The sequence below is a fragment of the Haliotis rufescens genome, unplaced genomic scaffold, assembly GCF_023055435.1.
Source record: "Haliotis rufescens isolate VD_foot unplaced genomic scaffold, xgHalRufe1.0.p SCAF_15, whole genome shotgun sequence".
Classification (NCBI taxonomy): Eukaryota; Metazoa; Mollusca; class Gastropoda; order Lepetellida; family Haliotidae; genus Haliotis; species Haliotis rufescens.
In genome coordinates, this window is record NW_025963835.1 from 2,328,398 (window position 1) to 2,400,486 (window position 72,089).

General features: G+C 39.6%; 5 protein-coding genes across 8 annotated transcripts; 4 read left to right on the forward strand and 1 right to left on the reverse strand.

Annotated features, from left to right (window-relative positions):
* Positions 1–1,184: 1,184 nt before the first annotated feature.
* Positions 1,185–9,722, reverse strand: LOC124134916 (carbohydrate deacetylase-like). Its single transcript, XM_046500010.2, has 5 exons — positions 9,410–9,722; positions 7,236–7,375; positions 6,016–6,115; positions 4,656–4,833; positions 1,185–3,058 (listed from the first exon to the last, which is right to left on the reverse strand). Exons 1-5 carry the CDS (start codon positions 9,576–9,578, stop codon positions 2,755–2,757), a joined length of 891 nt encoding a protein of 296 aa, XP_046355966.2. The 5' UTR covers positions 9,579–9,722; the 3' UTR covers positions 1,185–2,754.
* A 223-nt stretch (positions 9,723–9,945) lies between these two features.
* Positions 9,946–17,185, forward strand: LOC124134917 (pre-mRNA-splicing factor SPF27-like). The gene is made up of 3 exons (XM_046500011.2): positions 9,946–10,217; positions 12,913–13,152; positions 14,453–17,185. Exons 1-3 carry the CDS (start codon positions 10,014–10,016, stop codon positions 14,639–14,641), a joined length of 633 nt encoding a protein of 210 aa, XP_046355967.1. The 5' UTR covers positions 9,946–10,013; the 3' UTR covers positions 14,642–17,185.
* A 2,703-nt stretch (positions 17,186–19,888) lies between these two features.
* LOC124134918 (N-sulphoglucosamine sulphohydrolase-like) lies at positions 19,889–28,726 on the forward strand. Its single transcript, XM_046500012.2, has 7 exons — positions 19,889–20,014; positions 20,757–20,889; positions 22,721–22,854; positions 25,083–25,233; positions 25,881–26,116; positions 26,709–26,884; positions 27,761–28,726. Exons 1-7 carry the CDS (start codon positions 19,909–19,911, stop codon positions 28,361–28,363), a joined length of 1,539 nt encoding a protein of 512 aa, XP_046355968.2. The 5' UTR covers positions 19,889–19,908; the 3' UTR covers positions 28,364–28,726.
* Positions 28,727–36,947: 8,221 nt separating this feature from the next.
* LOC124134919 (inosine-uridine preferring nucleoside hydrolase-like) lies at positions 36,948–43,567 on the forward strand. Of its 4 annotated transcripts, XR_007220991.1 has the most exons (7): positions 37,132–37,497; positions 38,336–38,542; positions 38,719–38,893; positions 39,472–39,588; positions 40,266–40,399; positions 41,510–41,652; positions 42,535–42,578. XR_007220991.1 is itself a non-coding variant. In XM_046500013.2 (6 exons), exons 2-6 carry the CDS (start codon positions 38,369–38,371, stop codon positions 42,859–42,861), a joined length of 936 nt encoding a protein of 311 aa, XP_046355969.2. In that variant the 5' UTR covers positions 36,948–37,032; positions 38,336–38,368; the 3' UTR covers positions 42,862–43,567. The 4 variants fall into 4 exon arrangements, 3 of the variants coding, with proteins under 3 accessions (XP_046355969.2, XP_048251982.1, XP_046355970.2); XM_046500013.2 differs by lacking the exons at positions 37,132–37,497; positions 40,266–40,399 and adding an exon at positions 36,948–37,032 and having other exon boundaries at positions 42,535–43,567; XM_048396025.1 differs by lacking the exon at positions 41,510–41,652 and having other exon boundaries at positions 37,136–37,497; positions 42,535–43,567.
* Positions 43,568–54,737: 11,170 nt separating this feature from the next.
* LOC124135007 lies at positions 54,738–56,735 on the forward strand. Its single transcript, XM_048395952.1, has 2 exons — positions 54,738–54,758; positions 55,179–56,735. The coding sequence occupies exons 1-2, from the start codon at positions 54,738–54,740 to the stop codon at positions 55,812–55,814; spliced, it is 657 nt and encodes a 218-aa protein (XP_048251909.1). The 3' UTR covers positions 55,815–56,735.
* Positions 56,736–72,089: the final 15,354 nt, after the last annotated feature.

Here is a 72,089-nt window from a genome sequence, read left to right on the forward strand (position 1 = left end):
TCCATGCAATTGAGACACGATGACATGCATCAACCAAGTCATTGAGCCTGACCACCCGATCCCGTTAGTCGCCTTTTACGGAAAAACATGGGTTGCTGAAGACCTATTCTAACCCGGATCTTCACGGGTCTCTAAATGTGTGTAATTATTAAAAACAATAGCAATCAGCATTAGCACAATTGACAGTGGGTTTTTTATTAAATCATTATTTGCATCACATTTTATCACGTAAACTCAAAGACTGCACCCAGTCTCATCACAAACTAAAACAAGTAATAATTGATGAATCATTTGGTGAATATCGTTATGACTTTGCCAAAATCATACTTGTTCATGTCGTTGGACACCCATTGTCTCTCGGTCAGTAGGCAATATCAATATAACTCTAATTCACATTTATTGTAAAATTAGTGAACAATTGGCTGTAGATAAATCATCTTTGTGGTCCCATAAATATGTCTTGCGCTGAGAAATAAAACTTTTTTGCTCAGAACAGATGAAAAATATTCCACTTTTTTAAAGTGGCTACAACTAACTTTCCTCTGATGTGTGATAAATGGGAAAATTAACTTAATCAAAGTATTTTATGGAATAATGTTTTCTCTAATTGTACAACGTGTACATTGATGTTAAAGTAATAGATTTCCAGTACAGATTCATAAATTTGAGCTCTATAGGAATTATTGAAAATGAAGTTAATGGATGATGATATATGCTCTTTTTGTGTCTCTGAATCTGAAAGCTTATATCATGTGTATGTAGAATGCATTTTTGTAAAGGAATTTTGGTGTGAAATCGAAATGCGTATGATATTCATGTTACCATTCTGGATAAGTTATTTTGCTACAACAAAAACAACTATCTTTTCAACCATATAATTCTTCTTGCCAAAAAATACATTCACTAGTCAAGCATTAAGAAAACTCCATTATGCTCTCCTTTCTTCATAAAAAATATTGAAAGATTTACATGTAAAATAGAAAATATTATCGCAATGAAAAATAGTAGTATTAATAGATTCAACAGAAAATGGAAGGAATTATCAGCCTACTTATTATAATTTTTCAGTCAATCAATATATGTACATACCCATATCTGATCATGTTTTAAGATTCTATGAATTGCTACACTTAAATACCCCATGTACCAATGTTAGATATATTTCTACTGAATTGAAATAAAAATATTTTTTTTAAAATTTAAAATTTAATATGAGATGTTTGTGACTAATTTGGCTGTCACCATCTCTAAACAATCACATGTCTACCAGTCAGAACCACATTCCTCGAGCAGACCATTTATGTGTGAAATCAAATTGCCCACCGTGAAGCACAAAAGAGAGCATCCTTTTGATTTTAGGGGGTTGGTGGGGATATTTTTCTAAAATAATCAAGCTCCTGTATTTACAAAAATATACTATTTGCGCACATTTTTTTATGTTGGGGGAAAAATTGGGCTCCTGAACATTAAGACAAAAAATGCTGATCTCATACCTAAATCCCAGCCCTGATCCCCCGACTGAGAATCAAATGGTTGCTCATTTATGTTTATTAAAGTGCAAACAGAAGGGGAAATGATGTTTCGAAGAAGATCTTTTGTTTCTCCATAATTCAAATATATCTTAGAGACACTCATGGAGATTTTCACAAATATCAAGTACTCTGACATCAAAGTCAAATATTTCACACAAGTACCCCCTAACAGAAATCGAATACTTTTCCAGGACAAAAGTCATAATTTTTAAATTCAAGTAATACCCTGTAAAATATATTCTTTATGATTTTGCTTTTAAATTTCAAATTACCTGCCCTTGATTATCACTAACATTTTACCGACCAATCAAACGTCCAGATACTGGAATTGGTAAGGAATAGTCTAGAAACCAAAGCCACGGCCAATTTTCATGTACATGAAGACATCCTTTCCGCCAGAAAGCATCTTCCCGAGGCAAGGGTGTTAACTGACTACAAAAGTCCAGTGTTCACCCTTGCGAAACTTGGCTGGAATTAGTCATATTTTGCCTGGACCAATGAGTCTATGCATAGTCCAATCAAAATCGCGTAATGAAATCGACATCTGATTCATAAACTGCCGTGCAGATTTCGGTCAATTGCAGGATTTGCAAAGCATGTATGCTGTCAGTTTAGCGTCGACATATATATTCCAAATCTTTTCATGTTTTTAATCACGGTGCTCACGTGATTTAATGCAATTCACAATGTAAGACCCGTTTAGTTACAATAAAGATCTTAATTATTGATCAGATCATGATCAGTGGACGTCACCATTTTGTTTGAAGCAAATGCAAGTGATATGAGAGGTGGAATCTGATTGGTCAATAGGAGGGACATAAAAGGGACATAATTTGAAATAGCCACTGGTGGTGATACGATCTTGCCCAGATATTCCAGCCAAGTTTGGCAAGAGTGGAACTAGACTTTTAAAGTCAGTTAACTCTCTTGCCTCCTGAAGATGACCAAAAAGCTGTTTGAGGATTTTCTTTTGCATGTTGGTCAGTTCTTCAATGTTGAATTTTTTCACAAACTTATCTTAATCAATGGGACTGGCCGCCATGTTCTTGATATCACCAACCCAACATTGAGGCTGGTTTGTAACTCGCACTGTGTTAGACTGAGGAGCATAGTAAATAAAATTGGCAAACGAAGATGTAGGGCAGGTAATTTGAGATCGCAAGAACCACAGGAATGGATCCAGGAGGATGTTTCCAAAGATTTCCAACAGTACTTTAGGATCTCATTGCCAGCATTCACTAAAAGGCACAAGCTTTATCTGTTCCTGTGTGTAAAATGCCTGCAGAGACTTATCATTCAGAACATGGATCTCATGTTCTCTTGCCTCTGATTTTGAGAAATCATCAGCACCTGTGCCACATCCTCCCACCTCTCCATTCATGTACCCTGGGTGGGCCATCAACTCACACACAGAGTCGCCTGCTCCTGAGGCCACAGACTCATATGCCCTACTTATTCCTGTCTTGAGTCTGTCCACTGTCATGTCGTACCCCATGGTGCACAGTCCAAAGAAACAGTCGCTCACTCTGAAATAAAAAAGATGACAAGTCTGTTACCTTTACTTCAGAGGATGGAGTTCCCGACTAGTGTACTATCCTTATGTTAATATCAATATATACATGTTCCCAGAAAACAGGAAAAGATGTTCCTCCATCACTGCAAATAGAGTCAAGGGTAAGTTTAATGATTAAACCTTGTTTCGGGAGTCCATACTGAAAATCAGATTTGAACCTTATGTTGGTTTTACCCTTTATGGGAACAATCATGTCAAATCAAGATCAAAATTTTTATTTTTGAAAAAAATGGAGCATTAATGTTGAGCAACTACATGTACCGCATTTTGTGACATTTTTAGTGAGTGAGTTGGGTTTTACGCCGCTTTTAACAGTATTCCAGTTATATCACGGCGTGTCAGCTTAATGTGGGAGGAAAGCCCGAAGTGATGCAGGTCTAAGACGTTTACCACTTCGGTGAAACCCACGAGCACGGGTATGGTGCTGACAAACCTAGAAACATAATCGGGGCGAACCGGGATTCGAACCCACAATCATAGGTTTCTGGCGTGCCCAAAGGACGCAACTCTGCACAGCGAATCGCGGCGCCTTAGATGACTGGGCCACCCGTGCCCCCTCTGACATTTTGAACCAGCGTGATTGAGCATGCCTTCAAATGGATATAAACAGGTGTTTCAATGTGGTTGCTGTGGTGGCCATATTGAAAATTGTATTCAAACCTTTTCAACAAACTAGGGTGTCATCATCAAGAGCGAACATGAAGTTTCAGCTTCATTTGCTCTGGTCTCTGGGAGGAATGTTTATGACAGACGATGCACGACACATGACAGATGGCGGGCATTCATGCCACTTTCAGTCATGTGAGCTAAATATGTAAAAGTTCAAGATGGGTCAGTGAACGTTGTTTTAATCCGACAGACCAATATTCCTGCTGTCGTAGTGGCCACATGGAAATGTAGGATTCAAACATCTTTAACAATTTAAGTATCATTGTTCAATGGAAAAGTATCTGAAGTTTCAGCTCCCAGTGGTTGATGAGAAGATGTTAACAGAGCCAAGATTGTTTTTTTAAAGCATTAAGTGTATTTATTAGCATTTATGCTAAGGTCAAATCAAGGGCAAAACAAAAAACTAAATAAAACAAAATCTGAAACATGTATGTCGATCCCTAATAGTAACTACACATGACTTATTTATTTACAGACTGCCATCATATCACTGGAATATTGCTGAGTGCAGCATTAAACAACAAACAAACAAACTACCCATGTACCAAGTGTAAATGACATGGGAAATGTAAGTGAGAAATGGACATAAAAAGGTGCGGCGGCTATATTGTTTATGAATTTTCACACCCACTAGTTTATTTCAGGTTATTTATTTGCGGGAACATAGCCCTCCTTTCACTTAAGCTAAATGCTTTTTTGAAGCAAACAGAGAGCAAACATAGTCAGAATGGCAATTTAACTGTTAAATTTTAGACAGAAGTTAACTCGTCTATTTTTTTTAAAAAAAGAGTAAAATATGACACACAATCTGTGAAACAAATGATAAATTACGTCTGGACTAATAACAAATCAAATCTCCAAGGTAACATGCTGCAACCCACCTGACGCCATTCTCCTGGAACACAGGCAGGCTCTGACGAGACAACTCGATGATCACCTTGAAGGAATCCAAGTAGTCGCTTGGGATCCAGTCTCCGGACAGGATGACAGGATCGATCGGCAGTCTGGTGCTCCTGATGCCCCGAGAGCCCAGCACCTCAGCGAAGGCTTTTCTCACACCTTCACATGGGAGGACAAAATAGCAGGTTAACTGTGATCTGCATCGGCAATTGTTATATGAGAGCCTGTATCTTACTCCCCACTCTCCTACCCAGAGTTTCCTTTAGCCAACCTAGAACCACTACCACTGGCCACTTAGATCTGCTGATTCATCACATCTTTCACAGTCCATTCTACAAATTATACATGTTTTCATCTTATTCATTTTTGAAAAAGTCTACATTTAGTGAGTGAGTGAGCTAGTATGTTTTTTTATGCTGCTTTTAGCAATATTCCAGCAATATCGTGGCAGGCAACACCAGGAATGGGCATGGTACCCATGTGGGAAATCGAAACCCGGGTCTTCAGCGTGATGAGTTAACACTTTAACCACTAGACTACCCCATTGCCCCTCTAATTTTGATCAACATTTGTCATAAAATGATCAACTGTCCAAAAGTATGAAAGACTACATCTTCCCGAGGCAAGGGAGTTAACTGACTTTAAAAGTCCAGCTTCCACCCTTGCCAAACTTGGCTGGAATTCCTGGGCTTGATCATAGCCACCAGTGGTTATTACGAGTTATGTCCCTCCTATGGACAAATCCGATTCCATCATATGCATTTGTTTCAAACAAAATGGCGGCGCCCAGTCAAGTTGATCTGATCGATAATCAAGATCTATATTGTGATAAAACGGGTCTTACATCGCTAAGTGCATCAAATCAGGGTAGCACCTTGATTAAAAACATCAAAAGGTTTGGAAAATATCTGTCGACAACAAGTTGGCGATGCACATGTTTTGCAAATCCTGCAATCTACCAAAATCTGTGCGACAGTTTACAAACCAGATTTCAATTTCGTTGCTCGATTTTGATTGGACTATGCATAGACTCGATAGTCCAGCCAAAATGTAACTCCATAATACCAGCTTAGCCATGGGCCATGCTTGTTGTAAGAGGTGACTAACGGGATCGTGTGGTCAGGCTCGCTGACTTTTTGTTTGCTGCATGTCATTGTATCCCAATTGCGTGGATCGATGCTCATGATGTCAATCACTGGATTGTCTGGACCAGACTTGATTATTTACAGACTGCCGTCATATAGGTGGAATATTGCTGAGTGTGGCAACAAAAAACAAACAAACAAACAAACAAACATTAAACACCAATAAAACAGTTATAAATGATGTGTGGAGACCTACCAGGAAAGATATGGGCATGCTGGTGTCCGTCTACGTGTATTGGGGGATGTCCAACTAGTGCCTCAAACTTTGTCAGCTGTGCCTCCAACTCTACTTTCACCTCAAAGAAGATGCACATGTATGGTCATAACATCAGCATCCAATGTCATTGAAATCAGATCTTTTACTCCAATCTAACACCACTCAGTCCTGCCCAGAGGCAGAAGGTTAAAACAAGTAATGTGAGGGATCATTTAAGGCTTGCTAAGCACAAAGATATGAAAAGAAAGTAAACCTGTATATTATATGAACCATATTGTATGACTGTGGCACAATATTATGATGATGACAAGACAAGAAAAATAATTTGGTCTGGTTTACGTTATGATTTTTGCTAATAAATGCTCCTGTGATTATATGATAATGAAAGACACTCATATGCCTGGCCAATTTATTTTCTTGTTGCACAGTTGCTCTTGGTCAATATCAAGAATGCCATCTTGCCGAGGCAAGGGTGTTAACTGACTATAAAAGTCCAGCCCCAGTTAGGATACAACACCCTCTAATCTTGCAACGCCCTGACACGGTGATCACATAAAACATGTGTTTACTTCAGGAGGGCAACAGAAAGAGTGAAGAAATGCACTTAATACAACGAGAGTAATGGAAGGGAGAGAACTCTGCCCCTGTCTAACCCATGCATACCTGTAATGGTGAAAATTCCAGAGTTACATTTTGGCTGGACTAATGAGTCTATGCATAATCAAAATCGTGTATTGAAATAGACATCTGGTTCGTAAACAACAGGGATTTAAACGTGATATTTCAATCGACTGATGGATTTGCAAAGCATGTGTATCGCTAACTGGGCGTCACCAGATATTTGCAAATCTTTTCAAATTTTTCATCATGATACTCAAGTGATTTTGATGCACTTCGCGATGTTAGTCCCGTTTTATTACGATATAGATCTTGATTATTGACAAAATCGTCTTGACTGGGTGCCGTCATTTTGTTGAAGCAATGGCAAGTGATATGAGAGGTGGAATCTGATTGGTCAACAGAAGGGACATAGAAGGGACATAATTCATGATAGCTGCTGGTGGTGCTATGATTGAGCCTGGAAATTTCAGTCTATTCAGGCAAGACTGGAAACTGGACTTTCATAGTCGGTTAATGCCCTTGCTTCGGGATGTGGATATATAACATTGGTGTGAGAATAAATCACCAAAAGTCCTTACATCTTTAATGTCTAAATGTCCACCTTTTGCTGATTCCCAAAATCTTTCTTTTTCCAAGAATAATCCCTCTTTATCAACAAGACTGCTGGACTTTGTTGCCTCAGAAACTGGAACTCCCTCAGAGATATTGAAATGCAGTCCTGTAATTAATCATAAATTTCACACTCCGGCGCAGTGGTGACTCAGCATAACACAACTGCCACAGGCTAATTTGCATATCACGTGACCTGACTTTTCTCTTGTTTGTAAACAAACACGCTTTTTCAGAAATCAGATTAGAATGGATAATGAAAGTATTTTGGGGCGCTTTACATATTGGTTTGCATAATTTTATAAATATGCTACTACAACTGCAACAGTGAGTTGCATGACAATACGTATTTACGCATCAAAGTGACCGTATTGCTAGCTCTCCGTTGGGCTTCGATGACAGCACGTAAGCCGTACAACCAATGTAAACAAAGGATAACTATGCCAAACAAGTAGATTTTCACGTAATAGGATACTTTCTTAATGAACCGTAACCATTCTTTGACATTTGTTTATGAAAATGTGTAGACTTGTCAAACATGAAACGGATGAAAAGCATTTGCAATACCGTATTCGATGTAATAAGCGATCCACTCTAATAAGCGCCCACGGCGATTTTTGCTAAGATATTAGCTAGTGAACAATCCCAATTAGCACCCCTTCCAATTAATCAATGTACACAAGACTTATTTATTCGCATATAATATGTGTGTTATATGCATCCTTAATCATGGGAAATTAAATTCTGGATAAATATATCCGTCGTATATAAACATTTCAGGCTGTCAGCAAAAACCATGAAATTTACGATCTTTCAACTCTGTTGTTTTTCACCTAAATAATATTCTAATAAGAGCCCCCTATTTCTAATTTTCAGAGGGCCCTGGGCGCTTATTATGTCAAATACGGTATCTTCAATGGACTGTGAAAGATGTGACGAATCATCACATGGCGCTGGCCTGTGGCAGAGGTACTATGATGGCTGGCTGCCGGCCACATGGAACTCTGTGTAGGAGAGTGCATAAATTACTCATGATTCATAAGCCATGAAACTTAAAAAATAATTCTCATGACTGTCAGATCACAAGTAAGGACGCTGAAGAAACCATCAGTATCATAGTCAGAACGAATCTGGCATTTGAACCTACAATATCTGGATCCTTGCATAGAGTGGGGAATGGAGGACAGACTATGCTCTACATCTTCTTTTTTTTTAAATGGTTTTGGATATCAACAACAACTTAAATGTCATGGCATATTGATAGTAACACGGCTCTGACAGGTGCTTGAGTACCTGACCAGGGGAGATAACTTACATCTTCATTTATCAAACAAGCTTTCCAGACACTGAAGAAGAAATGACACAGTGTCTAGATGTATTTTCAATTTGATGAGGAGAACGAAAAAAAAGATTGATTGTGTGTCTTATTATCATGGAAATCTGAAACTCGATATGTCGGGTATGGAGACAGATGTACTCGGGTTAAAAAAACTATATGGAACAAGTTGAAAAGTGAATAGATAATCATATTGCACACTTATCAGTTTGTTATAGGAGGTTGTCAGTGTCATTTCTACAACATTACACTCCATGATATCATGATAGAATGGAGATAAAACTAATATGTAATAAATTGAGATATATATCATCATGATATGCTGCAAATGATATTTTAAATACAAATATAAAATACAATAGTGATTGAGTTAGTTTTAATAATGTTAATTTAATACTTCTTTGAGACATATTTCAGCAAAGTGTGCGAACTTTGTGTGTAAGGAAAGCCCATAGCAATGCAGGTCTTAGATGTTAACCACTTTTGAAAAACATTGAGCATAGGTATGGTGCAGACAAACCAAGGGACATAATCAGGATACATCTGGGATTCAAACCCACAACTCAACTCTGCACAGCTAATCGTAGCAAATCAGATGGCTGAGACACCCATGCCCAAAAATCTACAAGAATAAACATTTAACTAAATGTGCAATTTAATCTTAAAATGAAGATATTCAGATATACTGTTCTAAATATTGAGATAATAAAATATACTTGACACTTGAGTTTGCCATTTCGAAATACCATATGGTTCTCTTTAGCTAAGTAAGCTTGCTTCGACAATGGCCATGACTAAGTTGTTTACCCATAGGTACGGAGTGTCTCTTGCACAACATGACTCCATGCTCTGCACCAACTCCATTCACCATCAAGGATGTGTGTGTGATGACACCTTTTCTGAAGCAGTCCACAAGTCCTTCATTCCTCTCTTTGCTGTAGCCTAAATCGTCACCAGTTATCACGAGAAGTTTCATACTGTATGTTTTCGCTTCAATTTACTGTTTTATATATTCGTTTAACAAAATGTCGTCTTTGAAACATTGGCCTTGACCTGTTAACTGATAAGCAAGATAATGTCCTTATTCAGAACCCTTTGGCATATGTGTTTTAGAGTTACTTCCCCTGTTCTCTCTCCATTATGCGAAAGTAGAAAAATACTTTCGGTAAAAATGCAGATTGTATAACGAATTTCAGCATTTGAAAAGTATATTTCGTACAATATAGCAAGGAAGCATCGATATCTGATCAAGAAGATTTGTGTTGTCACCTGTAGGATGTTGTATTGGTTCTAATATTCCATGCAATTAACAATACAACTGCAAGATCTAGAAACCTCAATTTTCAGTTTAAGCATTAATTTTGGTGATTTCCAATTTTGAATGAACCCACGCACATTGTAGGTTTTCAAAATGGCTGGAGAAGTTGTTGTCGATGCTTTGCCGTATTTCGACCACGGTTATGATGAGCCTGGTGTAAGAGAAGCCGCGATTGCTTTGGTAGAAGAAGAGACAAGGCGATACAGACCAACAAAAAATTATCTTGACTATCTCCCGCCTCCAATTTACAACTCATTTGAAACAGAAATGATGAAAAATGAAGTCGAACGTTTGCAGGTGGGTATCAATTCCTAAATAGTGTTTCTGGGGCAACATAACACTTTACTGGGCGCAGATTATGGTGTTTATTAGCTGGCGGCTATGGCTCTCGCTGATCTCGCTTCCTCTTTGATGTCATCCCGGTCGCATATATAAACAAGAATAAGAAAAAGTTGGTCGACCGATCGGCACTGTATCAGAAAATCAGAAAAAAAAGCAGCTCACTACTAATCAAGTACGGATGTTAAGACAAATAATGATAGTTTGTTGATGTCAGCACTGGGCAACAATGCATTTTACCGGGCACAGTCTGAGCTCTACTGTCCACTCAATTACCGCGCTATAGTGTTACCGCAGTCTCGCTATACCGTTATCGTGCCTCACGCTCCGGTGACTCTCGCTTCACGATCCAACACCTGTTTTCGGTCTTAGGGAAACTTACACATCTCTACGATCCAACACCCATTTTCGGTCTTAGGGAAACTTACACGTCTTTACAATCCATCACCCCTTTTGTATCCCAGGGAAACTTACACGTCTTTACAATCAAACAGCCCTTTTTGGTCCTTAGGGTTAGCTTGGTTTGGGCAAGGGTTAGCCATAATTTCTTACCTTTTCAATCGTTAATCCAGTTAATCCGATTGGTCGGTCATGTTGACATTAACAGTGGCGGGTGTGGTTTCAAGAAAAGATGAATGGGAGAGCGGACAGTGACGTCACACGCATGCGCAATTCACTGTTTTCTGAATTACACATGCTTGTTTATAGGGTGCTAATCACCCGTTAAATGAGCACTGATTACATGTGATAGCGCTTGAGGTCCAGTGGTAGAGTGTCGGCTAATTAACACATTGATTTTAATGAGATTGCTCTCAACGCTGTCCTTAAATCTTGGATCCCCTTTCAGATTAAGCACTCTTTTATAATCAATAGGATTAGTAACCCCTTTCTGATCAAACACCATTTACAATCCTTGGGGTTGGGTACCCCTTGCCAATCATACACACCGGTTTGGTCCTTAGTAATAGTATTAGTTGTGAGGTAGGGTATGGGTTAGCTATTGTTTTTGAAAAATGAATCCAATGTAATTTGAGGAAATTATTGACCACTGGTAAATGAGCACTAATTATTTGCGATAGCGCCCATGGTCATGATGGTAGAGTGTTGACTGATAAGATTAACTCGTTAATCAAGCTCAGCTGATTGAATTCCAAAAAGGTGTAGATGAAGTGCAATACTCCAATTTCTAGGCCTTTGTTCCTCTGGTATTGTCATACACCAGTTGGAATATGATAGTCTCTCTGATGGAACTTTTCGGTTTGAGGAGACAAAATTGGTACATGAATTAGCACTTTAGTGTGACATAACTAGTTGTATATGTGCACCAGGTAAACTGCACACTTACATGTTTCCTGCATGATATGTATTGCCACACACCCTTTAAATATTGTAGTAACGCAAATTTACATTTGGTAGTTGGGATGTCGCGATATAGGTGTATATCGATACAAAAGCCACGATACAATACACGATATTCGACAGTTTGTGCAGAAAACCCAGTCATCTGACTGAAAATAGAGTCCATAGACTCGCTCATACAGGTAAAGAAGGACAACTGACTAGTACTTATCAACATGGCACATGAGTCAAGTCAACTATTCTGTCTGAGAAAATGATAAGAAACAAACAAGTTAGCATACTGTATTATGACAGGCAGCAAGGAAAAGCTGGCCAGTCTTCTTATCGGGCTAGTTTCGTATCCGAAAGACGACCAAGAAAGTAATGAGGTATTACAAAATAGTTTGTACTTGCTTATTGATATCAATGTGAGATACGGGGTTAAATGTGAATGCCAAATTAAATGTATTGGGTATCGTATCGTGCAAAGTTTGCAGGGGATGCACCAGTGAATCGTGACATCACCATTTTGTAGTCTATAATTATTTAAATATGCCTACTGACAATGACTATAAAAGAAGTTATATTCTAAAAATTAGGGGTGAAACTAAATATCAGTGCACCGATGCATCGTGAGTTGATACCTTTTTTTGTATCAGTACAAGATGATAATCTTGCTGAATAAATTACTTACTACTTACCACTCACTTCATGACACCACCCCCTCCCCTTTAGCATTTTTGTCAGTCAAATATTGCAAAATGTGTTGTAGTTAGCATTTTAAATTCACAACTATAAAAGGCTGCAAACATGTGTCTACAGATAGCTTTTCTTTTTGAACCTGCTCTGAAATATTTATAGTCATGAAGTTTCCACAGGAATGCCGATTGACCAATCAGAATAGAATATTTCCCTAATTCATTCATTCCCTAATGGTTAACCACAAGAAGACTATTCTGTCATCCTCTCTATAATCAGCACTATTTAGTCATGGTGAACATCATGGTTGTTAGACATGGTTAGACTTGTAGTGTTAGAATATGGCATGAAGGTCAATGGGTCCTTGTCATTACCCTAACATTTGAAATGCTTAGATTCCCTAGATTCAAATACTATAGACCCTTGCTTCTAGGTTTGTCAGCACAACATCTTAAGATCTGCAACATTTCGGGCTTTCCTCCCTTCAAGCTGACCCACTGTGTTATAACTGAAATACTTTTCAAACAGTATTAAACAAACTCACACCCTCAAAGACCCCAGGACCCCTATCAACACTGTAACACTGGAAATGTTGAAAATAGTTTTGATGTTGTAGGCTCGTCTTCCGATGGAAATGATGAACATGAAGCGGTATGAACTACCAACACCAGCAGCCGGCAAGATGACGGACATCTCTGCGTGGACGGAGTGTCTGGAGAACTCTCAGGCTCAGCTGGAGCACCAGGCTCTGAGGATCCTGAACCTTGACCTCATGCAGGAGTATGGCTCCAGTGCCTGGAAGATGTACAATGGTGTGCTGTCACACATGTTGGAGCAGGCTCAGAAGCAACTCCAGGTGAGCATGGCTTGAATCAATAGAGGAATAGTTCAGAAAGGACATGATATAACTCGTGTATAAACATGATACCCATGATCTAGATATTATGTAAATCTTTTTTCTGTGGGTGGGTGGTGGGACTGGTGCTGTTGGCTTCCCGAACAATTTTCAGTTTCAGTGTTAAACAATATACACTACACTTTAACTGGTTTAATCAGTGTGAGTTACTACAGTTACAGTGTTAGACTGCTGTGTCAGTGTGTGATGTCTGCTCAAGACGGAGGCAGGCTGACGGTGCCAATGATGCTCTTAATGAATGTTGCTGATTGGAAATGGTAATTAGTTGGTCACTTGTCTTGATACGATACATTCACAAAGCAGGCAAGTTACCTGGGCCTGTCTATTTTCAAAGTTAGGGAAATTTGGCATCATATATCATGTTCATAGCTTGACTATCTATGTCACACTCCACTTGATTTCCATCAAGTTTATTACATTGCACATTTCTTACCTAAACTGTCAGTTACAAATAACATGCAATCTACACTTTTTATACTGTTTCTTTTTTTTTCGAACAGACATACTTTTCTGCAGCCACAGGAATCGCAATGTAAATAATTTGCATGCATTCTCACATTGGGTGCATAGACAGTCGCAGACATAATGTAACCCGTCTCATGTACACGTTACGTCCTCTACTGATAGAGAACATAATATTTCAGATCCGGTAAAAATATGAAATCTCCACTGTTTCAGTGAATCTTTGCACCCTACTGTTATTCAAGTTAACTGCTGGTCTGTTGGCCCGTAGCCAGTTAAGATTGGGGTATTCACGTTAAACTGCGGTATGGTATCTCAGTGAGCTAGCACTATAAATCGGCATCAGTCCGGACTAGTACAATCAGCCACACACACACGCAAGTGCATGCACGTCGCTATATAAGTGCAAAAATCTTGAACGCGACGTTGAACCCAATTTCACCCCACCTCACCCTATCTGTGTATGTTTAATTTTTTTATTTTGCAACATCTCGGTAGAATGACAACCGGCAACCATTTTGTAATGTTGTGTACATCAACTTCTTTACTTGATCATAAATTAAGATTTAATCTTATGAAAGAACGTTTTCGGGGTGAGAAGTTCTAAAATTTTCAGAGCCCTGCTCAGTGGCTACATCACCTCGACCATTTAGTTGTAGGCCAGTTAGTTGGAGACGAGCCAGTAACTTTGAAAGGAGCAAGCCTTGCCTGCTACATACAAATTTTTTGTTCAGTCTAACCCTGATTATTGAGACCCTTTTTTTACTGTACGCTCTAGGACCTGCGCAAGAAGATCCAGGAGATCAACTGGCAGCGCAAGAATGAGCAGAGTGTTGCCGGGAGCAAGCTTGAGCAGCTCGAGTCTAGCTGGGTGGGGCTGGTCAGTAAGAACTACGAGATTGAGCGAGCGTGTGCCGAGGTCGAGAAGGAGATCCAGGAGATACAGCAGAGGCAGGGCAAGAGATGATGACCTCAACGTTGCGGAGCCTGGCCATGGAGGTGGTGTAGACGAAATGTGTGCAACTGAGAGAGGACAAGAACTACCGAAACTGAGTCGGAAACTTCATCTGGTCACAGTGCCAAAACACATACGATGATTGGAAAGATGTGTATTAAAAAGAGGAGAATTTCTGACATTGAAAGTCTCTAGATTTACGACTGTTTACCCCTATACTTGTAACATGGCCTGATGAACGTCTGATGGCTATAGTTGATGGAACCTACTCATCAGTTTCATTCTGATGATCAAAGGCGTGGAACAGTTTTCATGTGTAACAATGCAACAAGGATGACAGCAGTCTTGATTGTTGATGGCTACTTCACTGTTACGTTAGCAATTCCAGATGGATGTATTCTTTTTTAACACATTTCCATTAGGCTCACACTTTCATTCATCCTTTGTATGTGCATTTCATACGTGTCATGTCATCCTGGATCCATGGTTAACATTGTCTCAGAATTCTTTTTTTTTAAATCTGCTTTTGTACAACTTGTCATGAAAAAAACCCCAATAAAATGAAGGATCTAGTGGCCACAATGGCAGCTATGTATGGGTTGTACTCACAGGGGAAATACATAAAACTATCATCATTATGGGAATTTGGGAGATGGATGTCATCAGGACACAAGTATTATAGATTCGACTTCTTTGTGATACATACACAACCTTTCAGGGGCAAGTAGCCTTGAAACATTGTGTATGTACTGCAAAGCTGTTGTCCTGATATCATCATTACACAATACACATTGAGTTGATTGTACACAATTACTTATGAAGAAGTTAAAACACCCAATAGAATAAGAACACTGAGCTTAAACGTTACAAATACCCAATCTCATTAAAATCAGATCTTAGTTCTCGCTACTGCTATACAAAGATTCCATTAGGGGTCACATCAGAACGACCTTTCATCCGACCAATCAGAGCGTTGTGATTGTACACAATTACTTATGAAGAAGTTAAAACACCCAATAGAATAAGAACACTGAGCTTAAACGTTACAAATACCCAATCTCATTAAAATCAGATCTTAGTTCTCGCTACTGCTATACAAAGATTCCATTAGGGGTCACATCAGAACGACCTTTCATCCGACCAATCAGAGCGTCGCTTACCAGATCATGAAAGTGACAGTCGGAATGTGATTTCTAATCATGCAACCTCGAAAACTTTAACATGGGGTAATCCGAAGGATAGTTATGGGCTTAATGCCTAAATCCATACAATCTAGACCATATATTAGCGATTCCAGAATGTTCTTTTGTTCGGGTTTCAAATTTTAAATCGAGAATTTGTCAATAATATTTCAAAGCGTAGTCGCCTATTTGAAATTAGTGCTGTAAAACACGAGAAAGCTGCCTTCTGATTGGCTAATGTCGACTTTTTGTCAGTCATTTCATTGGTCGGTCAAAGTTCGCGCAAGGTAGGCCTGACGTAATCCGTAATGGGGTGTTCTCAGATCTTTGTTTAGCGGTGGGAAGAACTTAGATCTGATTTTAATGAGGTTGGACAAATACCCAAAGTAGCCTAATTCGCTTGCCTATCTGTATTTCCTTGCAGATCTTTGTTGACTGATCAAATACAGGCACCACAACTACATCACTGTGGTGTCCTCATGTCACATGTGGCACACTGGGGCAGCATATCTACAGATGCAAATAACCATCTCATTTGAAACAGCATTTTAAACAAAAATATTTTTGTAAAAGGTCTACATATTGGTTTATGAATATTCTATAGACTGAACGCAAGGGAATATGCATATAATCTTATATATTGCTTCTGATCTCCATGGCATCTACAACCGACTATGCTTGTCGTAAAAGGCGACTAACGGGATCGGGTGGTCAGGCTGGCTGACTTGGTTGATGCATGTCATCGATCCCAAGTGGGTGGATCGATGCTCATGATATTAATCACTGCATTGTCTGGTCCAGACTCGATTATTTACAGACCGCCGTCATATAGCTGGAATATTGCCAAGGGGGGTGTTAAACAACAAACCAACCAACCAACCATGGCATCTGCATCCAAAAGGGTTGTACTTTTGAGGGTATATATGTGTTCTGTTGCAATTGTTTTTGCTGACATTGAAATATCCAAGATGGTGAAGAAATGAAGCAAAGTCATGTTAGAAAGTTGTCATCTGATTTGTTCCAAGAACCCATGCATCCTTCATTTTGGGTTCACCTGACCAGATCTCCGATTATGGAGGTGTTAAATCTTCAAGCCGGAAGGATATGGTATCAGAGTAAAACATCCGATTTTCATGATATGGCTGTGAAGTAGCTGTAATGATGCTGATCAGTCATAAAATCTAAAGGGCCTCACACTGTTGCCATGGTGTTTGATGTTTCAGTATGTTATGAACTATGAGAAAGTGGAATTATTAGGTGTAACATAGGTTTGATGGGTTTCATTCATCATTTTTCATTGTTTAAACTGCCATTAAGAATATTTGCATTTGTTCATTTTGGTGAGAAATGATAATAAAACATAATTTTCAATGTATCTGTACTTTTTGTTTTGTTTCATCAGACAATAAATACAGGGAATTCCCTTATTTAAGCCCGGACCTAATTAAGGAAAATAGCTCTTTCTATCTTGAAATATTTTATTCGAAATAAAGCCCAGGGCCATTCGCTGAAAAGATCAGAAACCGTTTTAACTGAGAAAATATAATACATGGGTTTTTCTTTTGAACAAATTCAATAAATACTGAACCGCTTCAAATCAGTCTGTATCAACGGAATCCTAAACTAATGTCAGTAGATGCACGAAACACAGTTCTCGTCAATACTTGGTGTAACCACCCCGCTGAGGAACGACTGCCGCCAGACGCCTCGTCATATCAATCAGACGTTGCACTTGGCGTTGAGGTAGGCGGGTCTCTGGCGAACCTGCCGGCCTACAATGCCCCACATATATTCTGTTGGGTTAATATATGTACTTGTTGATAGCAAAGGAATGTCTCGATCGCATTATGACGTAAGCCAACGCGAGTGTCAAAATGGGGGACAAATGCTGTCACAAGGATGTCATGCTGTCCATCGAGGTCCGTTCAGATTACCCTGCACAAGTCACAAGTCATTTGAATGAAACACATCCCCATACCATTACCGACACCCCACCAAATGGATGGGTGATTATAGAATGTTGTTGGCAGCTAGGGCTGAATTTGCCTGCTTCCAGACCCGTGTACGGCCTTCTGCTGTGTGTAACTTTCATCAGAAAAGGGATACTCTGCCGTGATGCAATATTCAAGTTTAGACTATACCAAACGAGCAGCTTCATGTCCCTGAGTTAACAAGGAACGTGGGCGGTCGGGTAGCCTAGTGGTTAAAGCGTTAGCTCGTCACGAAGACCCGGGTTCGATTCCCGACATGGGTACAATGTGTGAAACCCATTTCTGGTGTCCGCCGCCGTGATATTGCAGTATTGCAGGAATATTTCTTAATGCGACGTAAACCCATACTCACTCACTAACACGTTTAGTGATTGCCCTTCTGGGTCTATGTCCAGCTGTTTTCAGACGATTTCGGATGGTTTGGGTTGAAATCCCTCTGCCTGGTAGCCACGAGCTGTGCCTTCACAACTGTACACTGTCAAATGGATGTCTTTTAACGGGCCTTATACTAATTCTGCATCTTCTCTCCTGGCGCCACGATATCGCTGAAATATTGCCGATGTGACGTAAAGCATAAACTCACTCCTCTCTCCTGGATGTCTTGCGAGGCTGACTTCATTTTTCGTCTGTATTCTTGTACCAATCTTGAAATTACTGTGTGGTGATGCCCAAGTTGACCAATTTCCCTACAAGATATACCTGCATTTTCATTCCAATATTTGCCATCTTAAGGCTTCAGACGTGTTATAATAATGCTCTGTGGTGAGAAATTAGTACGTGCAATGTTCACGACCAATTTGTGTTTTTAGACATTTCATGATCTTTGTCCTTCATGTGCAGTGTGGGCAACATAAAGGTCGTATTGGCAATGGAAGGGTGGGGAAAAGGGCCATCTAATATATGGATACAACTAACTCATTATCAAAACATTTCATTTTGGTGGTGCTTAGTTAATTTCTAGGGGTGTACATGGATGTCTGAAAAAATTCTCCACACTGTCAAGAATAATTTACTTGGTTGATATCAGGTTATCTAATAGTAGTGACACAATTCGCTTACGTCATTCTTGATACATATCTGTAATCAAACTGTTAAATGACACATTGTTGTGTCCGATTCTGTATTTATTTTAATAGACGCCCCGGTGTGTATGTTGTGGCACACTATCTATAAAAACCAAGCATATAATGTGGACTTGGCAAATTTTAGAAACGTGCCTGTATTCCTAACCACCCTTCCTTTGTCGTAAGAGGCGATTAACGGGATCGGGTGGTCAGGCTCACTGACTTGGTTGAAGCATTTCATCGATCCCAATTGCGTGTGGCGATGCTCATGATGTCAATCACTGGATTGTCTGGCCCAGACACGATATTTACAGACCGCCGTCATATAGATGGAATATTGCTGAGTGCGGCGTCAAACTACAAACAAACGAACCGGCTCTGTTGTGGATCTGGTGTCTATTGGAGGTCCAGCTCTATTGCAGGTCCGGCTCTATTACAGGTCCGGCTCTATTGTTGTCACATGTCTACTAGAATTCCATCACTTTTTGCCATGGACTTCCGCAGTCCGTCTTTTATTGGCGTGGCATCTATTGAAGGCCGGGTATATATTTGGGCCCTCCGTCTTGTTTGGGCCCTGACGTATATTGAAGGTTGGGCGTCTATTAGATGTCTAGAGTCTGTTCGGACACTGGTGTTTGTTCGCGTTTCGGCTTCTATTGGAAGTGCGGCATCGATTGGGGTCCGAGTCTATGGAGGTGTCATGGAGGTGCGGCGTATATTGGGAATCCGGCGTCTATTGTAGGTTAAGCGTGGATTGGAGTTCCGGCTCATATATAAGACCCTGATTCTACTGCCATGGAGGTCCAGCGTCTGTTGGTAACCCGGAGTCTATTGAATGTACCGCGTTTATTAGAGGAAGTATGGTACATGAATCATATAATTTTATCAACCTGAAGACCTTGACCTTACCTGAAGATGACAAAACATTGTTGACTCCTTCATCAAGTGACCTACATAAATCACGATAGACATACAGAGGTATGCTGATCAATATGGATATTGTAGATAACGCGCGCGTCTGTGCTGCCGTTTATCACTACAGTATGCCCAGCAACATGGCGGGGGGTGTTTCAGTATTTTGTCTCTGTGTTGCGCTTATCGTTTGTCACGTCAGTGGACAGACACGTCGCAATGTGCTTCTTATTTATGGTGAGTACCTTGTCATCGTGCTCAAATTGCCAGTAAACGTATGATCCGGGACGAATCTAGCATTCAAAGAGACGACCAGCGGATCCTGGTACGATTAAGGGAAGCAACTCTGGACACTGAATTGCTTGGTTTTGGTCATTTGATCACCCGTAGAGGAAATTCCGAAAGAACACGGGTACACGAATAAGGTAGTGCGTGTGATAGTCGTGGTATAACTAGTGGTAGTTGTCGTGGTATTAATATTGAGTGAGTATGATGTGCAAAACGCCTCTTAGCAAAATATCTTAGTGATATCACAGGGTGTAAGGGGAAAGTAGTACTAGTGGTAATAGTAAATAGTAGTAGTAGTAGTAGTAGTAGTAGTAGTGAGGTGAAATTGGGTTTAACGTCGCGTCCAAGATTATTGCATTTGTATATGGACGTGAATGCACGTGTGTGTGTGGCTGCTTGTACTGGTCCCGATGCCGATTTATAGTGCTAGCTCACTGAGATACCATGCCGCAGTTTAAAGTGAAAACCCTACTCAGACACAGTATACTGACTCCGAGCCGACCAGTCCTTGTTTTAGCCCCTTAATGCCGAGCGCCAGACAGGCTACAACAAGTACCATCTTTTAACGTCTTTTGGTATGACTCGGCCGGGAACCGAACCCCGGACCTTACGCTCCCCGGGCGGACGCTCTAGACCGCGGAGTAGTAGTAGTAGTAGTAGTAGTAGTAGCTATTTGCAAGTGTAACTGCAGGTGACGATGCCGGCTTCCAGATGGGCGCCTACAACAACACGGCCTGCAAGACGCCAAACTTCGACAAGCTGGCCGCCAGGAGCGTCGTCTTCAAACATGGCTACACCTCCGTCAGCAGCTGCTCGCCCAGCAGGTGAACACAGGATTTCCTTTCCGCAGTCATGGCTGTTATAATTTGCAAATGTCCCTTGGTGTAGCTATGTAACTTGCCAGTGTCCAGGCTCGTGTATTTACAGGTATTTACAATATTTCTGAGTGCGGCAAACAAAACAGAAGGTTAATCTTACCACGTAATCTGGAAGTGTCTCAAGCATGTCTACACTTCCGCCAGTAGTTGTTCGTAGAGCAGATGACTTCATCTCTCTTCAAATATATATCCTTGGCAATAAGCTGCATAACGCGCCTTTGTGTGGATTATGCCGTGTCAACAGTAACCATTAGTGAATAACAATATAAATGTATGCACAGTAAACTACGGTAATAACGAACTCAAATAGACCACTAATTTTAGTTCGTTATAACGGTAGTTCGTAATGGGCATATATACAACATCTGTACAGCAAATGGACGGGACCAAAAATTAAGTTCGTAATATCCGTGAGTTCGTTATAAGCGTGTTCGCTATAAACCTTTTTTACTGTACTCTCCCATATGTGGCGAGGTGAGTTGAAAATTGGTTTAAAGATCAAGTAAAGTGAAAAAAATGTAGTGAATATCAATTGCCAAGATATATTAAGTCAATTCCCGAAAGAAAAAATATTTAAATATTCGTAGAAAGTATTTAAATGCCCAAGTGCTGAAATCACACGCTCCGTATTTGGATTCCAAAAAATATTACTTGGCATTGTGAAAAATTAAAATAACAATTGATTGCTGTAACGAGCTTTTTACGACTAACATCCGTGTTGTCCTTACATGTACATACATATGCTCTCTGCCTCATGGCATTCATTCCCCTGATGAAGGAGTAAGCATGTACTCAGAAACGTTGTATTCCTCATAATAGTGAATATGGTTTTACGCCGCTTTTAGCAATATTCCAGCAATATGACGGCGGGGGACACCAGAATTGGGCTTCACACTTTGTACCCATCCTCATGATAAGGTAGTTGACATCCATAAACACTCTTCCTTATGACCAACTTTCTGTTTGGGTACCATAAGCTGTGATTTCTGACTTGTTCAGCAGCTGGCCAAGAGATCATCCCCATCGTGTTTGTTCAAGCAATATACACCCGTACATCCAACATTAGTTTACTTTAAGATATAAAATAATCAGTAAATGAAAAGAATAAGCGCTGTATACAATATTGTCTTATTTGCCCAATTTCCCATTCAACTTTCCATTTACATAATTCAAAGTCCAACTAGGCGTGAGACACCATGGTGATAATCGTTCCGGTTGACAAGAAGTTGTCTCTTCTCCTTCTCATGGGCATAGTCTAGGTTTCCAGGCTTCTTCTTCTCGGGTGGCATCAAACTGCCTGGGTTGTGATCGCAGCATTACCCTGCTCAACCTGCAGTACCTCAATGAATTTGTACTTATTTGGATGCCACCCTCGAGATGACCTGTGGCGTCGTTCTACTGCTCAGGGACATATAGTTGGGCTTCGTGACAAAGTCATCTTTGGTGTAAGTGATGGTGTGGCATCCTCGTTGGGAACATTTCCAAGGAATAGAAGTCTGATGTTTGGTCTTACTAGTGAACTTGTAACTGATCCCTCTTAGAATTGAGAATAAACTGTAAATGAACCTGGGTATTTGCCGAAGTGGAAATCGGTTTCTTGTCTGTAATTCCTTTTATAGCCCAAATTGCAAGTTCACCCACTCATTGATTATGTATTTTCAATGTTTTCACTCAGTACGGTGTATGTGAAAAGAGTCCACGCGATTATTTGGACTCGCCGGGATATAGCTGGATTATTTCTCATTCACATGTCAGAGCTCCTGTTTGTTTGTTCTAGGTCCGTGTTGCTGACTGGCCTTCCCCAGCACCAAAATGGGATGTTTGGTTTGCATCAGGACCCGCATCATTTTAACAGCATGGACTCGGTCCGGGCACTTCCAACTATCCTAAGCAATGCCGGGATCAGAACAGGTACACACACAGACGTTACCTTAGTAACGCAACATGTACACACACGGACAAATACGTCACCTGAGTAACGTAGCAGGTACACACAAGGACAAATACGTTACCTTAGTAACGTAGCAGGTACACACGAGGACAAATACGTTACCCGAGTAACGTAACAGGTACACACAAGGACGAATGCGTTGCCTTAGTAACACAACAGGTACACACACGGACAAATACGTCACCTGAGTAACGCAACAAGTACACACACGGACAAAGACGTTACCTCAGTAACGCAACAGGTATACACACGGACAAAGACGTCACCTTAGTAACGCAACACGTACACACACGGACAAATACATTACCTTAGTAACGCAACAAGTACATACACGGACAAATACGTCACCTGAGTAACGTAGCAGGTACACACAAGGACAAAGACGTTACATTCGTAACGCAACAGGTACACACACGGACAAAGACGTTACCTTCGTAACGCAACAGGTACACACACGGACAAAGACGTTACCTTAGTAACGCAACAGGTACACACACGGACAAAGACGTTACCTTAGTAACGCAACAGGTACACACACGGTCAAAGACGTTGCCTTCGTAACGCAACAGGTGCACACACGGACAAATACGTTACATTCGTAACGCAACACGTACACACACGGACAAAGACGTCACCTTAGTAACGCAACAGGTACACACACGGACAAAGACGTTATCTTCGTAACGGAACACGTATACACACGGACAAAGACGTCACCTTAGTAACGCAACACGTTCACACACGGACAAAGACGTTATCTTCGTAACGGAACAAGTAGACATAGATCAACGAAACCCGTCATTCGCTGCTTGTTCATAACAGGTATTTTTCTATGTATCACTTCAGGGGGCTATGGATCGACCCTAACAAAGGTGTGCCGACCAATGTACGCTCTAGGCTTTTCAGTGCTCTTCTCCAGTTTGCTTAAATCATACAATATTTTAAAAAATCTACAAACTTAAGCGATATATTCCTTAACCAGTCACCTCCAAATACGTATACTTTATTTTACCGAAAGTGAACCTTGAATGAGGATTCAAAAACAGGTACGGGCTTTGCAAACAAAAAAATTACGGCCCCAACAAAAACTTTTTTTGTTTGATCTGGAATGTTTTCATATTCAAAGTAAAGTGTACGCACCAGGAGGTAAGAGACATAAAGAGAAAAATGATATCATACAATGAACGGATGAGAGGATACGGTAGCGTCAGCTGGTACAGAAATATGTTGAAGAACAGGTGTTACTATAATGCCTTTGGTTTTACGTGTTACCAATGTGGCCTATTCATTGGAGGCTTAATGGATTATCAACTATCTAGTCAAATGGCCGAAACTTAGATTAAATATAATTTCAAAATGATTGTCTGTTTAGTTAAAGTGAGAAATAAAATGTTACTCCCTTCCGCATTTTTGTACCTGAAATTATTTAATTATCAAAATTAATTAACAGAATTGACAAAAAGAGAGATTGATCTCAAAATTTTGCTCTTATCCTCATTTATGACATTTTGTTCGACGGATCCTTTAAACCAAGCATTTGCCCAGCTACACGTATGCCTTTGTCTCATAATCTTAATTAACTTGTGATTATATTCTGTTTTCGCCAAGTAAATCCACCTATTATTCAGCCATTTTCGACCTACAGTATGACACACAGCTGCAGCCTGCATCACTGGCGGTCACGTGATCTGGCATCTGTTTTATCAGTTCCAGCAGGTAACTGCAGGTTCATCATTAATTACACGACCTTGATGAACATTTGTCGTGCCGTTGTCTAAAAAACTTCCATGTTAAATCAACGTAGCAGCTCATAAAAGCAAAAAAACATATACATTTTAGATTATTTCATTAATGAAGCAACAGCTTCGACCTTGGGCTGCTACACAGATGCCTGATTAGTCGGTCGCCCCAATCCATGCCAGGCCTATTTGTCGTACTGTTGGCAACGGTAGCTAGCTTGGTATCCGGCATTTAATCAATGTCTTCTTGTATGCATCCCCCGATGGTGTTTCTAGGTTTGTCAGCACCATGTCCGTGCTTGTAGGTTTCACCAAAAACGACAGGCATCTCTTTGGTCTTTCCTTCAAAATAAGGTTGACACGCCGTGGTATAACTGGAATACGTACTGTTCAAAAGCGGCGTTAAACCCAACTCACTCACTCTCTCACTCTCTCACTCACTCTTGTAGGCATCATTGGCAAGAAGCACGTTGGCCCTGATGACGTGTACAAGTTTGACTATGAACAGACAGAAGAGAACAACAACTTGAATCAAGTTGGAAGGAACATCACGTATATGAAGAAATATGTCAGAGAATTCCTCAATGCCAAAGACACTAGGTAATGGCGGGGAATAGGATTCGCTCTGGGGGGTTTCATTACAACTGTTATAACTGTCCCTCCGACATTCATGTGGATGACTTCTGTATGACGAGGCCATGGGACTTATGATTTAATAGGCATGGGTGTGTGATATGGTTGTTGGATTTGGGCGAGGATGTTGTTTGGTGTCGGTTGTGTGGTAGGGGTGGGGAGGTTATGTGTCTGTGTAATGAGGTATGGGTTGGTGGGTTGAGAGTCCAGTGCATAGAATGTGTTTGAGCGTCTGTGTGAGCGCCTGTGTGAGCGCCTGTCTGTTATGTGTGTATCTGTATAAAATGTTTTGAAGCAGAGATTGAAAACATTCAACCCCAAAAATACCATTTTCGACAAAGGCCAAATATGTATGACAAACGTATCTTTTTCAATATAACTAGAACCATCCAGGTCACAGACTAATGCGAGGAGAGGGGCATGTGATCGCCACACCCCGGGAAACATCCTAGTGGGGAATACACGGGCTTCACACAATTCTAACCATTTTGGTAATCGAACCTGGGTCTTGTGTCATAGGCGCCACCCTTCACAGCTATGACATTTAGCTAGGCTGGTTTGACATGATCATATGTTGTTGTGTACTGGCAAAGTGACCTCTCTTGCTGCTTCAGGCCATTTTTCCTGTATCTGGCCTATCACGACCCTCATCGGTGTAGCAATGATCCCAATTTGGGACAGTTCTGTGAACGCTTTGGTGACGGTCAAGAGCATCACGGCGTCATCCCTGACTGGAATCCGGTGACATACAGACCTGAAGATGTGGAAGTGCCATACTACCTGCCGGACACACCCGCCACCCGCCAGGACCTCGCCAACATGTACAAGACCTACAGCAGGATGGACCAAGGTGATGCTTAGTCAGTTGGCCAAAGGACGTATATTCGGTGAGGCGGTTCGTGGTTCGACCTCAGGCTAATCCACGTTGCGATTCTAGCGCCACGACTGCCTTAATCCATACTTTAACATGGACTTATGTTTTCATGGGGATGGTTTGCTGTTCGACCAAGTCCTATTCCACGAAGCGATTCTATAGATCAGCGGCTGTCGCAACACTCATGCTTTAACTTCGACTTGCGATACTGGAATGAGAGCTCTAAAGTTTGTTGTTTGTTTGTTGTTTAACGCCGCACTCAGCAATATTCCAGTATATGTCGGCGGTCTGTAAATAATCGAGTCTGGACCAGACAATCTCAATTAGAATACGATGACGTGCATCAACCAAGTCATAGAGCCTGAACACCCAATCCCGGTAGTCGCCTTTTACGACAAGCACGGATTTCTGAAGACCTGTTATAACCCAGATCTTCACGGTTTGGGCTCTAAAGAAAGAGATGATCTATATTATTGCTTGTACATGAAAATCCTCAGTTAAGTTCTTAGGATAACATTGATCATCGTTATGTAGATATAATTACTTTTTTATTGTATCTGGTATATAGGCCTGGGCTTGTTCCTCAAGGAGCTTGAAGACGCTGGTTTCATCGACAACACCCTCATCCTCTTCTCTTCGGACAACGGCATCCCTTTCCCGGGGGCCAAGACCAATCTGTATGACCCCGGCATGGGGGAGCCGATGATGGTGTCTTCACCACTCCATAAAGAACACTGGGGAAAGGTACATGGAGACAACACCATCATTTGTGCAATGGCACCATTAGGATGTTTGATAAAATGTTACCCCTTTGTCCCAGGATTAGTCGACCCGTCATTACTTGCAAGTTGACTTAGGGCCGTAAAGTTCTGTGAAGAGTTGCGCTCCTTAGTGCATAAGGATCCACTGATCTCTTCGACAGCCTTAACGTCCTCATGGAGTTCAAGTGCTGAACCTCTAGCACAATGGGTTTCGTCGTCATAGAACTGAAATAGTGTTCAAATAGCGTTAAACAGTCTCAGCTGCTTTCAGTAGGGAATGACCGCCTCCGTGGTCTAGTGGTAGAGCGTCCGCCCGGGGAGCGGAAGGTCCGGTGTTCGATCCCCGGCCGCGTCATACCAAAAGACGTTAAAAGATGGTACTTGTTGTTACCCTGTCTGGCGCTCGGCATTAAGGGGCTAAAACAAGGACTGGTCGGCTCGGAGTCAGTATACTCTGTCTGAGTGGGGTATTCATGTTAAACTGCTGCATGGTATCTCAGTGAGCTAACACTATAAATCGGCATCAGTCCGGACTAGTACAAGCAGCCACACAAACACACACACGTACATGCACGTCGCTATATAAGTGCAATAATCTTGGACGCGACGTTAAACCCCATTTCACCTCACCTCACCTTCAGTAGGGAACCGACCATTTAATTTTTTTGTTTTTTTTTGGTTTCAGAATGTCCATCGATTAATGTTTTTGTCAAACTTATTTCTCGATCAATTTCGAGAGCATATAATCAATATAGATTACTGTCGTGCTTGCAAAGCCAAGCTACTGGTTTTGGGTAAATGCAAAAATCTGGTTAAGATGGATTTATAACGATACACGGACACTTATGTATTTGTGCAGGTCACCGAGGCAATGGGAAGCACAATGGACTTTGCACCCACCGTATTGGACTGGTTCAACGTCAGCTATCCTAAATATGAAATGGATGGCAAAGGGCCTGTGACACTCACGGGGAAATCCCTTCTCCCCGTGGCAGCTGACCCAGCCACGAGCCAACCCGTGTATTCCTTCGTCTACTCCAGCCACGATATGCACGAGGTCACAATGTTTTATCCAATGAGGGTCCTCCGTACACAGCAGTATAAATTAATCCACAATTTGAACAGCCATGCTCCTTATCCATTGGCTGGTGACATCTACCAATCACCGACCTTCTTGGATCTTCTGAACCGTACCCATAACAACGTCGATACCCATTGGTTCAAACCACTGAACACTTACTATTACCGCGACCAATGGGAATTGTACGACCACAATGCTGATCCAATGGAGTTGCGTAATTTAGCTAACATAACAGAATACCAGTCAGTACTAACCAGCATGAAAAAACAATTGTTTGGATGGCAGACAGTAACCAAAGACCCCTGGCGATGTTATCCAGCAGGTGTGTTGGAGGGGGACGGTTGTGGTCCGCTGTATAATGGGGAGTCTCCATCTGTGTAAGAACATTTGGACAAGAAACTTATAGCCTGCAGAAGATGATTAAACGATTTGAAAGTTCCAAAGTATTCGTTTACTTTTCCCTATATCTTGTTATGATTTCTTTTTGTTCATGTGATGTAAACTTTGAAAAAAAACCTTGCTTTTTTCATCAATTCGTATTTGGTGTATCTTATGACGTCATCACACTTAATTAAGAATGTTTTTTTCTGTTCTTGCCAACATTGTCATGCTAAGCTGCATATAGATAAAGAAAAAAATAACATTACCGAAATGTAAGGTTGGGTAAATTTTTGGAGTAGTGTAAATAAATGTTTATGTATTTCGCAATGTGGAAATTTCTGATATAAATATTACTTGCCTTTCCAATGTCTGAAAATTCTGATTTTTTCGTTTGAATTATTCAGTACAAATAATCAATATGGCAGCACCTGGCGTTGATGTTAACGTGATAGCGTGGAACGATTTATTACGTCCCAGTCATCTGCAGCTGCCAGGCGAGTTTGTGTTATTAACGACAACGAATTCCACCGCAATTTCATTTGCTTAGTTGATCTGTAAACGTTCTAGAGATAACCACAGACTCTGTCAATGAGTGAATATTATTCACCAATGGGAGTAAACAATATTGTATCAATATCACTGCATCTTGTAAATAACGAGCTCTGTAAAACATGATCACGCTCATGGTGCTGACAGACTGGGATCCGCATCTTCATCTCGAATTCGAACATATTTCCAGCGGATCCTGGATAGGTTAAGGAACGCAACTCTGTTCAACGATTTCAAAAGAGCACCTTCACTCCGCCTCAATGTCTTCATATGAAGAGGGGCGGTGGGGTAGCCTAGTGGTTAAGCATTCGCTTGTCACGCCGAAGACCTGGGTTCGATTCCCCACATGGGTACAATGTGTGAAGCCCATTTCTGGTGTCTCCCGCCGTGTTATTTTTGGAATATTGCTATCGGCGAAAAACATACTCACTTACTCACTCATCTGAAGTGAATTAGATTCGTTCTGAAAGAAACTACATGTTGCTTAACACGTAGCAATATTCCGTCTATTCGATGGCGGTGTGTACATAATTAGGTCTGGTCCGGACAAATCAGTTATTGATATTTTAGGCAGTGTCGTGATACTGCTTCATGCTATCAATCAAGTCATAGAACCGGAACCGTTTTAGTCGTCCTTTTTGACAAACATTGGTTACCGAGGACCAATTCTCCTTCTGAATCTCACCACGGAAGACCATGAGGAATAGTTAAGGCTTCAACCTTATTTTCACTAAACTTGTGAGTTCAAATATGTACCGTTTGTACATCATATCATATAAGGGTGCACGGATGATCAAGTTGTCTTAGGCGCACGAGTGAAAATATCTCACGAAAAGAGAGAAACATCGAAAATCCTATTTATATATTATATGCTTTTTGTGTAGATTTCTACCGGGAAATTGGAATTATTTTATGACAAATCTAAAACCTTGAAACGTTTCACTACCTCTTGTAAGTGCGACTTAAAAAGCAGTCCCTTGTTTGCAAAAATATTAATAAAAGTATCCAAAAATATTTTATGTCATTAAAATTCTTTATCATAAATTTGGATATGAATATATGCAAAATGAACTTCAACATTCTATGTTCTTGAAATCTTCGAGACTGTCGTTATAAGCGAAAGAATACACAAATGACAAGTGACACATATGGCGATTGACGAGTTAAATGAGAAATTTACAGTTTATAACGAAACATTTTCAAAAGAATAACAAATGGCAAGAACCGATATTAACTCCATAAATGACCATCTGTCACTATTTTGCCATGTCAATGTGGAACTAACGTAACGTACCTCTAACGTTACTCAACAGTTTGCGTATTGGCTAAAAGGGAGATAATTGGTGGGAAGGTAACTCTTGTAAGACAATAGTTCTGTCACAGTGTTATCTTCACTGCAGAGAAACATCAAGTTTATTTTCAGTGCAATGAGAATATCACTGTGTCACACTGAAGCATATGATAATAACTAATAGTCGGGGTAGGATAAGTTTTATTCCATACTGAAAGGCCTCAGGCCCATAGTTCAAGTTTGTTTTCGGAAGTGGTTACAGATCCGTTTAACAGGTCATATTCTAATTAACATAGCATGATAAATGAACATTGATAGATTTTTTTAGAGTATCTTTATCAGTTGTTGACATGATCGTTATAATTTTTTGTAGAGTGGGATGTACATAACAAGGCAGATCAGTATATTTTCTTCTAAGGTGGTCGTATTTTGGACAAACTAACAGAAAATGAAACTCATCTTCAATCACATTTAAACCACGTTGCTCACATATTCTCAATTCTCTCGCTATGTTTCCATGCCTGCCTACATCGATCCTAAGTCTATGACAGCTGCATCTAAATTGTGCTAAACTTATTCTAAACCTTTTAAGGTTGATGCCAAACAAATAGTATTCTGGGGAAATTGTTGTCTTGAAAAGCTTGTAATAATTGCATTTTTCTGAACTTGAAACATGCGATGCCCATTTTTGTAAGTATGTGTCCTTAAGTCTGCCCATTTTTGTAAGTATATATCCTTAAGTCTTTGGCGTAAAGATACTAAAAATGAATCTGTTGATTATGCCAAACATACCCATAGCCGCAATCATTTGATAACGACTTTACATGATAGATGATATACCCAATTGCTGATTCAATGTTTTTCATACAATAAAATCATATTGTAACATTTTCTAGGTAATCTATCAATAGGCATTTTAAGAATCTTGAACCAATACTTGAGAATTCTAATATGTTGAAATATGTAAAGTGGTACACGTCCACATTCACCATATACCATAACACTCGATGTAGAGTTTTTTACGCCAAGGAATCGTTTACAAGCATATAGATGGACCAGTTCAATAGTTCTGTATTCAGTACGCCCCAGACCTCTGCTCAATATAAAAGAATTGGAGTATTTTTGTATCAAATATTTAAAAAAAGGTTTACCAATACCAATCCTTAATATAATTCGAAATATATTGCCTCTTAATTACTTGGATTAATGATACAACTTCATACTAATTATCTAAATAAATATCATAATTGCATGCCTATGATAAGAGGGTTTTTGTTTTGTTTTGTTTTGACTATTGTTTTGGACCGCAACCTAATGACATACAATAGAATACATCTGAATACACAAGTCCGGTTAGAAAACAACAATCCTTTTGGACTAACAATCACAATTTGATAACATAACACACTGGTTTCTAACTAAAACTATTTGAGGAGTAACGCATATGTAATGTTTTCAGACTTGTCGCGGGTTATCACCCTATTGAACTCTCTAATGAGGGTTTGTCAAATATTACTTTCCATGAATTCATGATACCGTGAATATCATGGACAATGTACCCGGGACAATAATTCTCAGAACCACGAACAGCATCGACAAATTTAAAAGGGTCACATCCTTGCGAAAATTACAATAAATCACAATGTTGTGAATAGTACAATTACAGAGGCGTCACACCAATATCTCACTATTTCTTAACATAACATGAAGGATTGACAATTCAAAAGGGCCACACACCAACGTGGTTCTCTATAATTCTCAATATAATATGAAGGATAGACAATTTGAAAGGGTCACACCAATGTAATTCTTCATAACTATCAATATAATATAAAGGAAGAAAAAATTCGAAAGGGTCACACACCAGTGTAATACTTCATAACTATCAATATAATATATAAAGGATAGACAATTTGAAAGGGTCACACACCAATGTAATACTTTATGACTATCAATATAATATAAAGGAAGGACAATTCGAAAAGGTCACACACCAGTGTAATACTTCATGACTATCAATATAATATAAAGGATGGACAATTCGAAAGGGTCACACACCAATGTAATACTTTATGACTATCAATATAATATAAAGGAAGGACAATTCGAAAAGGCCACACACCAGTGTAATACTTCATGACTATCAATATAATATAAAGGAAGGACAATTTGAAAGGGTCACACACCAATGTAATACTTTATGACTATCAATATAATATAAAGGAAGGACAATTCGAAAAGGTCACACACCAGTGTAATAGTTCATAACTATCAATATAATATATAGGACAGACAATTTGAAAGGGTCACACACCAATGTAATACTTCATAACTATCAATATAATATAAAGGATAGACAACTTGAAAGGGTGTCACTTCTATTTCATTCCCGGGGAGATATACATCCCGTCCGATTATTGATTTCTCACAACAATTTACACTCAAGGGCATCTCAATGGATAAATGTATAATAGCGAATAAAATGTTATGTACATAATCATGTATGCGACACTGTGCAGCCCTGAGCCACGGCTCGTTCAAAAAGGAGCAGCCAGCCAATACATAACTGTCACAGTCGATGTTGTTTCTGGTTGTTATTGTGTGCTTTGTGGTTTTATGTTTGTGTGTGTGTATATGGGTGGGTTGGTGGGGGTAATTTAAGAATATCAAGCACCATGAGTGTAACTTGGATTTGCCTTTGGGTAGGTGAGTCTAAATGTTGAGGGAGGAATATAGGCCCCCATTGGTCTGTGGTGATTGAATGAGTGAGTGAGGTTTAACGCCGCTTTTAACAGTATTCCAGTTATATCGCGGCGTGTCAGCTTAATGTGGGAGGAAAGCCCAAAGTGATGCAGGTCTCAGACGTTTACCACTTCGGTGAAACCCACGAGCACGGGTATGGTGCTGACAAACCAAGAAACGTAATCGAGGCGAACCGGGATTCGAACCCACAATCATAGGTTTCAGGCGTGCCAAAGGGACGCAACTCTGCACAGCGAATCGCGGCGCCTTAGACGACTGGACCACCCGTGCCCCCCCCCCCCCCCCCCCCCCCCCCCCCCCCCCGGTTACTGAAGACCTATTCTACCCCGGATCTTTACGGGTCTGGTGGCGATTGATGCCTGTGCACCAGCCTCGGCTATACTCTCATCTGACAAGAATCCGCCTAAAAGGCTATACTCTCTAATGACAAGAATCCGCCTAAAAGGCTATACTCTCATCTTGTACTGCTTGTACTAGCACTTGACGTAATGCCGATTTTATAGTGTTAGCCCACTGAGATACCATGTTGCAGTTAACATTGATACCCTACTCAGACACAGTATACTGACTCCGAGCTGACCAATACTTGTACTAGTCAAGAATAATGCCGATTTTATAGTGTTAGCCCACTGAGATTCCATGTTGAAGTTAACTTGGATACCCCACTAGGACACAGCGAACTGACTCCGAGCCGACCAGTACTTGTACTAGTCCAAACTAATGCCAATTTTATAGTGCTAGCCCACTGAGATACTATGTTGCAGACACAGTATACTGACCCCGAGCCGACCAGTCCTTGTTTTAGCCCCTTAATGTCTAGCGCCAGGCAGGGTAACAACAAATACCATCTTTTAACGTCTTTTGATATGACGCGCCCGGGGATCGAATCCCCGACCTTCCGCTCTCCCACTAGACCAGGAGGCTGTCTTGTTGTGAAAAGCTTGCTAGCAGAATTTCCAACTGACTGGGGTACTGTCTACTTGGTTTGTGGGGCATACCTCCATATTCTTGGCATCATGTGGACGGCTGTGATACCTGACAATATGTCCCTGTTGGTGACAACAGTAAAAGTTATCAGCCTGTCCCTGCATTCGCGAGGATGGAAGTGTAACATACCACCACATCCCCTACACATATAAGGGCCCGTTCTGCATAGAGTTTCACGGAGAGGAAAAACTTTCTGATAATTTGTTTTCCTGTTGAGTGAAACGGCTATTGAGGCCATTTGAGGTTTTCCCTGGGTTATAACTTTTATTCCGAGGAGGGTAAAACGTTTGCTGTGTGTGTGCTGCTGGGGAGCTCAGGGCAGGTCTGTGTGTCTTGTGGGGTTTGATCATGTAGGTACTGGCTCAAATCAACAACATTTACTGGTTGGAGTGAAGACTGTCGCAAATTTGTTGTCAACTCGTCCAGCAGCTGTTGCTCAGTAAGTTAATAGCATGCAGTACTCTCGACTCGTCCTCGGGGCAGTGGTAGCGTCAGCGATTTCTGCGGTCTGTATAACTTCAGCAAGTGCAGAGTGTGGTCTTTGTAAGTACAATTCCTTTTACTTTTTGACATGTATTTCCAAGAACGAGACCCCTGACGAAATCATCATTATTCCGGTCAATTATGGCTGCTTGTGTCTGACCACTTGTAGGACGTTCGCAAACGGCCCTGACAGTTGTTGGTTCCTGTCCATCAGATCATTGGCCCTTTTCAGCTTAACATTGAGTTGGGAGCATATCCTTGTAAGAACGTTTTCCTTAAAATTTGCCAAGAGCAATTGTCCCCAGACAGTGTTCCCTCGAACCAGTGTGATGCCTTGGATTATCCAATGTAGGTATTGGGGAAATAGTTCTTCTACAATAGCACTCAAGTTTCTTCAACCATCCCTGGCCTCTAACTTGAACAACAGTTGCTGTGTGTGGTCGGGGTGCTAAAATATCAGTTTGCAACATTTGCGATTTTGCTGCAGTAGAAGTGAATGGTGACCATCCGACCGGTAGTGGGGTTGGCCAGTACTGGCCTGCTAATTATGGCTGAAGTGGTATCTAGATCAGATGGAGCGACCTTATTCGTGAATCGCAATGAGAATAGGGCCACAAACCTGTACTGGTGGCAGCTGCTGTTAAACACTGTTGATTGACAGGGCTGATGGAGTTTGGGTTTTCTCTATCGGTGGGTGTCAGGGTCCCGTTCTTTCAAATTAGTATTTAATGCAATGTAATAATATATGGCTCACCTTGTTTGAAGGCCCTATCCAAAGGAACTATTTTGCACTATATAAAAGGTCAGAATGTCACACAGAGAGTTCTGTCTGGCACTTTCGGCACGGTGTCTCCTCTCCAAGGTCTATGTTCCCTGACAATCAGTCACCTCACAACGCCTGCTGGCACCCTCAAAGCCTGTTATTTGTGCAGTCAGTGCAACCTTCGCCAGTACCTCACATTGCCTCGTTGGCACCCTAAAAACCTCTGTTATTTGTGCAATCAATTGTGCAACCGGCGCACAGTCCCCCCACAACGCCTGCTGGAACCCTCACAACCTCTGTTATTTGTGCAATCAATCGTGCAACGGCCAACAGTCCCCTCACAACCTCTGTTATTTGTGCAATCAATCGTGCAACGGCCAACAGTCCCATCACACCACGCCTGTTGGCAGCCACCAACTCACGTGCCCTCTGTTAGTGTCAGTTCTAGAGGGCCCTTTGACCTTCACCGTAGTTCCCTAAGCAATCACAAGAGGGTGTTCCTCTCTTTACAGCTTTTATTCACTCTTTGTGATGCTGGTCAAACCCACGATATTTGTCAATTAATTAACAGATTTCGGCGGCAAGGCTTTAGTCTCACTCGAAATACTGGTGCCTCAGACTGGTTTCTGGTTCGGAAGATAGTGACAACAAGACAAGAGCGGGGCGCACCACACACACGAGCTTGAGGTCCGCTCTTCCTTTAAAACCTGGTCCCTACGTCAAAACTATCATCGTTCTAATTTACCATTGGACTATTCCACCCCTCTAGTCGTTCTTACCTCCATGCCTTATCTGACATTCCGTTAGGCGGATTCCGAGTTGGTAACTGGAAAGGAGTGCCCAATGTCTGACAGTTCTGGTGCTATTTCCAAATCCCAGTCCCACTTATGCCTTCACCTAAGAGTACGATATACCTACTCAACAATAGTACCTTATAAGAATTCTAAATATATTCCCATTTGATAACATGGATTAATTATACGACTTCACACTAATTATCCAAATAAATATTATGTCTGTAATGGGAGTGGGTGTGAATAACATTGCAGGAGTGACAGAAAAGCTGATGGTTAACAAGGGCGGGTGCTTGAATGGGAGCGTGAGCTAATTTTGCGTCTTTTGTTTGCTGTTTAACTCAGCAATATTCCAGCTATATGATGGCGGTCTGTAAATAATCGAGTCGGGACCAGACAATCCAGTGATTGACATCATGAGCATCGATCAAAGCAATTTGGATGCGATGACAGCATCAACCAAGTCAGCGGTCCCTATCCTGTTAGTCGCCTCCTACGACAAGCATAGTCGCCTGTTACGGCAAGCATGGGTTGCTGATGACGTATTCTACCCCGGATCTTCACAGGTCCTAATTGTACGTGTGAGGATTTAGGGGAAGCTCTCAAAAGGAACTAAGGAAGTATTATAAACACGAACATGTACGCTATATATATATATTAGCATTCGAAATAAATTCCCTTTTGATAGCATGGATTAATGATACTTCACACTAATTATCGAAATGAATGTTATAATTTCATGTCTGTAATAGGAGTGGATGAATATATATATATATATATATATATATATATATATATATATATATATATATATATTGAACAAAGCACACACACACACACACACACACACACACAAGTGACTACATGTACAATAACTGGCTTGCATATAAAGTACAAAAAGTTAGCTGATATCGCTGACAGTAAACCAGATCACGTCGTTTTCGAAAGTGCGAGCTCACGACTTGTCCTTTGACCTCAATACGAATCGTGACCTGGGAAGCCCCAGCTAGCGTTCAGCTTGCTTGTCATCTATTAGCAGGTAAGATGCCTGCGTATTGTTCTAACACTGAAGCATTATATACCCCTTGTGCGATATTGATGTAGTGAGTTGAGCTATTCAGCCCACCGCACACGATTCCACTGCACTACAAGCACGTGTTCAGTTGTGCACAGCACAGGACCATGTGACAGACATATTCAGCCTCGTCTGCGAGTTTGTTTGTTACATGGTCCGGTGAGTTGTGATAATACTGGTGTTCAAGTTTCCAGCACAGGTTTAGTTCCCAAAGGGCCTGGCTTGTAAATTCCAAATGTTATCAAAGAACGCGATCATATGAATAATGCGCAACAGGCAGAATAAGGAACACGAGAGACCTTTTCAGTGATTTAAAAATATCGGGCTTGCAGACAAGGAGGAAGGGAGGCCACTCCAAAAGTTGACATTCTGAACACTCGATTGAAATGAATTCACATTTAGAGTTCGATCCCCAGATCTACCAGTAAGGCAAATAAACGTGACTTCGATCTTTTTTTGTTTTAGTAATTATTTATCTAATGTGTGTCGTTACATAAATGACACAATAGGGGAATAGTCTTATATAGATGTACGTGAATTACTTAAATTACAAAATTACCCTTAGCAAAATACTCAACTTTGGATAGAATTATCAGAGTGTGCAGGCGGTGGCTTTTTTTAGCTTGATTATCAAGTTATGAGTAATTTGTGATTCGTAACAAAGTTTAAAGGTTGAGTAAAGTATCACCTTATGATTTGCCTTGTAAACACAGACATTACCTTATGATTCAGCTTAATCTTAACAATTGTGCCATATCTATTTATTGAGTCGTAATTAACCCTTTTTTTCTATTTATTTTTGTTGTGATTTTTTAATACGGATAATTCGTCCAACCTTTAAACAGGCTTGTCAAAGACCCTATAAAACATGTACTAATTCTGAGCTAATTTAAAAAAAAGAAAGATTATATTTCATCTTAGTAAAAATGTCACGGAGTTAATAATACACTAAAGCCTATCGTTTAATCTTCGAAACAGTTACGTTGTCATTTCCATAACGTGTCCTGGCCAGCGGACTGTTGGTGGTTCGATACCCGGCCGCTTCATATAAAAAATGTTAAAACATGGTACTTGTTGTTGCCCTGCCTGACGCTCGGCAAACGATAAAATAAGGACAGCTCAACTCGGAGTCTTTTTGTTCAATAATCTTGAACGCGACGTTAATCTCATCTCGCCTCTCTTCACCATTAGTATATTATTGTAAATGTATGATATTGTGTCTTAACGTTGCCGAAAACAACCACTGTACTGACATCTCTTTTTCAAGGTCAAATAACAGTGCAACTTCAAAAGGAGAAATATGAAGGTGATTGTTGACGTAGACACCGGGATTGACGACGCCACGGCGTTGATGCTGCTGCTGTCGCGAGCTGATGTGGAGGTCTTGGCGATCACGTGTGTACGGGGAAATATAGACCTAGACAAAGTGTGCGTCAACACGCTCCGAGTCCTCAAGGAATGTGGCAAGCAGGATGTGAGTATGTGACAGACATGTACATCACAACTTACGGAGCACATATTGCTGAGTGCAGAGTTAAACAACAAACAAACAGAAGCACACACAGAATTTATTTTTTAATCTATGTAATTTTGCCACTGTCATTAACTTACACAACCCTCCTCACTAAGTGCCCGCCCCCTGTGGCTCAGATTCCTGTATACAGAGGTGCAGATCGCCCCATCCTTGACAACGAAACGGATGCGTCTCACTTTCACGGGGTGGACGGAATGGGTGACGTCACGTGGTCCGAGGAGGTGGATATCGCAGACCTACAGTCGGAACATGCTGTAATGGCTATACTAAGACTTATCAACAAGTATCCAGGTATGACGTTATATTTGTTATTTATTTGGTTTACAGTCAAACAACCAGGAATGCAGGACAAAATCTAGTGGTGAATGAATTAATTAACGCCCTGTCTGATAATCAAGGTAATGAAAAGGAAATATCGCAAGTTGTTAACCTGACTGACTGCGACAAGTTCAATGACCCGTAATTGTTTGCTCAAATATTCACAGATTCACCGTTACTTCAACCCATGTGTGCCTTTGTTCCTAAATTTTTAAAAATTTGAAACAATTCTGTAACATATCACCAAAGTGCCATGCGAAAAAAAAATAGTGACTTTGAAATTTGTTTTTATTTCGCATCCCAGTGACCTTATACATGCTTACAAACCCGAAATATATTATCTAGTTTTATTTGGAATTTATTTTTATCCCTATTTCGACCACCGGCCAATGGTTTTAAGAAACAGAAATCCGTAAACCATCTTATGAATAGATAAGTGTTATGGTTTGTTTTTAATTTTGAAGACATAAATCATTATACTGTGATTCCTAAATAATTAATTTGGTTCTCGAAAATTGAATAATGCAACTTCTGTGATCGTTACGGCATAGGGGAGATAACTCTAATTCCCCTGGGGCCTCTGACCAACATCGCCCTTGCGTTGCGCCTTGATCCAGACCTTGGACAGAAACTAAAGGAGGTGTTTATCATGGGAGGTAATATTGAAGGTAAGGGACCGAGCATTGGATTTTCGGTATTTTTTTGGTTTGTCTTTTAATGTATCTTTTTCTTTTTATCTTTTAGTTATTTTGAGAAGGGGGGGGGGGGGGGGGGGGGGGCTTTACCATCACACACACGCACACACACTCTCTCTCACACACAAATAACACAAACGCACACACTCTCACACATATCACATACACACACTCTCTCACACACATATCACACGCACACTCTCACACACTCACACACTCTCACACAAATATCACACACTCCCTCTCACGCACATATCACTCACACACACTCTCACACATATCACACACACAAACACACACACACACTCTCACACACATATCACATACACACATTCTCTCTCTCTCACACACACACTCTCTCTCTTTCACACACATATCACACACACACACTCTCTCTCTCTCTCTCACACACACACACAAACACACCTTCATTCTAGGCACATTGTAAGTTAAAAGTGTGTGTCTCGAAGGATTTAAAGAAAAAGGTAACTTCTCTGACAAAGACTCTATTATTTTACCAGTATTGATATACATGTATGTACCTGCAATTTCTGACCATATGGTTCGAAACCCAAGTAATTGGCCACAATTTAATTATAAGAATATAATCACACTATGTATACAAACTTCTTTGTGTGATTTGTTTCCAGGTAAGGGAAGACTGAGCACATCAGCTGAGCACAACTTCTACTGTGACTGTGAGGCAGCCTTTATTTCACTGAGAGAGCTGAAGAATATAGCTATCCTCCCGTATGAGGTTTGCCTCGATACAAACATCCCCTGGGTAGGTTCTAGGTGTGTAGTCAGATAAGTAACCAGGTGAACATGCCCATCGCCTAAAGCCTAAAGCCCAACACATTGGCTCTAGAATTACCACAGCCGTCTAGTCATAGAAGTAGTGTTTGAACATAAACCTCTAACTATAGCGTCCGACTATGTGATCTGGTAGATAGAGCCTCCGAACGGTCGGTAGTTCGATCCTCGGCCGCGTCGTACCAAAATATGTTTAAATATGGTACTCTCTGTTACACTGCCTGGCGCGCGCACACACACGCACGCACGCACGCTCGCACACATGCATGTCGGTGAATAAGTGCAAATAACATTGACCGCGGCGTTAAACCTCATTTCATGTCAGTCAGTTGGGTTTTACCTTGTGTAGAAACATGCCAGTTTGGTAACGGCGGGGGTCCCAGCATTAGGCTTGACGTGTCGCACTCACGTAGGACGAACCAACACTTGCACCACAAGGCCACCACACATCTCTGGCTGTAACCCACGTTGTGTCGCCTGTATTGATTGGATTGGATTGGATTTGAAATGACCATAATAATGGCGTGATCTGAAATGAAACTGGGTTTAACATTAAAAATTATGGCGCTGATGTAGCCTCTTACCTTCTCGTGTGTGTGTGTGTGTGTGTGTGTGTGTGTGTGTGCGTGCGTGAGTGCGTGTGTGTGGGTGTGTGTGGGTGTCTGTCTGTCTGTGTTTGTTTACTGTCAGTTTTATAGAATTAACTAACTTTGATACCATATCCCAGCTTAACATGGATACCAAACTCTGACACAATGCACTGACTCCGAGCTGACCAGTCCCTTGTTTATCCCCTTAATACTGAGCGCCAGGCAGGGTAACAACAAGTGCCATCTTGCTGACAGACTAAGGATCATGATCTTCACGTTTCTAGGGTCGAACTTATGACCAGCGGGTCCTGTAGGGCTATTGAACGCAACTCGGTTCAGCTAGATGATAATTACCTTTACTATGCCTCAATGTCTTCATACGAACAGAGGCCCGGGAAGACTGCCAAGTCCCACAATACCATTGTTGTAGATCTCACAGAGACAGACGGGTGAACGATTAGGTACTTCCGAACTGCTTTGTTTTCTTTCAGCTCGTGGAAACGTCACGGTTTCGTCGGAGTTCAACTTTTATATCGACCCTGAAGCCGCATACATCTGCCTGAGTTCGCTAAAGGCCCCACTGTCTATTATTCCGTGGGAGGTTTGTCTGGATACACAGAGGCAGATACCATGGGTATGGATATGAACTACCTTAATGAATGCTGACGGAAGTTTGCATGCTACTGACGCGTTGCGGCGTAAAACCGAATCAGCACTTTCTCCACAAAGTCACGCGTAATCTCGTGGTCTAAGCCACCGATATTACGAATTTTTTCCCCTCGAGTTGCCAGGATCCGCTGAATGTGGATTATGATCCTCGGTCTGTTATTTGCATTCAGAGCACTCTTCGCTAGCTCGAGACTATTAGATTTAGGTAGTCAAATCAAGTGATGGGAGTCGAGTAGTATAGGGAAGGGGGGCTTCTGAACCACTGCCACCAAGACCAGATTCATAACCCAACACTGTTACTACAGAGGTCATTTCCCCCGCATTAACGTGTTGGGGTATGAATCTGGTATAGGTGGCAGCGGTCCAGAAACCCCATTCCCTATACTACTACTTGTCGCCATTGCCTTGTAGCATTTGAGAGTTTTAATTCTAAGTGCTTTTGAGTTTCTACATACTGACAATAAATAGATGGTAAACATGTTTGTCTCGCTCAAGCAGAAATAGTTACAAACTCTAAGGACTGGTGAAGTAATGTTCCCATAAGTCTTCTCAGCTACTTTTTATAACGGAATTCCCAAAGGCTGACACAGGTTCCCTTTGTTAGAGTCGACGAATGAGGCTTGAGATGTTAAGGTGTTACCTGATTAATTGTGTCATGGCCTGGATATTTGCTCATGCTATCTACCATTGATAATGCAGATATCTTGATAATAATGGAATATACGACTTCTTGTAAACGTCTGAGAGAATCTAATCGTCGTGGTCAAATCATAAAGATTTTTAACTCTCATAAAATCTGCATGTTAAGTACAAACCGTATTCAATTTATTTTCGCACATATTTGTAGGCTGTCTACGACAAATGGATCGGCCTAGGCACCCCGAGAGCTAACTTCTTTAAGAAAATCACCGAACATTGGATTGAGAAAGTCAAGAGCAGACGACAACCTGGTTTCCGGTCATGTGATCTTTTTGCCATGACAACAGTGCTGGACAGGGAAAGCATATTGGACAAGGAGGCTGTTCATGCAACTGTGGAGCTACACGGACACCTGACCCGAGGTCAAATGGTCGTTGACTGGAAGGATAGAATGGGCAATGAGCCAAATGTGACGATAATTAAGAAAATCTGTGTTGAGAAGGTGAAGCAGTTTGTACTGGACATGCTTCAATGATAATACCGCTTCAGCTATCTTCACCAGGGTATCCTACCCTTTGTTACACATGCAATTTGTCACACAGCTCAAATGTAAGGTGAAATTGGGTTTGACGTCGCGTCCAAGATTATTGCACTTCTATAGCGACGTGCATGCACATGTGTGTGTATGTGTATGGCTCTTGTATGGTCACAAATTCTTCACTATTCAGCACTGTATTACGTTACTTCATCATACATATTAATATACATGGGTTGAGCGGGTAGTCGAGTGGTTAAAACGTTTGCTCGCCACACCGAAGACTCGGGTCGGATTGTCAACATGGGTACAATGTGTGAGGCCCATTTTAGTGTTTTTCCCTCATCCAAGGGTCTTATTAGACAGTGAGTTTTTTTATAATGAGTTTTATTCTATTGCTTGTATCACAATTTTTTGGATTTATTTTCCAGTTTGTTTTCCAATATGAATAAGTTATCTAAACTGTCACTCAGGTTCTCAGCATCTAATTTCACGCAGATCGGCCTAATTATAAGTAAGCTGGACAATTCCATCACAACTGGCAAAATCTGAGTGCATAACAAATGGTATGTGTAACTTATGGGGGACTTGTCACAAGTCGGTGTGATCATTACTGTTTTCAGGGAGTGGTGGTGGATATAATGCACACGCGTATATACACAGACGTTATATTAAGGTTGAAGGTTTAAATAAACCATCAAAGTGACCCTCTTCATGTTGTTTGTCGTTGAACGCCGCGCTCAGCAATATTACAGCTACATGACCACAGTCTGTCAATAATCGAGTCTAGATCAGACAATCCAGATATTGAATTCATAAGCATTAAACCACACAAATTGGATACGATGACATGCATCAACCAGGTCAGCGAGCCTGACTTCAAGATCTAGTTAGTCGTCTCTTACTAAAGGCATAGGTTGTTGTAGACCCTTTTCGCGCCCGCCCGGATCTTCTTTCATGTATGCTTTTAGTGATGAATTGTTTTTATGAGTTTGGTTGAATGAGTAAACGAGTGAAAAGCTAGCTGGTTGCCTCAGTGCTTGTAATCGATCCCAGGTGAACCACAAACCCACCCTCGGTCTCCATATTGATACCATTGACTGAAGGTCACTTCTGAGTTTTAGAAAACTTAAGACAACTGAAATGTATTCAAGATGTTTGAAGCCATACATTTACACTATTTACATTATTGTTTGTTTGTTAAACGTCCCAGTCAGCAGTTGTTCCAGCTGTATGGTGGCGGTCTGTAAACAATCAACACTGGACACGACAATCCAGGGACTGACATGAGCACAATCCACGCCGGAGTACACTCCTGCTACACTCATTCAAGTGACCCTAATATGAACACAGTTATCCATCTACTTAAAAAAATAAAACTTGCAAAACGACACGATAGAGAAATCCATTCTTGACATCCAAGTTAAAGTTTCTGGACTTGAAATAAAGATTGCAGATTTAGATAATCTTAATGAGAATGTTGTAAGAATCGAATTTGGTATTGAGTCAGTAAGAAGCTTTCAGACAAAGAAAACCTAAGAAGGATATTCAGGCGCTTCAGACACAAGTGGGTGAATGCCCAAAGGTATCTTTCGTTACATAGTATATCAAACTCTGCAGGTGAAAGAGTATATGGTAGATCAACGCCGCAGATCTGTTGAGATAACCTAATATTTACTGAGACCAGCGAACCAGACACTGCACAGGTACCTGAAAATACCGCGGAAGTACTAAAATCATGTAGACACTATGAACGTGAGGGTAAGACATTTAGGCAAGAAGTGGCCATCCCTATGGGCACCAATTGTTCCCCCTTCTTGTGGATCTGTGTCGTGGTGCATATTAATTGAATTTCTGCTCGGATTGGCAAAGTCAAAACAAGGTAATTTGGCCAAGAAGTTTAACTTGTTCAATGCTCAATAACCATCAGACAGCCGACTCCCTTTCACTGATTTACCCATGTTACGACGTAAATTGTAATAAAAAGGTAAATTGAAATACTTGCAGCAAATTGTAATAATTTTGACGTAAATTGTAATAACAACGTAAATTGTAATAAAATTTGACGTAAATTGTAATACGCAAATTGTAATAAAAATTGACGTAAATTGTAATAATCTCAACTTGCGGTAAAATGTAATAACTTTTTACGTAAATTGTAATAACCTCATAAGTTTAGTGTCAAAGGCGTTAAATGACTAGAACCTATCCTTGTCAGGGTTTGTACAGGGTTTATCGTACACTCGTCATTAAAGTATGGGTGTGGGGGAGGATTGAGGTCGATATCGTACATTGTTGTATAATTATATGTATAATAATATAAACGCATTGGAATTTCATTTCTATGGTTGTCCAGAAGAGGATTAATTACTAGAATGAACTTAGTTTTCTTATTTATTTGAGAAATACTCTGTGTTTTTTGTACTTAATTGTAATATATCTTATTGACGATTTTCATCATAATTGTTCATATTTAACCTAATGGAATCATATTTCAATTGGTAAAGTAGGTAGTAATATACACAATGGAATAATTATAACGTAACAAACTTACACAAATATATTGATGTGTAAATGTGGAAAGTCTGACTTTTACTGACTGAAGCAAATTTATTTATATTGCAACTGTATATTTGTACATATTTTATGCGGAGAGGGGTTTACTAAGTTGCAAGAACTTGTCCCCAATACAATTCTCATTTTGTTCTGTGAATAAAATATGTTTAAACTAAACTAAACTAGCAAATGGATGACATGTCATTCTGCAGTAGTCTGTGTGCAAGCTGATTTATACATGTTCATATACATAATATCAATTTATTATTATTCAAGTTTCAAATTTTATAACGTTGCTCGGAGGATGTAAAGCAAATAATGACAATGTCCTTGGCGATATACATAGAGGTTATCACGCGAGTGTGTTATGGGATGGTAAATATCCTGCATTAGGAATAAACATTGTATTTAGCGAGCCTTGGCGAGCTAAATACATAGTGTTTATTCCTAATACAGGATATTTACCACCCCCAAACACACAAGCGTGATAACCTCTTTATCATATAATGTCATTCTTTAATTCTGTACTTCAAAATCGCTTTCCCTCTCTCACAAATATTACAGAAACATTGCGAGTTTTCCTGGAATGCGCGCATTAATATTTATTACGTCACAGGGTAAGTGATGTGTCAGTCGGACAGTGACAGTAGCCAATAAAGTTCCAACTGAAATCTATTTCTTATGCAGTGGCGAAGCAACATAAACGCAAAACAACAATTGTTTTTAATTGCCTTTCGCGGCAATCCATCGGTCTGTCCGCTAGAGTAACTGCCCTTTGTCAAAGGGAAGCTACTCTAACCCTAGTCTATGAGACGTCACGGCCACGGTCAGACGTTGTTGACAGTCGGTCTGTCCTGTTATAACGTTAAGAAGTGTAGTCAGATGTACACACAGCGACAAAACGAAACAAGGTAACAATTCAAATATATTTCGGCTAAATCCAACTATTTTTTTGTGTGGAGAAGGTTTCAAGCCGCAGAGATCTACAAGCACAGATATGGCTACTGATCCCGCTTGGCTAGGCCTCGTGCCCTCGCAAAATTGTTTCGAAATTTACCCTGGTTTCTCCATTTTTCGACGGTGTAAGAGAATAATGTCATCGATTGCGGACTAATCAGAACCAAAACGTATCCTTTCATAATCCATTAATCAAGTGTTTAAAACAGCTTACTTTGATTTGTTTATATATATTTTCGATGTTTCTCTCCGCCGGTGCAGCGATCGATAATGGCCGACCTATATTTGTGTACACACAAGTGACGTCACCATTTTTCGACGACAACGCACGAAAAGTTGGTATTGTCGAGTAATGTATGGAAATATTTACTCACCATAAATCGGGAATGCCGACACTGAGTGTTTGTCTTCATATGAATACTTGTAGCCCTTCAATATCAACTAAACTTTGCAAATAACAACGTATATACAGTCTGAACACCATCTAGGCTTTATTCCTCATGTGATGTTGGCTGACAGTGGGAACAAAAGAATTCGCCATGTCTTCGTACAAATCGTACATGCGTGCAGAACTTAAGGTCTCGTGCACTGAGCCCAATTCACAAAAGTTACATTTGTGCATTGCCTAAGTTCACCCGGCGTGAATTTGTCACAAACACAACACGTTTCACCATCTCCACTGTCGTCACTGTCGGAGGATTGTGAATCTTCAGTTATCACTGGCACTTGTCTAGGTGTTCTAGCCTTTCTTTTCCCCTTTCCTTTCGATCCATTTCCTTTTCCTTTGCGCGCTGTGCTTTCCTTTTCAGTTGTTATTTGATGACTGTTGATTGAAGTGGGCTTTATTTTCTTTTTTGCTTCCTGATGTTCAATAAGTTTGTTAGTAACCTCATCTTCAGTAATGGGCTTCCCTCCAACGATTTTACTCATGGTATTTCTGACTTTGGCTGTCTGGACATTCTCTAGAACCTCACCTCCTCTCTTCCCTAAGAAATCACGGGCTTGTGACAAATCTCCTGCTACTTCACAGAGTGTCTGCTGCTTGAATGTCATGGCTGGTGCTTACTGCCTCATCTGTCACAACGTCTTTGTTATATGGAAAGATGCCAGATCGTCTGAATGAAGACAAGATGTTGTTGGGTGTTAATGTGCAGGCCAAAACTTTGCAGGCAATCTTGCAAACATCGTATCTGGTGATAGCTTTGCCTCCTGACTCTCGCAGATGTCTGTGGCATGCAGCTGTCCATCCAGCTTCGACAGGTCCATAGCACCCAATGTCGAGCGGTTGCAGCAGGTGGCTTGTATGAGGTGGCAACACAAATAGGACTATGTTGTGCTCTTTCGCCTATTGGATGAGTCCCAGTGAAACATGGCTTCTGTGTCCATCATACAGAACAAGCAAAGGAGAATCAGCACTGTCACTTTTAGCATACTTCGCAAAGTGAGTCTTCATGTAACTATTGAAGATATCAGTCTCTGAAACAGTTCCATCAGCACCTGGTGTAGCTCCTGCCATCAAATCTTCTCTCATCCGTTCGCCAGGAAAAATGAAGAAGGGTGGGATCGAACTGCCAGTCGCACTCACGGCACCAATCAAAGTTACTGTTTTGGACTTTCCAGTGGTTACTGCCTGGGGTTTACACTTCGACGATGATACTATTTTAGGAGGTGTGATATCGGTCTGTAAACCTTTCTCATCAATGTTGAAGATGTCTTGAGGTCTGTCTTGGAAACTGTGCTTTTTCATAATCTTGTCTAGCTCGATAAAATAGCTTTCAACTGACTGCCGAGTAGCACATCTAGCTCTGGCGTATTCCAGTTTCCTGGGCTTCTGCACGCGAATATCAGGCCAACGTGAAAGAAAATTATACAGCCAACGTAAACTGAGAGGCGTGATTCTGTCCCTGTGTCCTAGATGGTGAGCATAATCAGTTGCCAAATTGATTGTTTCATGTCTGGTATAGCCGTACCCAATCTCACTCATGACTTTAATGTGATCAACAAGCAGGGACTCCTCCTCTTGTGTGAACATAGTGGTTTTGCCAGATTTAACGACATCAATATGGATTCTGCCTCTCACACGATCTTTCATTACGACTTTCAAGGTAGTAGAAGGAACCCCCCACCGTACTGCAGCTTGCTGAACAGGGACATTCTCCTCCAAAACTGTCATATATGAGTTGTGTAAGTCTTCCTGTGTATAGGACGACCTATATGACCTGAAGGAAGTGGCTGCAAGTAATTAAACCCATTTATTGTACACAATATTTACTGTTTTTTGTTGCTATATCTCGCTATGTGACTCTTTTCAATTACAAAGAACACTGGTCGCGTAAAAGTAAATCTAACTGATGTAGGAAGTCAACAACGTACTGTTAAGTTCAGTAAGGATGGCCCAGTCAAGCTTCCGTACTTTTTTTAAGCGGTCTGAGCGTGACGTCATTAGAAAGTGTGTATTTACTGAGGCCATTGACAAGTGCTAGCAGACGATTGACCTTGGTGGGATTTTGACCGACTGACTTGATGAAATCTGACATTAAAAGTGAAGACTTTTGGGGAATAAGTAATCCTGGCTTTATATGCAGTGTGGTGTGTATTTTTTGTTTAACTTACCTTACGAATCTCCATTATCGGCAAAATTTTGTTTGCGAGATGCGGGGGTCGGGTTGTTGTTTACAACTCCCTGTGACCTCTGACCTCGCACGTGTTCTCGGAAAATAACGCGATAACATCGGCCGTCGAAAAATGGAGAACGTCGAATAATGGATAATCTTCTCTGAGGGGTTTAAGAGGATTAAAATAATTCCAGCTAACATCAAGCACTGTAATAAAATATTGAAATTATAGCATACCTTCTTAACATTCCAATGAAAAGAATAGTGACTAAGAAACCAAATTATATTTATCTCCGATACTATGCCCTCATCAGTATACACACACACATACACACACACACACACACACACATATACACACCAACACACACACACATATACACACATACACACATAGGTATGTATGTATGTGTGTGTTTATGCATGTATGTATGTATGTATGTATGTATGCCAGTAAATACGACCTCTATATGCCATTGTTATCAGATCTATGACTGCACTTCTGCATATAGTTCCAAGTGAAAGATGAGTGACACTACTTTGTGAGAGGTCCCACGAAAATGCTGATATGAGCAATTAAAGGTTATACAAAATGTAACAGATGAACAAAGTAAGATATTTTAAAAGATAAAATAGAAACACAAACCTGTAGATATACGAATTAGAATGTAGCAAATACATTAGATAAACGTATCTTCTACGTAGATAAAAATATGTCCAACGAAGACATAAGTATATTCTTCGTAGATAATACGTATTTCATTTTTTATCACTTATTTGAGACGGACAATAATCCCCTGAAAGCATAACCTCCTCTGGGGGTTTAAGAGGATTAAAGTACCTAATGGTACCATGGGTGCTTTTTGTCCATCTGCCAATAGCCACATGTAGTCAGTGGCATGATTCACCGAGGTAAATTATCTGGACGCCGTGACTGTGATAGTTATGAATGGTTCGGAGATAATGTGACGTCATAGACAGGATCGAAAATTTCCCCCTGAAAAGTGCTCGGTCAAAATCCCATCTCTTGGAGAGCAATAGTTAGTGCAGTCCGGGGAATCATTAATTGTATCTTTAATTCCTCCCAAATTCTACTACAAGTCACGGTTACCTGGTATGAATTGAAAACACCATAGCTTGGGCAGTTCGGTATCAACCTATCTAAATTAATAAATGGTTTCCCTCTATCTCTCTAAAGTGTAAAGAACTTGTATGCATTTTCAAGCACAGATTCCATATTGTGTACCTTGGTTATGGCTATGCAAGTGTAATGTAACATGCATCATAGGAGCAATGTTAACAACAAAAAATGCAGCGTCCTTTTGTCATTTTAGAAGATGCACATCTAGAATTTTCTCAAAATGATTTTTGTGTGTGGAGTAGATGTTTTATGAAGACTACATTATCATCATTGTAACGGAGTCACGTGCACATATTTATTTCTATAGTCCTTTTCAGACTGCCATCAATGGACTTAGAATAGATGTGAACTTCCTGTTTTCGTTCGAATTTGTCTCCTGTAAACTGGTGGATAGGCCTCCTTGTGACTGAAATACTTCAAACCACAGGTACGGCGATCGGTAGTTACTCGATATTTCAATAACAACAGTCTGTGAACAATTATATCCCTTTTTAACAGGCAAAAAGCAGTTTTCAAGCATTTCCGACAGTACTTTAGTACCTGGATCAGGGGTAGAAACTAACATATTTAGTCCACTAGTCCTTATAATGAAAACATATAATAAAACCCTTAAAAATGGCAAATTTCTACTACCGGTAGTCCTTATGATACCTTAACTATTGGCCAGTTTGGCAAGGACTACAGAACTAGTGCCAATTTCTAACGCTGTGGATAATTGCAGTATATAAATGTATAATATATTAATAATTAACAAACCATGTCAAATATTTTATGTTGTTATTGTTTCAATATATATAAAAAATAATAAATCAACTGCTGACATGTATTCGTGATTTCATATTCATATTTTAGTTACCCTATATTCGTGATACGAATCGTATTTGCCTCATAGCGTATTCCTTGCAGCCCTAGTTAATATACCTCTGAATCTAAGAAACAAAGAACAAAACAAAGAACAAAACAAAGATCCCCCCCAAAAAAAAAAATTTAAAAAAATTTGTCTTCAAGGGACTCTTAGTTTAGAATCCTGGATAAATCCCTGCAATTTTATGTATGAATACTAATAATGTGGAGGTTGAGAAATAGAGATGGCACAGGTACAAAGCCTCAACTGCTGAAATCAGGGAACAGGTGATAGATCTTGATATTGTCCTGGCTTCTTGTCAAAGTTTAAGAGTCATAATAACACACAATCAAACTTATCTGATTATTTCAAATATGATATCTGGACATGGGTGATTAGATCATGGAAGTCATTATCATCTCTGTTAACTTCTTTGAATTCATATGTTTGAGAAAGCACTAGTGCCAGGGTTGACTGGTTCATTGCTTCAAGACAGTTCCAACAGTGAATAATTTAATGTAATTTTTACCCAATCTTTTTTTTAGATCATAATAGCTCGTGTGGTGCAATACCAAATCCCTTCACCAGTGATGATGACACTGAAAATGAGACCTCACCACCGTTGAAAAGAAGGAAGGTTATAAAACAAAATACATCCATTCAATTTTATTAATAATTTGAAAACATATATTTATATATATATATATATATATATATATATATATATATATATATATATATATATGTATGTATGTATATCTTACATGTTATGAGGAAGTACCCGATGCTTGCCATAAAAGGGCGACTATGCTTATAAGAGGTAACTAATGGAATCGTGTGATCAGGCTCGCTGACTTGGTTGATGCATGTCATCGTATCCCCATTGACTACAGACCGCTGGGTGCGAAAAGTGAGCAACAAAAAAATAAAAGTTATGAGGAATTTTCCTCAATCTCATATTAATGAAATCTTTAATCTAATATGATATTCTCAACTCTCGAACCCTCCCTCTTTGTTGTCATGTCAGGTGAACCCTGGACAGCCTTTGCCCAAAACAGAATATTTGTGAAACATATAGCCAATTTCATATTAGTGTCATTTGGTAACCTTGGACAGTGGTTTAGAGGTAGACTTTCTAATGTTTTATAAATTCAGCCACTTCAAAAATAAATTCTTATTTTTTTTATTGAAACTTATGACACTACACTATGATCTGACCATAATGTTTCTTTTCACTCACCTTGAATTTAGAGTGGGTGAGTGGGTGGGTTTGATATTCCAGCAATATCATGGCGGGGAACACCAGAAATGGGCTTCACACATTGTACCCATGTCGGGAATCGAACCCGGGTCTTCGGCGTGACGAGCGAAAGCTTTAACCACTAGGCTACCCGACTGCCCCCTTGAATTTAGAAGCCTACCGGTACACATGATCTTCTTTGGACAAACCGGTATCAAGTTTGATATTTTAGGTTTTCTTTGATGTGTGATAGAATGACTGTTGTTTATGTGTTTCAGGGAACACCAATGATAGTATATGGCAGTTCGAGTGATGGTGTGTACCTCTGCTCATTGCTGAAGCAATAATAATAATAGCAATATCCAATAAGGAGAGAAACATTAGCGTTTTCAGAATTGTTTATCCACACTGTAAGAAGCACAGAAGTGCACTCTCTTGCTACATGATACAACGGGTGACGTCACATGTTGCCATGGTAACTAAACCAGCCTGACCCATAACATTACACTTCAATCCAAAAACTGTGAGCTTCCTACTTTCACTGTGACAAAAATGAGTGTAAATAATAACTAATTCTAAAATTGCATTTTGTTTCAAATAAGAAAGAAAGCGATTTTTGCGTGTACACTTCCCCTTTAAAGCGTTATCCTGGACGTCTGTAGACCTTTGCATGACCATCAGAGCTGTCCAGATGAAACCTGGACTGTGAACAGTTTACTGTTCCAGTCTTATCTTCTGAACCTCAGGTGCTGTCTACACCAAGCTAGGCATGCAAAATTTGGCCGGATGTTGTACTTACTCAACCAGTTGCATACGGTTCTGCCACTAATTGGTCTCAATCCAAGAGTTGCCCAAGCTGTTAATGAGGCAGTTTGGTATTGATTCTGTAGAAGCAAAAACCGATTATGGTTGTCTTGTTGATGTGAAGTCACACGTGAGTGACTGGCCCATGGCAAGTCATGGGCGTTGCCCAGCTGTAGTTAATGTCTCCAAGGAGATGTAATTATGTTTCAATGAACATTAAAATGTTTGGCAACTTTGTTTTGTACCATTCCTGTTGGCATACCCTTGGCGTGTAGACATTTAAGGTTATGTACGGTTAATCAGAAGTGTTTTTATGTGCACCTGATACCTACATTAAAAAGCCGCATGTGTGAGTATCCAATCGCAACAGTCAGTGTGAGCTTATGTCATGCTGTTTTTCTTCTTAATGCAGAGGAACAACTAGTCATGCATGATATGGAATTGGAGGAGTGGACAGAGAAATCCGTTAGCTCAAGTACAAGAGGCTCAGGTCAGTTGGTTGCCATCAGCAAAGAATGGTATGAGTGACTTTATCAATGTAAGTTTATGTTATCGATATGTAAAGCTGTTACTAGCACTGAAAACATCTTATTGATGACAGGAAATAACCTCCTTATAATGCCAGAATTAGGTAACTGTGACTAAATTTCTATCAAATGCATATGCTATTAAGCACTTGCTGTTTTTCTAGGTTACTCAATTAAGAACATACAACTACAACAACTACTACTACTACAGCTACTAAAACTATTACTACAGCTACTACTACTACTACTACAGCTACTGATACTATTACTACAGCTACTACTAATATGTAACTACAACTACTGCTATAACCCTGCAGCTGTACTATGGATTAAGGAAAAACCCTGACTGAATGTCTAGCCTGTGTGTCCCAAACCACAGTATGTATGCAAGTCTGCACATCATCCCTATCTCTTTTGTGCAGATGCCCAATAGTGTCCCTCTTGCCGTGCTTACGATGTGCATGTATTAAAAATTTGATGATTCAGGAGGATACCAGTGATGCTGGAGGATGGTCTAAGACAACGTCAAAGAAAGTATGTAATGAAAGTTTATCTCAGGCATTGAAACAAGTTCCAAGTAAAAGTTGAAATGGTTTCTTGTATTGCGTCACAAAGTCATATGTGGAAAAACCTATTTAAGTTAGTGTAAATAGCAGTGTGTGAAAGTATTTTGTGATATTTGGCACTGAAAGTATTATTATTTTTTGCTTTCATCATGGACTTCAGTTAAATGAAGTGGGAAAATGAATTCTTTTGGAACCTTACTTGCATAAATATGATATAAATGGTATGCTTATACAGTTCCATCATAGTTTGATAATAATATTGCTTTGAAATTTGATATGCAATGGTAATAGGTTGCAGAGTTTCTTTGTAAGAGGGACAAAGCAGCATGATAGATATGATATAATGCAGTGTTTCCTATTTTGTAAACAGCTGCAAATCAATGCAGAAATGTGTCCCATTTGTATCTGGAAATAATGGAGGTTATTTTGGAAACAATAAAATGAATCACTTGACGCAGATCCAGTACAATGTAATTTATCATTCAGACAGTGTTTCTTAAGTAAGCAAGTCAGGTCTGCTTACAGTGTATCATGTGGTTATCAAAGTGAGGTCTGATGCCAACCATGTACAATGGCATCTTAGTTCTAGGCAATTATGTAAAACTTTGCTCATGTAAGGAGCAAAAATGTTCCGTTCATTCTCCAAGGTATTGTGCTTACTTAATATGTTTTCTTGAAGTTGAGCTCTAAGGCCACATTTTGTTTTCCAACACATGTTAGAGATTATAAATATGATCGCTAGTATTTGATCTCTTTAATACATTCTTTTGGGTGTCCTTCGCATATGGTCAAGGCCACGAGAGTAAATATGTGTAAACACTAGACATGTCTAGTTTGTGTAAAATACCAGTCATTTTGAAGGTCATTCACTCATGAAATTACTTGTGAAGAGTTTGATTTTGGGTGTGTCGTTAGTATGTTACTGGGGTCAGTGGCGTAGCCTAGTGGTTTAAACGTCCGCTCGTTACATCAAACGTCTGGGTTGATTACCCACTTGGATACAATGTACAATGACATATTGTTGGTTGTTTTTTACAGTACAATGTATATGAGATTTTCTTTCTCAGAAACCTGACAGATTCTGCACATACTGCAAGAAGATTGTGAGCGGGGAAAAACTAAATAGACACATCTTAAGACAGCACCATATGAATGATGAAGTGAAGGTTATTTTGACCAAAAGTAAAGAGGAACGCACCAATTTTTTTTACCAAAAGCGGAGAGAGGGAATGGTAGAATACAATTTAGAACTGTTCAAAAATCAAAAAGAAAAAGAAGAAATCCTTCTGATGAGGGAAAGAAAACCGAAACATGAAGACTCATTGAAAATGTGTAGTAGGTGTAACCGTTTTCTCTCAAATAGAACTTTTTATCGCCATAGAAAAACATGTGATACCAACACAGCAGATCCAGTATCCCCCAAATGTTTAGTTCCAATCAATCGGCACAAAGATCAGGAGTTTCATGAACAAATTTTACAGAAATTTAGGGACTCAGAAGTTGGCAAGCTCTGCCAGTCTGATGAATTAATACAGCAAGTCGGGTACAGACACTTCAGCTTAAGAAAATCAGAAACTTCGAAAAGAGAAGAAATACGAAAGTGTGTCATGACAGAAATGAGAGAGCTGGCCCGTCTTTTTATCAAATTTCGAAACCTGAGTGTTGATGATGTTTCAACAGAAGACATGTTCTTGAGAAAATAATTGCCATTGCTAAGGGAAGCCATCAATAAACATGCTGAAGGAGAAAATGGAAAAGAAAAGCATGGATTGAAGCTCAATCTCAATGCTATCCTGCAAAGAAGCATAAAATCACTGAAGAAGGGCCTGTATACAGAAAATATGCAGGATGAAAAATTTAAGGAATTGGAGAAATTTCAAATTGCTTATGCGTTTCGAGCACCAGAATTTTTTCGGAATCAAGGTATCATGAAATATCGAATTCCCTAGATAAAGCCAGGAGGCCAGGCAACCTGCCCGATGAAGAATCTTTGAAGATTCTGAGGGATTTCATAGCAAAGGAAGTGTTGCGGCTTTGCGAACTAAAGCAATTCCCGCAACCTTCCTATGCCTGGCTAAGATCCCTTGTGGTGGCTCGCCTCACCCTTTATAATGGCAGGCGTGGGGATGAGCCATCCCGAATGTTGATAAAGGAATGGGACGAGGCAATGGATGGAGTGTGGGTCCCTTCAAACCAAATAGAAGAAATTCACGATGAGGCAGAAAGATACCTAATTGGCCAATTCAGATTGGCGTACCTACATGGTAATTCCTATGGTAAAATGAAACAATAGTTATCTTTGTTTATAATTATAAACATACTACCTTAATTACATTATTGCCATAATATTGTATTTTGGATATCAAAAACTTCAACTAAATCTTCAGAAGTCCTCTTCAGTGCCTGCTATCCTTAATATGATAGTTGTACCTGTCTTAGCACAAAGTTGCCCACAACTCTTTCTGATGCCCCAAGCAGTAAATCTCACTTCTTTCCTGCTTCAATACCTGCTAACTAGGTGTAGATTAATTCTTAAGGCGGGGAAGTATACGGGAAACGATAATTTTGTGGCATGTATGTCGACATGTTGGTTTATTTGAAATTTCAAGCCACGCATTTACGGAAACAAAACATACAAATCATGTGCGTGGAATGTTGATGCTATTCTTTTCCAGCAATAAGATATACTTCAAAATCGTCTTTATGTAGTTAATTGATGCATCTGACCGTTTCTGGTCATTAGCTGACATTATTATACCATTCATGTGTAATCCGATGTCCTTTTTTTCCTCAAGGACTAATTTTCTTATTTTCACGGTGTATACAAAAGAAGAACTGTGCTCCGGAGATCGTAAATAACAGCATAATAAAAATTATGTTCTGAATATGCTTATTCATGAACAACGACGACATCTCAATTTAAATGTAATATGGCTGAATTCCATATTCTACATACCACACTTTTGATTGTTTGGATGCTCATGTTCACTGGAAATATTTGGAATAGTTATATTCCGTATTTTGAATTAACCCAGTCCCCGTGTTTTTTTTAATCAGTGCACCGCACATAGCCACATGTGAAACGTTTGGTAGCAAATTCAAAGCAAAATCGGAGTAGTGTGTCAGCGAATTTGCATTAAGGCTGTAGTATTTTTCAACCGTTTAATGGAATTCAATGTACAGCCGTAGCTCTGGTCACTCATATAGTTCAAATCTATTTGTGTCTGTACCGTGTTCCACTGACCTCGATAATCTGTTGGATGAAGGCACAGCTCTCTACAGTCACATAGTTAACACCGAAGGCTATGAGGGGTATTTAGGTCATAATCAGCACACAGCAGCCACTGCCTCAAGCGATATTGTCTACATAACAGATCAGTTTTATGGCTCCGTCACAGGTGCTCCAAATACTGAAGCAGGGAAAACAAATTTCATAGAATCATTTCAACAAGCAATATTGATATCCCCGTCACTTTTAATGATGTCTCCATTGCAATTTTTACGGATTTCGATTCGTATGCATTATTTGACTCTCATCAGCGGAATGGTTTGGGTCATATTGATCCGAATGGACAAGCGGTTTTACTTCTGTTTAGTAGTATGGATGAATTGTTATGTTACATCTTAACAGTATATCAGGCGACTATGCTTGTCGTAAGAGGCGACAAACGGGATCGGATGGTCAGGCTTTCGTTGATGCATGGCATCGATCCCAATTGCTTGGATCGATGCTCATGATATTAGGCACTGGATTGTCTGGTCCAGACTCGATTATTTACAGAACGCCGTCATATAGCTGGGATATTGCTGAGTGCGGCGTTAAACGACAAACCAATCAATCATCATCATATGAACTCAAACCAGTCATTGTTACAGGTAAACCACATTCCACAACAGTTACTGACACTGGATAAGAAAAACAGTACATAGCAAAAAAAAAAAGTAACTCAACTCATCATGACCACAATTACTATTCTTTGAAAGAAAGGAATACAAAAAAGAAACTGACCAAAAAACGTAAAACAAGAGACGAGGAATCTCCGTTATTGATTAGTCCCGGTATTGAAATGTTAATAATGTGATAATATTTTGAGTATGTGCATCTGTGGTTGTGACAAAAAGACCCTATCTAGTATGACTTTTTTTGCCATATGGAGCCCTTAGTATTTTCATTTACATTATTATAACCAAATGCCAAGTGTAAAAAGAATGTGATCTATGATTTGAGTATGTGCATGTGCCAATGTTTGCCGAAAGAGGCGACGAACAGGATCGGGTAGTCAGGCTCGCCGATTTGGTCGATGCATAACATCATATTCCAATTGCGTAGTTCGATGCTCTTGGTGTCAATCACTGGATGATCTGGTACAGACTGGATTATTTACAGACCGCCTTCATATGGCTGGAATACTGCTTAGTGCGGCGTTAAACAAGAAACTATTTTTAAATAGACCTACCCTATGCAAATGTATCAACTGTATTGCCCAATACTCAAAATAAATAATATTTTTTTCTACAACAGCGTTGTGTTATTTGTGGTTAATATAATTATGCTCCATCATGCCTTTCAGTAACATCATAATGCGTTTGTGAGGCATCACATATGGCGGGGAACTTTGATGCGCTGCATCAATGTTTTCTTGTAGGGAGATGTGAGGGAGTACTTCTGATGTAATAGTGGTAGTATTCTTAGCATTATCAACAATGAGATAATTCTTGTGTATACGAAACCTTTATTACATCATTGCCAGAATATGCCACAGGGACTAGAGGGTTCTGACATCTAGTGATCACCTTGGAGTTAACAGTTTGTTTGTGATACAGCTGGTGGCCTGATGATTCTAATCCTAAAAGGTAGCACCCTAACAACATCACCTTAAGAGAACTTAGACTCAGATAAATGACGAGAATTAAACGAATGTGTGTTACAATTTCCTATTTGCTGATAATCACTCTTGTAACATCCTAAGATGTTCTAAGACCATCTTTCAGACAGTCACTTGATGACATCACTACTGGCTTTTTAGTCATTATTTCCATTTCCGATGACATCATTCCCGCTGGATTGTATAACTCCACTTCTTATAATGTAATTCAAGCTGTTGATATACGAGGGGTGTTCATTAAAAAATTCCCCCAAACCACTTAGGGTTATCATATTTGGTTGAAATTTCACATGTGTAATGATACATGTATCTATGGGTTATGTCTGAATTTGCAGCACCGAACTATTAATCTTACCACTTTTACAGGTGTTATGATCGAGTAGGGTGTGACCATGGAGCCAGTAGAATACCGAGCAGTGATTAGGTTTTTTATATTTGAAAGGTCGCACACCAAAAGAAACTTTTGATGAAATGAAAGCAATTTATGGGGAAGATGCCCCATCATATGACGTTGTTAAACACTGGCATCGCCAGTTCAAGTGTGGTCGGACATCTGTGGAAACAGCTGCCATTCCTGGTCGCCCCCATTCAGCCATTGATGAGGACACTATCCATCAAGTGGAGACCGCCATTTTGGCAGACCGACGTATAACTGTTCGCCAGTTAGCACAAGATGTCAAGATCAGTGTAGGGTCTGTGGAAAAAATCATCCATGACAATTTGAACATGCATAAGGTGTCTGCACGATGGATTCCCAGGTTGCTCACACCTTTCCAAAAGCAGGAGCGAGTCAATTGCTCAAAGGATCATTTGGGCATGTGCCAAATAAACCAGGCAAACTTTTTGAAGGGGGCTCTTCAATGATGACTTGACGATTTTCTTTACAGGTACCAACATTTACTAACATTCTGCCTTACTAACTTAAGTAATCTTCATCAACTGATGGTTGATAAAGCCTATCTTCACAGTGAAGCCTCTTGAAGCTCCCGTTAACCTGGTTGATAGTATGGAGTGCTTCCTGCATGCTCCAACACTTTAGGTCTTAGGTCTGCTTAAAGTAGAAAGATCTCAAGTTGCTCTGCAAAATTATAATTTAGTTCATAACTGTTAGGTGCATAGATAACAGTAAGTGTCTCAAATGAAGTGGAGAAATTGTTTTGCCTTGTGTGTGGTGCTCATGTGGTTCATAACTTGTTGCTGCTGCTTGATTGATGTCATCTCCACTGCATTGGCATAAAAGTCACTTCTTTTCTTTTGTGTTTTTGTTGTCTGAGACGCTTAACCCCACTTCTGTCTGTCCCCATCATGAGTTCATCATGCTTCTGGGTCTGCCAAGAGTGATTGCAGGTGGAGGATGATGATGGAGATGCCATCCCTGTCTCACAACATGTCACACTACTAACTACCTTCATCAATTCATTCATTATGTGTGATGACAGCTCAAATGCAGGATTATGGCAACGATATAAATGAGTTTGGTATTCACAAGAATTATGCTTCTATCAAAACAGTTGTTAGCTCATTTTGCTGAAGGAAATTTGAGCATTTGTCAGGAGACTTGTCCATCTTTCTTTGTTACTGAACTTCAAAGTCCATTATCATATCAAAATCATTTTCTCAGAACATCTTCTATGTGTCCATGGCAACAGCAAAGCAGTCTTATTATTTTTATCCCTGCGATTTGAAAAATTGTTGAAACATTGGCAAATTAAACATATCAATAAATGAATAGTGGTGCAGTCGAGAAGCTGTTGAAGTTATGCATGTAAATCTAAGAATGCAAATGATAGATTAACAAGTTTTGAGTCATGAACAATGGCATCCACCCATGTATGAAAAATTAATACAGATTAGTTAGCATCCATTTCAATGATAACTTGTTTAATTCAGTCCGTAATCCAGATTGGGCAGATTGAACTTGATAAAATAACATTATATATTTGGGAACATATTTGAAAGAAATAGGGATTAATCCCGTTTAGGCAGTTCACATTCATACTATGTTGAAGCATTTACTCCTTTGTCAATGCTTTTGTTCGTTTTGTTTTGTTTATTAATGCTGCACTCAGCACAATTCAAGCTGTATTACAGCAGTCTGTAAATAATTGAATCTGAACCAGACAATCCAGTGATTGACATCATGAGAAACTATGAAATTGGGATTAGATTGCATGCATCAACCAAGTCATCGAGCCGGACCACCGATCCCATTAGTCGACTCTTAAGGCAAGCACTTGATGCTGAAAATTTATCAGTGATCACCGGAAACTAAGTCAACTATAGGTCCTGGAAAGGTTTTGAATGACCTGTGTATAAGAACAAGGTCACAGTGACCTACTTTCACAGAGCAGCATGTGTTAAATAAGTATACATGATTAAAAGAAATTGGGGACCAGGGTCATTCAACCAGAATTGCATGTATCATTTTTGTTGCCTAGATCCAAATACTTGCAGACTTACCTGTGAAGATCTTGGTTAGAATAGGCCTTCAACATGCTTGTTGTAAAAGCCAACTATGCTTGTGGTAAGAGGCGACTAACAGAATTATGTGGTCTGGCCTGCTGACTTGGTTGATGCATGTTTCTATACGCCAATTGAATAGATCGATGCTCATGATGTCAATCATTTGATTGTCTAGTCCAGACTGCCATGACAGTATGAATAATGCTGACATGCAATAAACAATATTCAATCACAAAAATAGTTTGCATATATCCTTGTTTGCATTTGGATTATTATCTAAAAGATTGCAATACCCAAAAAATCAGGTGAGCTTCAGAGCCTTTTGGCTCTTGATTTTTGCAGGCCTAACTATAACTAAAATACAGAAATGATATGCTTGCAGTTCAGAATTCATGACTATTTCTCCATGACAAATATATATGTTGCCAAGGCTCTGGATTAAAGAAATATATTCTTTCATATCTTATAGTGTGTTATAATAGAAGGTTTTGTTTTTTATTCTCTTCAAAGAAAATAATTTTTCACTTCATTTGGGTATTTAACTATACTGTCACAGTTAAATTGACTAACAGCTCCAAATTATTCTTTGTGAAAGTGAAAAGTTGAAATAGGTCATCAAGATTTCAGTTTGCAAACATAAAATCCCATCGTTTATGACCAGTTTGTTAACCAACTTTTCACAAATTCTTTTTAATAAGGCAAGGGTAGAAAACTTGTACCAGTCCTGATACCAGAGGACATTATCCCTTTCTTCCTTTGAGGAGTATTTATGTAGCCACATAAATACTCCTCAAAGGAAGACAAGAAAATGGCATCCGAGACACCAACGTCTTCCTTTTTGCTACAAAAGGTTCGTCCAGCCATTGCTCTGGCTGGCATTCTGTTAGAGATGTATGTGTGCAAGCTGGGGTGTGGGTTAATCGCCACAGAATATCAACGTATTATGCAAGCCTGGACATGAGCCCCACAGACCAGGAGCCTTCCTGGACCACATGGGCAAAGAAGCCTATATCAACAAAGAAAATTATCAATGCCCAATGGGAATACGGGAGGTGTCAGTGATGGGCAAGATGTTGAATGCCATGGATAATGGTAAGTGTAACTTTTTTCTAAGACATCATTTCACAAGAATTTATGTAACAGGGGTTTGCAAGGGACAAAACATGATTTTATAAACAACGGTAGGAAATTCTTCTAAATCATGACAGTTTGTCAGTAAACGTGCTGTTTTTTATGTCTCCCCCAGAAGTGAGGGAGACATATTGTTTTTGGCACGGTTCCCGTCGGCGTCGGCGTCGGCGTCGGCGTTCCCACCGTTTCCGGACCATAACTCAGAAACCGTTTAATATTTTTTCGCGAAACTTTGTATACACATTAACCCAGCACTGAAGTGGTGCCTTTTGCTATTTAGAGATTTTTGACATTTTTATTTTTTCTCGTTTCCATGGAGATAACTTGAACATAGACTCTGAATGGGGGTAAGCTTGGTTTCCGGACCATAACTCGGAAACTGTTTAATATTTTTTCGCGAAACTTTGTATACACATTAACCCAGCACTGAAGTGGTGCCTTTTGCTATTTAGAGATTTTTGACATTTTTATTTTTTCTCGTTTCCATGGAGATAACTTGAACATAGACTCTGAATGGGGGTAAGCTTGGTTTCCGGACCATAACTCGGAAACTGTTTAATATTTTTTCGCGAAACTTTGTATACACATTAACCCAGCACTGAAGTGGTGCCTTTTGCTATTTATAGATTTTTGACATTTTTATTTTTTTCTCGTTTCCATGGAGATAAGTTGAACATAGGCTCTGAATGGGGGTAAGCTTTGTTTCCTGACCATAACTCAGAAACTGTTTAATATTTTTTCGCGAAACTTTGTATACACATTAACCCAGCACTGAAGTGGTGCCTTTTGCTATTTAGAGATTTTTGACATTTTTATTTTTTCTCGTTTCCATGGAGATAACTTGAACATAGACTCTGAATGGGGGTAAGCTTGGTTTCCGGACCATAACTCGGAAACTGTTTAATATTTTTTCGCGAAACTTTGTATACACATTAACCCAGCACTGAAGTGGTGCCCATAAGTTGTTTGAAATTTCTAGGAGTTCTATTTTTGTCTCTGTTATTTAGTAATGGAGGGTGGGAATGAAGAGATGGGGTTTAACGTGAAGTAAACGAATGAATGGGGGTTAGGGGAGTTGGGGGAGACATATGTTTTTACGAGTAAAAACACTTTCTAGTTTTAAATTTGAGGTAGTCTCACTGTTGAATATTTTTTTTAATTTGAAGTTTACACGATATACAGCTTTTCCATTGGACGAGAGGTCGGTCACATGACCGCGAAATTGACGTTCATAAGTGTATGAACGACACAATTTGACATTTATACGTTTTTCACGAGACCGTGTTCTTGAAATGACGTAAACACTGACGGACTACTTCAACATTCCTGGGGAAACCCCTGGGAATTCCCTAGCACGAAAACATGCACAAGCGTTCTTTCTGATCATTTAGAACCTTCATTCTTGGTCTCAGCGTTTCAGTATACTTTGAGAAATGTCATAGAGCGTGAATGCATGATTGTTCACAAATATCCTCGCTACGGCCTATCCTAATGAACAAACGAAGAAGCGCACATCTAAACTATCGTAGTATCGACTCGATCCGTGCCTAGGCTGATATTGACCGTCTCCAGCGATATATGAATTTACCTTTGTGTCTGTTTGACGCGTCTTTATTCACCTTTCAATGATCGGCCAGTTGATGAATGATGACTAACACATGTAACCGCCACAGGTTCATTAACAACTTCGGAAATCTCTCCCGTCACGTTTATCGTGTCGGCCATTTCGACGTCTTGTACTTGATGTAAATGTATTACGACGCGCTGTCATTGTGACTGACTTACTGAGGTAGTTCTTTACAGACCTTTCTCATCAAATGTGAATATGATTTGAACACATGTGCTGCGTAAGGTGTTTCTGAAGAGCAAGTTGTGCATCCATACGCCCATGTCACCTCTCTTTTTGAGGAACTATTTTACTCCGCGATATAGCTGGTTGTTGTATGTCTGTCAGTGTAAACATGAAGTCACACGTACTAAATAGAATTGTGTTTAGATCTAGGCCTACATCCTTTGAGGTAAGAAATTGTGTTAAAAAAATTATAAGGATTGACTTTCACTTTGTGTGAGTTCATAGGAGTATGAACCTTTATAGAGTGAGGGCCAAACATGAAGCTATCTCAGAATGTTGTATGATTAATCTGTATTATTAAATAGTGTTTATACGTTAGTGTCAGTGATGACAGGATTGACTTATTGATTTCAAAGCCTCGACTTCTTTCAGTGCGGTGTTTCATTACAGAAGTAAATTGACTATTTGACTAACAATCAGTCAAGCAGGATAGAAACCTACTGCGTTTTGAAATTTGAGGTAGTCCCACTGTTGATGAGATATCTCATATAATTTCAAACAAGCGCCTTAGCTCCATTCTACCATGACAATATTCAACATGATACCTACTTGAAATAAGTATTAACTGATCCAGAGGAGAGGTAAATATGCAGCTATTGAATAAATACATTTGGATTCAAATGTCTGATCAAATTATTTGTAAATGCTAGTACCAATGACATTAATGATGCCAAGTACTAAAGTACACCTTTTTTATTACTATACTAGGGAAAAGTAATGTGTAGCCTAAAGATCGTGAGTAGGAGTTATGTATACTTATTTGTTTGGGAATGTGTTGCTTTGTGGTTTCTCTTAGCTTTTTTGCAGGTGATGTTCACAGTTTTATATGGTAATATAATTTTTTATTTATGAATAAATCAACATAATGACGTGATTGTCAAATTATGATTGTCTTACTTCAAGTAGGTTTGGTAACCATGATCGTTTTTGGTTGCATTTACGGAATTCATAACAAGGGATGAAGGCAAGGGATTCCTTGTAGCAGTCTGCTACTTTTGTCACAGAAACCCAGGTCTAATAAAGCTAAGCAACCCATGAAGATTCGGGGTAGAATAAGTCTTCAGCAACCCACGCTTTCTGTAAAAGGCGACTATGCTTGTCGTAAGAGGCGACCAACGGGATCGGGTGGTGGGGCTTGCTGACTTGGTTGATGCATGTCATCGTATCCCAATTGCATTGATTGATGCTCATGACGTCAATCACTGGATTGTCAGGTCAAGATTTGATTATTTACAGACTGCTGTCATACAGCTGGAATATCGCTGAGTGCAGCATTAAACAACAAAGAAACAAGTAAAGCTTAGCTAGCTAAGTCCATATACATCTTCACGAGGCAAGGGAATTAACTGACTATTAAAGTGTGGTCTCCACCCTTGTTGATCTTTGCTGGAATTTCGTGGCTTGATTATAACGCCACCAGTGGCTATTACAAGTTGTTTCCCTTCTTTGACACGCCTATTGACCAGTCAGACCGCCTCCGTAGTCCAGATGGTAGTTGTCGTTACCCTGCCTGTTGCTCGGCAGGGGGAGGGGGTCTAAAACAAGGACTGGTCGGCTGGGAGTCACTATACTGTGTCTCAATGGGGTATTCATGTTAAACTGCGGCTTTTTATCTCAGTGGGCTAGCACTATAAAATTGTCATTTGTGTGTACTTGTTAAGAGATTTACTTCCCTTTTTCACAAAAAGGAAGGTGGTACCTCAATGAAGTAGAAGAAAAATGAGATGGAATATTAACCATGTTCTCAAAAATGAGGAGAGATAAGCTATGTGTATGTGTCAGGATAAGTATAAATTATATTTTTACCTTGAAAAACACATTTTTTTCAGTTTCGACTTGGGGATAAAGAGGTTATGAATGGTAACTCATATGTATATTTTATTTTTTCGATAAGGTAGTCTTCATTATTATGCACAGGAATGCAGTTTATTTGGTTTTTGTTTATTGATGTTGCACACATCTACACATTGTGGATCATTTTCATAAATATTTATTCTTCTCACAAAACCATCAAGTGAGCAGGATGAAGTAGTTTCATTGTCAAATATTTTCACTACAGGAAACTGTCATGTAACGTCCATCCAAACCACTTTCGATGGCTTCATTTCTTTAGTAGTGATTCAAAAGCTGACTCACCCTCATGGCATGAGTAGCTATGCCATCCAAATTGCTTACTATGAACCACGTTATCCTTACAGTGATCCCTCTTACATGTTTCTGTGACAAAATATCCCACCAAATCATTATACCCCATGAATTATGCGTACTCATGAAGTCAACGACTGGGGCCTGGTGCCATTTGCACCACATCTATATTATAGATTACAGAATAGGACAAGTGTACCAAATGGCATGGGGATCACTCGTAAGTGTCCGTAGAGTAAAGACATGAATCACTGTGATTACCCATAACTTTTGTTAGTATCTGTCACCTATTCTTTTTCGTTCATTTGTAACGTTTCAGGCCAGGCATGACAAGGTAAATTTTGCATTCAATTTAACAGTGCAGACATAACTCAGTTGGTGAGCTGTTGGGCTAACAATCCAGGGGACTAGAGTTTGTGTCAGATAGATTCCCACTAAAACAGGTTGCTTGTCTTAGTAACATGTGACCTACGGCAGGGATCGTCTTCACAAGTTTTGGCCCTGTATCTAAAGGTTCCCCCAATCACTGAAATTATTGCAGACAAAAGGCTACATGAATAATAATAATATTGAAATGTTAACACTTCTTATGAGGATGACTACAAGGATGAATAATAATTTGTTGCACTTGTATGTATGATCAACTTTCCTCAGAATACTTTGCCTTGATTCAAACAGTAACAGAACAACAATAACATGCAACTTAGAGCCTTGTTTGCTGCCATTACAGGCAGCCCATTCAACTGAGTCTGCCTTGAATCATGAAAGAATGAAACAATAACCTTATATTTTTTTAAACATTAGGTAGACTGAATTATAATTGGTGCCAAGTACACAACTTATTCTAAATTATGAATCAATACAGATACAATTTCTGTATTTATGCCCTGTACACCCCTTCTTACCTTTAGTTTATATTGTACATTTGACTTTCTTGCAGCAACAGCTACAATCAGATATTCAAAACCAGCCACAGGGGCACGTGCCTCCACTTTTGCACTTGAAGACACTGACAGTGAGAACCAGGGAGAGAGCCGTCAGGGCAGGACAGTTGGTCAAAATACAGCTGCAGCCTCCGGTCAGTGGTTTGCATTTGTTTTGCCATATTAACAGCAATAGAAACTAACAGTTTTGGTCCACTAGTCCTTATAATGGTAATATATAGCAAAACCCTTAATTTCTTCTAGTCCTTATGATACCTTAACTTTTGGGCAATCTGTCTACTTTTGTCACAGAAACCCAGGTCTAGTAAATCTTTAATAGCTAGTTAAGTCTGTCATATAATGGGTAGGTTTCTCGGCAGGATAAAGCCAACGGATAAAAACGATATCCGTTGGGGTCATATGCGGATAGAGATGCAAATAACAAAGGTCAAGTAGGGACTAATTTCACTGTTCATAAACAATCATGGCGTCGCCCTCGTCATTCGGCGATCGAGTCAGAATTAACCATCGGGAATCTGGATAAACTACAGGGATAATTGCTATCATTATCAAAAGCACAGTCTAATATACTGAAAATCAGTGTCTAACTGTGACGTAGATAAGGCATTTTATAAGTTTTGGCAACTTTGGAGATATAAATTTCGAAACAATTTTTCGAGGGCTTGAGGCCTAGCCAAGCGGGATCAGTAGCCATATCTGTGCTTGTAGATCTCTGCGGCTTGAAACCTGCCCCACAAATTAAAATAGTTGGATTTGGCCGAAATATATTTGAATTGTTACCTTGTTTCGTTTTGTCGCTGTGTGTACATCTGACTACACTTCTTACGTTATGACAGGACAGACCGACTGTCAACAACGTCTGACCGTGGCCGTGATGTCTCATAGACTAGGGTTAGAGTAGCTTCCCTTTGACAAAGGGCAGTTACTCTAGCGGACAGACCGATGGGTTGCCGCGAAAGGCAATTAAAAACAATTGTTGTTTTGCGTTTATGTTGCTTCGCCACTGCATAAGAAATAGATTTCAGTTGGAACTATATTGGCTACTGTCACTGTCCGACTGACACATCACTTACCCTGTGACGTAATAAATATTAATGCGCGCATTCCAGGAAAACTCGCAATGTTTCGGTAAATGTTTGTGAGAGGGAAAGCGATTTTGAAGCACAGAATTAAAGAATGACATTATATGATAAAGAGGTTATCACGCTTGTGTGTTTGGGGATGGTAAATATCCTGTATCCTGCCAAGGCTCGCTAAATACAATGTTTATTCCTAATGCAGGATATTTACCACCCCCAAACACACTCGCGTGATAACCTCTATATATTATCGATATTCTCACCTGGAAAGTAACAAGTTGGGGCGAGTCGAATGTTTCCCTACCATCTTGAAAATCAAATTTCTGGTCCCAAAAGAGAACAAAGCCTTCTATGACACAAGTAAAAACATGTACTTGTGACTAGTTTGTATTACGGTATGGTTAAAAATCTTGCACTTGAATGTGATTTCAGTTTGTAGAATATACCAATGTTTTGCGTTGAAGCTGAGCTGAGAATCAAACTTCCTCATACTAAGATCTTAATCAACATTCCAGTTACATGGACCAAAACGGATACAGCGTCCATTCAGAACTTTTTTGTGGATTTCTTTTCTGTCAGAGGAAGAGAAAATGGAGACAACAAGGGCAAACTTCCCAGTAAGTTGCTTTTGATAAAGTTTTATTTTTATGTATGTATCATTCAACAGCTCCATGCTCCAGTTTTGTCTGAGCTTTACTGCTACTGCTGCAAAATCCTGCACTTTGTCAAGTTTGAAGTGAAATGATGAATATGCATATTTTTTAAGTGCATGTTACAGAGGCCATCTATCTTAATCTCATTTGTGATCAAGCATGCTTCCAACTTTTTTTTTAATCAAAGGGTCTGTCCACAATGGTCAGAAAGATTAAACTTTGCTTGAATTATACAAATGTTTTCTTTAAAATTCAGGTGAGCTAGGGTGGCTCTATTTTGCATTCAATTCTTAAGTGAAAAATATATGTACTAGTATTTGCCTTGTTCTGACCTATCAACTCACAAGTCGAAATGAAACCTATAGGACTGAACATGCATCTGGTTAGCCTGATCATCATAGTGTGGCTAAGGAATAGCATGAGTAAGGATAAGTATAAATGATATTTTTACTTTATTAAATACATTTTTGGAATACAGAGTAGATTGTGAGATTGCCGGCAACATTATATTTTTCAAGCAGGAAAATATATGTTTCAACCAATGAAGAAAAATACAAAGTCTATTAACAAATGTTTTGAAATATCTTTTATTTATTAATTGAACAATTTCACTATCGAAGTCTATAAGTTTGCACATGTATATATTTGTCATTAATGATTGAAATTAAGATTACATCTATAATGCTGTCAACCACTGGTGTGCCTGGTCAGGTCTATGATTATTTACAAACTGTCAGGGGCGGTCGGGTAGCCTAGTGGTTAAAGCGTTGGCTCGCCACGCCAAAGACCCGTGTTCGATTCCCGACATGTGTACAATATGTGAAGCCCATTTCTTGTGTCCCCCGCCGTGATATTGCTGGAATATTGCTATAAGCGGCGTAAAACCATACTCACTCACTCACTCACTCACTCACTACAAACTGTCAAGGAAAGTTAAAATATTTCAGAATGATACTTACCCATGCTGTCACTTTTATTTTACTCTTTCTGTTTTTTTGTTTTTGCTTTTTTAATTCAATCAATTCATCAATGTTGTGTGATCTTTTTTTATACAGGTAAAATGGAAATAATGGAATTCCTAGATCGTTCTAGGCCAAGCTGCCTGATACATCTGGACAAGCAGGCTGCATACAAGAAAATCCGAACAAAACTTTTCAATGATAGAAAAACAATGAGGCAAAAGATTACCAAACGTTTGCAGCAGTTGCTTTAAGAGTGAATAAGAACATAAGTTTAAAAGACTTATCCGGCATCAACTGGACTTACAAATATAAAAAGTATTTGGATTTTACTAATTCTGTGCAAGACTCCAGATAATGTCCATTGAGTACTTGCTCACGTTTTCATTAACATTAGTCTTTGCGTATTCAATATGTTTTTATTCCCTTAATTTGGTTCAGTCTGTTGGGTATTTTAAGACAAAGTGGAGGAACTCTTCTCAACATGCTGTTTCAGATAATTCTAGTTTGTGACGCATGAGATATGCATATTAAGCCAACAGCCAAGATTTTCATGTCAAAGTTACAATAAGTTAGACCTATAGTGATGGTGTGCATTATTCATTGCTGTAGAATGTATGTGTACCTTATGTCAGTATTTGATCAGTTATTGAGATTATGTAATGGCCATGTGTGTTTCTGTATCATAAATATCATTTTAGAGATAAGAATAGTATAATGCAAGCGATAACGAAACAGGAGCGTATTCTCTTTATCATGTAATGTCAATCTTAAAATGATGGATTTTTAAGATGTAATTTCACTCAATGAGAGTCGCGTTAGAAACCATGTATCTATATAATTTTTGAGTGACTTGTCCAATTTATCATATTGTGCCAAATACAGGCATGTTTCCTTGACACATTCAGAAACCCCTATCTAAATATTATGGATACATTACCAGGTAGTCAATAGTTTTTTGAGAAAGAAGGCATCATATTGATGTATGTGGTATTGTAAGTAGTTCCTAAAGGTGACCTCATTTGTATATCTATCGGATCATGGTATGTAGCATTGATAACACAGGTCTTTGTATAATAAAAGGAAGATATATGGTGATATTCAGGTGAGCAAGCTGAAAAGATTACATTAGGTAATTACACACAATGTCACAAACTCTGGTGGCTTGCCGCAACTGGACAACAATTTGAATAGCTGTTTGGGTTCGATTCCTTAAGGCCTGGTTTATGATTAATCGACCCTGGACTTGTGTTGTTGACCTTGTGCATCATGATTCACATTTGTGTCTGCAGAAACCTGTTCCTAAGTCTGCATATCACAGGTTGAGACACATTCAACATATTGGCTACCTCTTGCTGAGTTCTTATGTGTGTGTGGATGTTAACCGATCATTATGGGACTACTACTATTTAAGCTGTTTATTATTTGAACGAATCATGGTAAAAGAATGAACATTAACATTAACAAGAAGAATGCTCAAACTGTTCATACTTTCAATTTCAGGTTTGAAATATGTATTCTGTCGCTTTCTTTCAACAATTATTGGTAAACGATGTATATTTTCTCAGTGTGTAAGGGAGTTAGTAAGAGGTACAATACACATCTAGATGAGGGAAAATATGACAATAGAAATTGAAATACTAGTAACTTAATTGTAATTCTTCAATGTCTTTAAGGTAAACAATTTACAAGTGAACACAGTTTTCACATCTTCACCTCTCTAATTTAATGGCCTAAATTGAGATCCATGTTGTATATATTGAATAGTTTTATTTGGCAATGTACAACTGATATATATGCTTCTGCAGTTTGAAACAATATAACAACAGTTATGTTGTTTAGCGAATGGCCAAGGATGAACTGATA

Coding starts and splice junctions, on each gene's coding strand:
- LOC124135007 (XM_048395952.1), top strand. CDS start 54,738: ATGTTCCGTTCATTCTCCAAG. Junction 54,759..55,178: donor TGTTCCGTTCATTCTCCAAG/GTATTGTGCTTA, acceptor TTTCTTTCTCAG/AAACCTGACAGATTCTGCAC.
- LOC124134916 (XM_046500010.2), bottom strand. CDS start 9,578: ATGAAACTTCTCGTGATAACTGGTGACGATTTAGGCTACAGCAAAGAG. Junction 7,376..9,409: donor GAGACACTCCGTACCTATGG/GTAAACAACTTA, acceptor GATTAATTACAG/GACTGCATTTCAATATCTCT. Junction 4,834..6,015: donor GCATGCCCATATCTTTCCTG/GTAGGTCTCCAC, acceptor TCCCATGTGAAG/GTGTGAGAAAAGCCTTCGCT.
- LOC124134917 (XM_046500011.2), top strand. CDS start 10,014: ATGGCTGGAGAAGTTGTTGTCGATGCTTTGCCGTATTTCGACCACGGT. Junction 10,218..12,912: donor ATGAAGTCGAACGTTTGCAG/GTGGGTATCAAT, acceptor TTGATGTTGTAG/GCTCGTCTTCCGATGGAAAT. Junction 13,153..14,452: donor AGGCTCAGAAGCAACTCCAG/GTGAGCATGGCT, acceptor TGTACGCTCTAG/GACCTGCGCAAGAAGATCCA.
- LOC124134918 (XM_046500012.2), top strand. CDS start 19,909: ATGCCCAGCAACATGGCGGGGGGTGTTTCAGTATTTTGTCTCTGTGTT. Junction 22,855..25,082: donor CAATGCCGGGATCAGAACAG/GTACACACACAG, acceptor TCACTCTTGTAG/GCATCATTGGCAAGAAGCAC. Junction 25,234..25,880: donor CTCAATGCCAAAGACACTAG/GTAATGGCGGGG, acceptor TTGCTGCTTCAG/GCCATTTTTCCTGTATCTGG.
- LOC124134919 (XM_046500013.2), top strand. CDS start 38,369: ATGAAGGTGATTGTTGACGTAGACACCGGGATTGACGACGCCACGGCG. Junction 38,543..38,718: donor AGGAATGTGGCAAGCAGGAT/GTGAGTATGTGA, acceptor CCTGTGGCTCAG/ATTCCTGTATACAGAGGTGC. Junction 41,653..42,534: donor CACAGAGGCAGATACCATGG/GTATGGATATGA, acceptor ACATATTTGTAG/GCTGTCTACGACAAATGGAT.